Raw genomic sequence first — 55,034 nt, forward strand, 5'->3', positions numbered from 1 at the left:
AAAAACACAGGACACGGCACTCTACGCCAAAATAAATAGACAAACGAAAACAGACTAAACTTAACAAAACGGTGCACGGACAGACACTGACAAACACGGTGAGCAGATACTTTGTTATTATTACTACTACTACTACTACTTTACTTATTTCCTCCGTCTCCAATCCCGTTCTCCGCTCACCGATTACCCAAAATAAAACAGTATGTGAAACGTGCATCTATATATACTATTGTGCTGGGATTCAATTACCAAATAATTATTCCCTTGAATCCCAGCACGTGAATTAATAAAGTGCAATTCCCCGTGCTCACATATTAACTACATTTTACTTGCACGTGAAGTGCTGTGCAATCCTCGTGCCTAAATACACATATACATTTTTAAACACTCGTGTTACACAGACCCATTTATATCCCGTGTACCAATGCCTATACACCAACATTTAACACACCACACGCAACATATAACAGAATATATACACAGGGGCGGGCACTTTGTTACATATACCCCCTCCTGTGCAAAGCACACATGGCCTCAATGGCCACCTCCCCCCTTAAAAGCCCAAAAGTCCCGCCCAAAGTCCTTGGCCAGGACCAGAGGCTTCCAGGGGCCCACAGGTCGTAATGCTGTCAGCAGGGTAGCATTCTCCTGCCAGGGTAGTCCTAGCAGCGAAAGGCTGCTTGGGGTGTGGTCTCCTGACCTTCCCCCTCCTTCGGCGCCGGCAGCGGTGGGGCTTCAACCACCGTTCTTCCTGCAGGGAAGAAACTGCAGAGGGAGCAGGTCTCCGGACCTCCTCCCCCTGGCGCCTGCTGCTGGGGTTGGCGGTCTCCAGACCTCCTCCCCCTCCTCCGGCAGCGACACGGCTGCGAAAATAAGGGTGTGGTCTCCTGACCCCCCTTCTTCGTGGCCGGCAGCTCCCCTTGGTTTACACAAACACGAAAAACACAGGACACGGCAACTCTAGCGGCCAAAATAAATAGCGGCAAAGGCAAGAGGTCCTTGGGCGAAGACTAAACCTTGGGCGAACAAAACGAGTGCACTGCGACAGGCAGACACCCTGGGCGAAGCCCCCTGAGCAGATACTTTGTTGGCCCTTATTCGGCCACTACCGGGACTACTACTACTTATACTTGATTTCCTCCGTCTCCAATCCCGTTCTCCGCTCACCGAACACCCAACCGCCAGTATGTGACAACGTGCATCTATGATATATTCAACCTTGTGCTGGGATTCAGCAGGCATTACCAATTAATTATTCACTTGGTGGAAGGGACCCAGCATTCGTGAATTAATAAAGTGCAATTCACCCTTGCTCACATATTAGCAGGCTTTCATTTTACTGGTGCACAGGGAAGTGCTGTGCAATCCTCGTGCCTAAATACAGAGGCATATACTCTTTTTAAACACTGCCGGTGTTACACAGACCCTGTTTCTATCCCGGTGTACCAGGCAGCTGCTGCTATACACCAACATTCCTAAAACACACAGACACGCAACACATAACAGATCTATACACCAGGGGCGGGCACTTTGTTACAGGCTGTTTTTCCTCTAACCTGCACAGGAGATTTAGTTTCAATACGTGGTAAAAAGGACTCATAGCATACCAAAAGATTGGCCAATCATCTGAAACCTTCCGCTAAAAAACTTCAATAGGGTTAAAGAAAAATAAAATCAAGGTTCTGGAAATGGCCTAGTCAAAGTCCCAATCTAAATCCAATTGAGAAACTCTGGCATGAATGGCTGTGCACAATAGAAATCCTCGGAATTTGAATGAACTGGAACAATTTTGCATTGAAGAATGGTCAATCTGCTCCCTGGCCAGTGGTACTCCGAAGGAAGTCCTGAAACAACGGCACATCTTTGAAGTCATCCCCTGGTTAAACGGAGGAGGATGTTCTGACATTTTACCAACGTAGTTTTAAACAGGACTTCACCCCGGTGAAGAACCAGGAAAGTTATGCATCGCCATACACATGACTGTCTGGCCCTTAGTCGGGCAGCAATCCCGTATACCAATGACTATACCTGTCCTCTCACCTCTACGCCATGGTTGTGAGTGTTGTGCATGAGTGAATTTCTCCATCGGACATTTTCCTGAGTCGTTTTGACCAGTAACTTTTGTCACAAATAAGCCCCTTTCTATTCTTTTTTTTTTTTTTTTTTTTTTTGAATCACTGAAGACTCATGCCACAAGCTCATTGACATAGCTTAACCGTTTAAAAGAGGTAATTATTGCTAAAAGTGCCTCAACTAACTTAATTTTATGTTCCTTGGCAGGGTATGAATACTTTTGAATTAGCATTTTTGAGTTTTGCAAAAAAAAGGTTTAACAAACAGATGAAAAACACAGGACACGGCACTCTACGCTGAAATAAATAACTGCAGGCATCTATTTCTTGTAACTTTTTTTTTCCTCCTCCACAAAAGCAAAACTTTTTCCTACAAAAGATATTTCCTATAATTTGTTTTTGAGAAATTTCTAGAATTTATAAATTTCTATTGGGGTAAGTAAACTTCTGACTACAACTGTGTGTGTGTTTTGAAAATTAATCAGGGACTACAATGTGACTACCCTTACAAAAGTTTACCTTAGCTAAACCATAGCAAAGTCTAATACAGCACAGTGAAAGCACTGTAAAAACAGCAAGGTACTGTAAAGCATATTAATAAACATGGAAACCCAGGGTAAACTATGGTAAATGCATTGCACAACCATGGAAGCTGCATGGGTAAACTGCATAAATAGTGTGATACACTTAGGATGGTATTAAAAAGTCTACCTCAAAGTTTTAAAAGATTTAAAAACGAGTACTTGAGCATTACAATTTCTGAGTACTCAACTCAAACCTCCTCTACATACTGTACTAGAGAACAGAAACCTAAACATTGCCACAAGTCCCATTTTAAATGCCAAACTAACACACAACCAAGTAATATATTAATTAATATAATATTTGACTTCTTGTGCAGTTAATTGTATATGGTATTTACTTATAAAGTGCTTTCAGCTGTATTGCACTATATAAAGATGTATTATTATTATTATTATTATTAATAATAATAACAATAATATTTTATGATGACTTGCAGAGTAAACTAGTTGGAGGTCATCCAGACCATGCACAGGTGTGTCCCTGCAACATACGACTGTTTACACCTTTAAATTCAAGACAACCAATAGGATGATAGGAGACTAGAATATATATATATCAAGCACTTGCTTGTCTCAGTATGTGTACAATGCTAAGAAAATTTTAAAAAAATGATATAAAGCAACAAGCAGCACATACCCAGATTCCCTGTGTGTTGTATATCGCCGGAGAGGTTGTAGAGGACGGAGTGATGCTTTATCACACAGGCACTGCTGCAGAAGAGGAATAAGAGTTGAGGTTTGTAATAAAGCAGAGGATACAACATCATTTAAAAACAGGTGCTGGATCTAATATCATTCCTGAAATAGGCAACATATTACAATATTTTGACTGCATGGTCCACAGCTTTTAGTTAAAATAGGTACCATTAGCATGAGAAATAAAAAGCAGGAAAAAAGAAAAAACATACAAATGGGCCATTTCATTTTTGTTGTGATGGGTCTACGTGTAATCAACAGAAATTCATCAGCTTACAAGCAGTCTGATATTGATAACATCCAATGTTGCAAACACCGTCTTTCCTTTCATTGAATGTTCAAGTTAAAATTAATTCCATTTATTTAAAAGTTTTCTTTAATAAAAAACAAACAGTAACAGTCTATATAGTGTCAACAATGCATCATATAAAATGCTTGAACAACCAAGTCAAAAGTGTAATTTAAATTATTTACGGCAATATCATACGCATCTTCAAGGGGGTGGGGTGGGGTCTGATCGCATCAGCTGCACAGTATGTTCTGTTTTTTGCATTGGGAAGTGTCTCCATTCGCACCACCATCAATCAGCATAGCAGCTGCCAGTCATAAATGTTTAATGCACTTTGAAAGATAACCCTCTTAAGATAGCAAGTTATTGGCGTGTGCAAGTGTGGTACTTGGAAAATACTTAACAAGCTCACGTTCTACCGTTAAAAACGCTTTCAAAAAATATCGAGGTCAGCACGGATAGGATTTGCCAGCTGGTGATGTACAATTTAACATAAAAAATCTGCACATATAATAAATTATCTTTCAATACACAAGGCAGTTGACAAGTACTGTAGCAGCAACCACACTGCATTCTCACACACACAGACACAGCGTCCAAACAACTTAGCAGTCTGGTTCCAGGTCGAGAATCCCACCCTCTTTCTTTCATTGCCTAACACCAGTCAGTTCCTGAATGCTAATCAACAGCAAAAAAAAACTGGTGCATCACTTCCCCGTTATCAATTTTTCCAGGAAAATAAGATAGCTACTTTCAAAAAACAATGGCCACTTATTAACGCAGATGCACACTTACCCTAAAGCCTTGCGAACATCGATTAAGTACATATATTCACCAAAAAAAGAAAACCGCTTTATTTCTTACAAGTCCGTCCGGCTATAGGCCTGCTTGAAGCCGGGTCAGTGAATGTCAGGCTCTCTTTCAGCTACGCTATTATTATATATTACTTAACCTCTTACCTGGGCAACTGCACGGCTCGCGTTTCTGCAAGCATGCAGCATGGTTGTTCTTAGCTGTGCCGTCTTTCAGGAGAACATCATAAAACGGGAAGAAAACGTTGAGTTAGTGTGAGGTTTTCCAACACACTACCACCTACCCACACCCCCAGCTCAGTGTAAGCAGACAGCGCACCCAGAGCATGCGCACTCCGCTGCCGAAGCTGTGATTTTGAGATTCTCTAAGGCAGATACAGTTATTAGAATCAAAAACAGGAGATAGAATAGATGTTATGAAATTATTTAGAAATTACATAATAGCTATACAAATGGTAAAATATTCTGATAGCCTGGATTCCAAGATACTTGGGTATCTTAGGAAATTAAATTGTGGATTTTGAAGCAAAAAAAAGCATACATAAATAATTTGACATTACCTTCGAGTCCTGCAGCGTTGAATGCTGTGGCCAAAGCAAACTTAATGGGTGTATGGCAAAAAACAATGTGGAAAAGGGAGATTGCATTATAAAAATCACTCAAAGGTAGGGAAATATAAACATATGGGGAAAGGGAAAAACAGGGAGGAAGAAACTGATATAATTAGACTTAGCTTAGGGCATATATCATTAATTTATCACCTATACACGATTGGGAGTCATGAGAGTGGGTTATGTAGTAATTGTGGTGAACAAGAAACAGTGCGACATATATTCAGGAAATGTAATACATATATGCAGCAAAGAAACATATTAAACAGAAAATTAAGGGAAATAAAAATTGAAGTAACAACAGTGAACTATATTTTGAAGGGAGAGAAAAACAAATGGAGAATGATAAATGTATAATCAAATTAATACAAAGTATAGGGAAATTGGAGAAAATATAAGGGAAGAAATAATGAATTGGAATGGAAACACCACAACCCATGTGGAGAACACAAATTTGTTTAACCAGGACTGTCTGAGTCAAAAGTGAAGAAGTTAGAGGGAATTTTATTTCTGCCCTTGGCTAAAATAGATTCTCTTGATTTAGTCTGAAACAAATCTTAAAATGTAACTAACCTGTATACACGCTGTGATGTTTGCTGTCATTCTTAGTTGTTCCTTTTGTAATTTTTCAAATATATAATATATATAAATAATAAATATCAAATATATGAAAAAGGAAAACTGCTGTGCACCAAAAGATGTAAAATCCAAAAGAATAAGTAATGTAAGTACACAAAAATGTAAATAATTGATAAAAAAAAAAAAAAAAATCAATTCTATAAGGATGTTTCGGACTACAAGTCCTTCAGCTGGATGAAAAATGTTATAAACAAGTTGCCTTTCAAAAGAAAAGTTCCAGAGGATGATGACATGATGACTTCAGAATAGAATGTTCATTCCAAGAGGTTCCAGTGCCTAATTTGAAAATTAATTTACATTCTTATTGTTTCCTGGCAGTCCCATAGCAGTCATTTATCCCACAAATGGTGATGTCTTCTGCAGTGTGGTCATTTGTGTTAAAATGTCTGGCAACAGGAAATGTAGAGGGTTAGTTCTTATACTTCTTAGATGTTCCACAAAACGATCAGCCAAACATAATTTTGTTTCTCCGTGTGTGTGTGTGTGTGTGTGTGTGTGTGTGTGTGTGTGTGTGTGTGTATATATATATATATATATATATATATATATATATATATATATATATATATATATATGTATGTATGTATGTATGTATTTTTATGTGTGTGTGTGTATAGATATGTGTGTGTGTGTGTGTGTGTGTGTGTGTGTGTATATATATATATATATATATATATATATATATATATATATATATAGAACTCTGCGACTTTTATAGGAGTTGAGAACAATTAAAAAGGTCTAATTAGGCATATTATTAGTTCAATTAAGGGTTTGATTAAGTAATTTGAATTAAAACTAGAAGACACAGTAGGTCCCCAGGACTAGGATTGGGGAATCCTGCTTCAGCCCAGTGGTTCTAAATCCTGGCCCTCAGGAAACCTTTGAGTTTGCTGGTTTTCATTCCAAATGAGCTCTCAATTACTTAACTAGACCATTAATTAAACTGATAATTTGCTTAATTAGACCTTTTTAATTGTTGCAGTTCAAGTTACTTATAAAATGTATAATATATAACAACTCAAAATGATTGCAAACACCATAAAAAGGCAAGGGGCCAGTAAATAAATAAATAAATAAATGTGAGGCAGTTTGACCTTGACTAGCATGGCATCCTCAGTACATGTGCTAGGGGGTATTTTAAAATGTGAAGCTGTTTGACCTTGACCAGCATGGCATCCTCAGTACATGTGCTAGGAATATTGTAAAATGTGAAGCTGTTTGACCTTGAATAGTATGGCATTCTCAGTGCATGTGCTAGGGATATTGGTTATGCTATAACTTTACTGCAAAGAAAAAATGGTACCCTTCTATCCACATATTCAGCTATCTCGTTATGTATTAATCCTGATCATTTTACATGAGAAGTTCTTGAGATACAACATCTTGTGCTGTGTGTCACAGTCAAATATATTGCATGAAGCATCCAGCAGGTGGCACTGGGGTATTTGGTTAGTTCTGTGTATATCATTTGCGCTACCCAAGTTAAATCCAGGTAGCTAATCCTACACCAAATAAGAATCCTGTGATTACATTTGTAATTAATTATTTTGACAGCCACTATGAGAGCCAGAGCCATGCAAAGGGGGGGGGGGGGGGGGGGGGGGGGGGGGGGGGGGGGGGGGGGGGGTGGGTACCTGTCAGGGGCCCATAAAGAACCAGGATCACCCTTGGCATGACACTGGTGTGAACTGTTTTGTTAGGATCTTTTTTTTTAAGAATCACTTATTCAGAGTGGATTCGTTTTTTTTTTTTAATGCACTTAATATGTTTTTTCAAGCTAATATACGCGCTTCTATGTTAAGCATGTAAAGGTGCTAGGCACTTGCAGTAGTTTTCACTCTTGCATCCTGGTCACACTCAGAGTGTGGGTAAGTTATCCAGAAAATAAGTTAGTCTGACTGTGGTGCTCTTTATTTAAAAACATCTTCCTTTGTTGCCTTGAGGAGAACAAAGGAATCACACCTTGAGCTTGGGAATGGCTGTGCTTTTTAAGGTACAGTACAAAACATTGTTTTCATTTATAAATATTGTATTTCTGTAACTGATCCAGTTCTATGGACTGTATTTACACATAAGCTGCACTGTGTAATGGATTGGCACAGTGGAAATGCCTTGACACCTGTGTCCTGGTTCAGACTTGGACCGGGGTTATAGGTTTGACACCTGGTGATTTCAGTTTCTGCTCACAAAAAAACAAAACCATCACATTTTAAAGATCAGTGCCAGATGTAACCCTCATAAAAGTTTACCACATTTGTAGTTTTTCCATGCCTTTCTTGTGGTTATGCTCTGCACTGACCTAGTTTTACCATGCTTATGCTTGCTATATTTGTATATTTGCTTTACCATACCTGTACGTGCTTTCAATGCTTACAGCTTAGTCAGGAAATTTAAAAAGATTTAGACTGCATACAGAACTGGGTAGAGAAGTGGCAAATGAAATGCAGTGTCATTAACTGTAAGATCCAAATACCAAATGGGAGGGTATATAGAACTAGAACAGGCAAAAAGAAAGACTTGGTCTTGTAATAGAGGCCTCATCAGCAACCAGACAGTGCAGGGAAGCAAGCAAAAAGGCAAACTGAAACTCAGTATGAAAAGATTCTGTATTTTCAGCATTTTTTTTTAAATGCAGATCGCAAAGATATATTATTTTATGTAAAAAAAAAAAAAATATATATATATATATATATATATATATATATATATATATATTATATATATATATATATATATATATATATATATATATATCTACTTACTGTATTTTTTACATTAATATATAATGCAAATGATGAAATGCAAATATGTTTATAAAAATGTAAAGTCACAATATAATCTTAACTAAATGAAATCGCGTTTAGGGTAGTTTCGTTTTCGTCTTCTTTGTTGGCCCAGCAGCGATACTGTAGTTTAGAGGTCAGCTTTGGAGAATAAAGATGGCGGCCGCTTTGAGACGGGTCTCTGGTGTGTATTTTATGCATTTGCAATTTTAACGTTCATTAACACGCGATTTATCAAGCTGAAGTTTATTGCGGTTAAGAATGCGTTTTTTTCTTCAAAATTTAGAAACATCGAGCATGAAACTTGTTTAATTTGAATACAATTATTTGTATCCTTAAAAATGCTCCCTGCTGTATTCATCATTCAGACCAAGTCCAGTGCATACGCATCAGAATTGTATTGTAAAGTCATAGTGCAAAGTGAAATTACTGCACAGAAAATCTTGTTTTATATTTGTGCAAATAAATAAATAAATAAATAGATACGGCCTATTATGAAAGAATAGTGCTTACGTGTTACATTTTATATTTGTTTTCACACTGCAACTACTGAACCAGTGATGGATTCTAACGAGTTCAATAAGCCTAATACCGAATACAACAACAACAAAAGCTACATTAAGAAGCGCGTGTGTTAGTGTTTCTGTTTTGAGGGGATCTGACATTTCACTTGTAATTTTGAAAGACTGCGTTTTGTAAAATTGCCAGAAGGGGGCGCCTTTAGCTAAATGTTAATGTAGTAATACTATAATACAGTTTACTGTGGATTAGGGTTGGGGTACATTCCTGTTTTTCAAATCCAGTTACATTTTCAATTCCTTTTTAAAATCCATTCCCAATTTCAAACTTTTTAAAAATCCTATTAACATTTCAATATATTTCCTTTGTTAAAATCCATTTTAGTTAAGGTCATTATATATATCATTCTATCATTTGTTCACACCAACAAGTGCCGAAAGTAAAACAATTCTCTACATTTGTAACAAAGTGTTGTACTGTGACGAAAGTGTTAAACTTCGGTGACACTTAATTGACTAACAGTGACATCAATTGAAGTAATTTGTTGCCACTGTGAGGAACTCATTTTAAGAGCATACTGCTAATTGCAGTTTTGATCGATGTGTTGAAATTGATTACAAGGGAAATTTGAATTGGGAAGTGATTTTATAAAAGGAATCAGAATTGAAAAGCAGTGCAGTTACTGTTCTGCAGTGGATAGTATATATATATATATATACAAAGGTGTCAACAATTCTTTTTATAGTCAGTGTCTTTGCGGGTTCCTGGTATTAACACCTTAAACAGTATGTCTTCCATAACGTCAAAATATTCCTTTACAGAAGGGAAATTTGAATTGGGAAGTGATTTTATAAAAGGAATCAGAATTGAAAAGCAGTGCAGTTACTGTTCTGCAGTGGATAGTATATATATATATATATACAAAGGTGTCAACAATGTCAACCCAAGACATAATTGGGAGTTGAGCTTTGTCATACAGAATGGGGACTGTGGGTGCAGTCCTGTAATCAATTAGGAACCATATGGCCTCCTGTCATCTGTAAAATGTCTTTCTCTAAAATGGCTACTCACTGTTGAAGGCGTGTGCTTGTTTTTATGGTGGTGATTATTAGTAATTTAGATTCTGTAGACAAGCAGCTGCAGTGACATATTAAGTTGTCCACTGAAGCCTACAAAATGCACAAACAACACAGAACCAAATAACCAAGCAGTCATTTGTATTTATTTCTAACCATTTTTAATGTCTAGGGTTGCTGAGGCCTCTTATCCCTTTGTCTCAGAGGGGACAGGGTTGTGCCACACAGCTTGCCTCCAGGTTTTCCACACTGACCCTCGGCCACACCCAGAGGCCAGCGATCTGTTCTGCTGTCCAGCTGTCATCAGCCTTCCATAATCACCTGACCTGGACACACAGTATTCTCATGAAGTATGTATAGATTGTCATGTCACTAAATTGAATGTCAACACACACTACACTGTATATTTAGCAAGTACTGTAAGAATACACACTGTGTTTAATGACAAATACACGTACCAAAAGTAGAAATAATATTGTGGTTTTGAAGAAGGCTGTTTTTGTACAAGTGGTAGTTATACTTTATGTTTTGTAAGTAGGTACTAATTTTTTTTTGTTCTTTATTCATAAAAAAGGCAAATGTACACACACATACAAAAAAGACGCTGCAGTGGTCATGCATCCACACTGAATTACATTACAGGGTGTTTTTACTTTGCAAAAAGGTTTAGTCTCAAGCTCATTAGTGCTGCATATTTCCTGGCATTCCATTTGAATGGCTGTAATAATGACTTTGGCATCCTTCAGAGTTTGAATCAAAAACAAAGCTCCTTTTGTTTAATATGTTTTTTGAATGACAATAACGAGTCCATCAATCTTACGTGACGTACACTTCTATTCACTATGTAGGTCTAAAAAGTGCAGTTTTGAAAGAATGTTAAATTTAATTAACTGATACCTGGTAGCGGTTTGCTTGCCGGTAGTCTTTTACCGTTTCGTGACACACTTAATTTCTCCTCCCTTTTGGGGTGAAGCATATTACTGGCTGCAAATCATAGCACTCATTAGGGGAAGCAGATTATTGGTTAATCACCTGAAAGATGGTGTGGAAAGGGTGGGGACAATTTCTCTAGGGAGTGCAAGACTACCTGAAAGTAAGGCATGCAGAGTGCTTTAACCTTGAAGGGTCGGAGATATATATATATAAATAAAAATTAAAATAATTTTTAATCCCTGAGTTAATGTCTGTCATTAAGGAACATTACGGAGTGTGCGGCCTTAACTGTCTCGATCATTTTGAGTCATGGGAAATTGAAGTCTGATGGACTATCCCCTACTTATTGGCGTAAGTTAAGAGACAGTCACTTGCACTATAGACTTTTCCCTTATTGAGATCGGCACCTTTGTATATTGAAACATTGTTGTGCACAAAAGGTTACATTGTGACACGGTTTTCAATGTAACACTGAGATTTTTATATATATATATATATATATATATATATATATATATATATATATATATATATATCATATAATATTATATATACTTATAAATACTCTAAGATATAGATACACACACACCGGTATTTATTATTATTTTTTTATTTTACTGAAAATACATTAGAACAGCTAATCTAAGTTGTAATCTGTGTAGTTTATTAATTTCTTGTTCCTACTGTTGAAAAATTTTGAATTTGAAATGTTTTGCTTTTGTTTTGACAGTGTTACTCCTCTGCTTCCAAGCATTGTTCAGCCGGCCAGAACTCTCACTTACATCAGTCTGAGGAAGGGAAAGAGGAAGTCTGTGAAGTCCGTGGTCAAGAGGTTTCTGCGGCTGCACTGCGGCCTTTGGATAAGAAAAAAGGTAATAAAGCAGAGGGGTGACTGAAGTTAATGGGAAACCTTTTATCAAGTGGACGTTGTGTTAAAAACAACCAAACAAGGAAGCGCCTGCAAGATAATGCTAACAATTGCACACAGTAATTCTACATGATACAGTTCGAAGCAGTTGATTCTCTGGCAACTTAAGTCAAATTGCAAGTGTTTTGGTTTTTTTTTTTTGGTACAATGAGTTAATAACACCTGGCATAGCACTGTCAGTGTAGTACACATAACAATATACATGTTAGGGAGGCCATTTTACATTTGACAGACTATTTATACATAGGTGTCCAGTGTGAAAGTCATACGTTCTATATGTGTTCTTAACAGTTGGTTATCTTAATAAAAAACATCTATATTAAAATGTAATTATTTGGGATGCTTACAACATCATTGCCCCTTTTAACATGTGTTCTTAATATGTATTATTTTTGTATTTGTGTGTTTCAGGCTGGGTACAAGAAGAAGCTGTGGAAGAAGAAGCCAGCCAGAAAGCAGAGGCTGAGGCAGCATGTCTTCTGTAACCGGACCCAGAGCAAACTCCTGGATAAAATGACCACGCCCTTTTGGAGGAGGAGAAACTGGTTCGCCAATGACCCCTATCAGAAGTATCATGATCGCACTAACCTCCAAGTTTAAGAGACTCCTGTTGGACCGCAGTGCTACTAAACACAAGATTATTCCAGAGTGAAAAGTAGTAGAATAATTAAAGCCTATTCTTGCGTTGACCAGAATGTATTTAGAGGTTCTAGGGTGATGCAATAAATCACGTTGGTGTTGTTTTTTAAACCCTAGTAAGTGCATCATGTATTACTCCTGTACACACACCTTGTTCCTTCAGGGCCATACCCGTTTGGAATCTATTGTCCTTTGTCACAAAACACATATTTAATTTGCATAGAAACTCCAAACAGATAATGGATGTGGTGTGCATATAAACTGCCATTTCTGGTGAATTGTTTGAAAAGTTAGCATAAAATCTCATAAATATAAAAGAATTCAAAAGGGCTGTAAAGTGGTGTAAATAGCAAAGCAAATAATTTCTCAGCTAAGAACTACAGTATTCTTTTTATTTCTGCTATTCTGTCCTCAAAAGTGTGCAAGAACAGGGGATGTCTGCAAAACTAGCAACGCTAATATTAGGGGTGTAGTTGTTGATTGTCTATTGATGAACCACAATACTTTCTTTACATGACATACTGAATCATAATATACAGCGCGTGCGGTTCGTGTATCAATCAACATAAGAACATAAGAAAGTTTACAAACGAGAGGAGGCCATTCGGCCCATCTTGCTCGTTAGGTTGTTAGTAGCTTATTGATCCCAAAATCTCATCAAGCAGCTTCTTGAAGGATCCCAGGGTGTCAGCTTCAACAACATTACTGGGGAGTTGATTCCAGACCCTCACAATTCTCTGTGTAAAAAAGTGTCTCCTATTTTCTGTTCTGAATGCCCCTTTTTCTAAACTCCATTTGTGACCCCTGGTCCTTGTTTCTTTTTTCAGGCTGAAAAAGTCCCTTGCGTCGACACTGTCAATACCTTTTAGAATTTTGAATGCTTGAATTAGGTCGCCACGTAGTCTTCTTTGTTCAAGACTGAACAGATTCAATTCTTTTAGCCTGTCTGCATATGACATGCCTTTTAAGCCCGGAATAATTCTGGTCGCTCTTCTTTGCACTCTTTCTAGAGCAGCAATATCTTTTTTATAGCGAGGTGACCAGAACTGCACACAATATTCAAGATGAGGTCTTACAAGTGCATTGTACAGTTTTAACATTACTTCCCTTGATTTAAATTCAACACTTTTCACAATGTATCCGAGTATCTTGTTAGCCTTTTTTATAGCTTCCCCACATTGCCTAGATGAAGACATTTCTGAGTCAACAAAAACTCCTAGGTCTTTTTCATAGATTCCTTCTCCAATTTCAATATCTCCCATATGATATTTATAATGTACATTTTTATTTCCTGCGTGCAGTACCTTACACTTTTCTCTATTAAATGTCATTTGCCATGTATCTGCCCAGTTCTGAATCTTGTCTAGATCATTTTGAATGACCTTTGCTGCTGCAACAGTGTTTGCCACTCCTCCTACTTTTGTGTCGTCTGCAAATTTAACAAGTTTGCTTACTATACCAGAATCTAAATCATTAATGTAGATTAGGAATAGCAGAGGACCTAATACTGATCCCTGTGGTACACCGCTGGTTACCACACTCCATTCTGAGGTTTTTCCTCTAATCAGTACTTTCTGTTTTCTACATGTTAACCACTCCCTAATCCATGTACATGTGTTTCCTTGAATCCCAACTGCGTTCAGTTTGAGAATTAATCTTTTGTGCGGGACTTTGTCAAAAGCTTTCTGGAAATCTAAATAAACCATACATACTGCAACACATGACCATACATACTGCAACTAACAAATGGTTCTTCAGTGATAAAAAAAAACTGGTTTATAGTTAGTAGTGACTAGAAGTATTTAAACTTTTTTCACAGATATTGGAAAAAAAAAAAAAAAAAAAAAAAAAACTTGTCAAAACATTTGTTTCGAAATAGATTTTTTCTTTTTTTATTCTTACAGTAATTTCTACAAAACCAAGTTAAAGATCTGCTTAGGAGCCTACACACCAGTGGAAAAGGAAAAGCACTCCCACTCTATCACACTAACACTCAAGCCTTTGTTATGCTCAGACTTTTTTTTTTTTATTTAATGGCATGGTTATTTCAAATATATATACAGATGGAAATATGCAAAACACACAAAGCACTTTGTGGAATCCATTCTATAACAGTGAGGTCAATCTTTCAGTTTTACAGGGGCTGCATTGTTTAATTCTTTAAATCAAGTGGAGAAGTCAGGGGTACAGTACAGTTTATATAAAGTTCTGGCCTGCCAGACAAAAACAGGTATGTGCCGTAAATCTGGGGAAACCCCTAAAAAATACCTGAAGATACAGAACAAAAAAAAGACGCAGTCAAAAACCTTAAGACAGTTTGTCAATATATTCAAACCATACCCATTGTCAGTTGAAATGCACTGCACTTCCGCATGTGTTTTGCGGGGCTACAAACTTAAAAAAAAAAAAACATGCTGTATACACAAAAGTACAAAATATTATAAACATAATTTTGTACTTGTGTGGCTGTATTCACACATCACTTTTATTCAATGCATTTAAAATGGTGCAGTAGTGATTTTTTATTTGAAGTTTCCTGCAAAGGTTCATCATATTACAAATTGAACATACTTCTTTAATAATCTTTATTGTTTAAAATAATAACAAAACTTTAGTGTTACCAGCTGCTCCACACTTACATCTTTTAGTGCTGTCAATGTGAAGCTTTTATTCTGGTTTGTCCCAGAAGGTGGAGCTCTAAATCGCTGCCAACACACAGAAGATATAAAAATTACAACCCCTATTGGTCGATACACATTTTAAATATATACATCATAACAAGCAGTGAACGTCTTTTGTGTTTTAAAGTTGGTTACAAGATTCGTCAACCAGATCTACAAAACTTGTTCATTTAAGTTATCTAACACAGTGTTTTAAGTTTTAATTTTTAGAAATAAGGCAATTCAATCCGATCACTTTTATCTCAAACAGTAAAACACTACAGACTACACCAACTAGGTTTCACAAGTATGCTACTCAACAAAAGTCTCATATTTATATATGTCTATAGAGAGAGAGAGAGAGAGAGAGAGAGAGAGAGAGAGAGAGAGAGAGAGAGAGAGAGTTGTATTTATATATTGTTAAATAAGAAATGTCTTCTGATTAAAGATGTGTCTTCTTCTTATCAAAAGTGCTGTTGAGGATTTAGAAGTTATAGTGTTAGCCCACGCATCAACATCTTGACAGCATTTGATGTTGGTTCTGACGACTTTTGAAATTCTAGATGTTGCAGATTTCTACAGTCTGTCAAGAAGGCTAGCAATGGCTTTTCTTTTTCTCTGTTTATAATCGTTTCTAAGCAGACATAATAGCAGGTCAATGCTTGCCATAGCTACATCTTACGCTTGTTTATCCACGAAGTTGAATACATCTACTTTCTGAGGTAAAACAATAATAACTGACTTGTGCTGGGATTACATTCGAACTATGGAGACACTGTCCTATCTTTTCAAGGTTGGTTTCACAGACCCCACTTAACACTCATCTTTCCTATAGGGTAACATTAGGTAATCCATGATTAGTGCTTACTGAGTTTGTGAAACCAGCCATTAGTGTCTTTAAAAAAAGGGCCATTTCAAAACACAAATAGAAACTGATGAAAAATAATTATTGTTTCTGGCAGCGTTACCAGTTTCAGCATAACAATTCAAATGTTCTTCAGTTAATTAGTTTGTCTTTAAAGTCACAACAAGTATAGCGACGCCATGAATAAAATGTAATCACAGCTGTATAAGACCATATTGCAAAGAACTGCATGCTTTCACCATGGTGAGTTTCACACAGAGGAACGTGGAGCTTTTTTTTTTAAAGAGCTCAGTCAGCTCAGCTCAGGAGAAAAGCTTTAAAAGATGAAAACCAAAACAAGCTCAAAGAGAGACACATGAATTAAGAAACAACACACAAAAGAGAAACACTTAAAAAATGACAAAGGTAGCTAGATACCCAATGTGTCTTTTACTAACAAAGAATGAAAAGCACCAAGCATGGTTTGAGAAATTGAGCTTGAACAGTCACATACTCAATTGCAAAATCCTCCTATTAAAGGACTCTACTGTGGAGCCGGTAGTCTCTTTTCCTCAAATATAATTTTCTTTTATGTAATACACACCGTGTAAATACGCTTTGCTGGCAATATAAGGAACCTGGGGTGTAAGGGTGCTTTTTCAAAGTGGTTTCTAGTCACAGAGGTTAGATATTGCAAAGACCACAATGCTGCCATTCCATAATTCTAAACTACATTAATACTACAGCCAATTATATTGTAGCTTATAAAATGTCATTGAGCTGTAAACTACCAGTAAAAACAAATTATTTTTGTGATAGTGTATGAATTGCAATTGCATGCAACCAAAATCTACAATACTGTTTCTTACTGATGGGAGCAATTGGATTACCAAGGGAATAAACATGGACCATGCAAGAAACAACTTCCAAAGGGTGATATTAAAGACTAAGCAGGTTCCGAAAAGTACAGCGTTGTACGTCCCCATGTTTAAATAACATACCTGTATTTCTTTTCATTGTTAATATCCTGACAACTTTCTACACTTATAACGTTAAAGTCTATGTCAAAGCTCTTTTCAAAATGAATGCTTTAGTGCACTGATAGTGTAAGGATAATTGCCCACATTGTCAAACAGGCAACATAGCAATAACGATCCATGATGTGGTACAGGACAGAAAAGCCAGAGCACCTGTTAATGTTTTTTTGTTTTTAATTGCTCTTCCTACAGTGATTTAGAGGACACATCTCAAACCCCAGCGTGCTAGAGTGACCATTTAGAAAAGAGCTTTCAAACTAAAATAAACCTGAGTGTAAAAAGTTGTCAGGATGTTAACAATGAAAAGAAAAATGACAGGAACGTTATTTAAACAGTTGTAGCAACACATGGAGATGTACAATGCTACATTTTTTAGAATTGCACTGCTTTAATGATACTCTTCAATTGGGGCTTTGGGTTGTAACACAAGTTCCATTACTGTCTGCCCTGAAAGTGTTAATTATAGAAATCTGCACTGTGTGTGGCTTGTGTTTATTTCAATAATAATTGATCTCTCTCATGAGTGAGCCGGGATGGAGCAGTTTTGTGTCATATACTTTAAATCTAAAAATCTTAAAAGAAGATTTATACTCTGGGAGCCTGAGAATGGACAGCCATCGATAAAGTTGTATACAGTACAGTCTTACTGTCCCTATTACTTTTAAGGACTTTAAGGAAAGTCTCTACAGCCCTTTTTCCAAAAATGAAACATTCACTCTTATGAATGAATTTTGTTGCCACCACCATCAAATAAACAGCTTCCGAAAGCCCTTAGCTTATATGCAACTATAAATATTCATCAACTGCAAATATTTTAAAATAAGATGCTTCTCTTTTACTATTTCCAGGGGTTGGAAAGCATTACTCTTAGGCTACATTGTTTGCATCTCCAACGCAAGCGATGCATTCACCTATTCTAAAAATTCCTTCATTCCACCTTAACATTCAAGAAATATACATGTACCCTGTCTAAAGAGGTTGCTTGCTCCACAAGCACAAACAAAGGCTATGTGAAGTCACCTCAACAGCCAGTTCCATTTAGAACCTACCAAAGTCTCCAGACACTGTTTCCTGACTATCACTTCTCTAATTGCTAATACACAAATGTTCAAGCTACATGTGCTGTCATAATGAAGGTGTGTAAGGGTGTGCGTGTGTGTGTTTGCGCTTTGATTTCCATGGATAGAACAGACAACATTAAACATGCATGCATGATTTTTCACCAGACTATCACTATTTCCGTAGGGGAAAATGGCACCTTAAACAAAGCAAAACAAATACACACAAACATACAGCAAGTGGGACACTGCCATGATATATAATCTTCTCTTCAGGTCAGAAAATACCTCCCTGTTGCCCACTGTTGATGGTTTCTGATGAGTCACTGAAGTGTGCTCTCATTAAGGCAGTGAAGCAGTCTGGGTGGAGATGTCAATGGTAGCGTCCCCAGGCCCTCCCACAGTCACATGTTATCACTGTTTGAAGACGAGGTACTCATTGATCTGGAGCGAGGCCTCAGGACTCTAGGGGGAGGCTGTAAAGAGAGTTTAAAAACATCTGATCTAAGAAGTCATTCTGTAACTTAACACTGTTAAGCTGACAAGGCAAGTCCGCTTTTAAAAGAAGCTCTCCTATGTGGCGTTAAATGAAGTTATGATGTGAGAAGATGGTTTACTGAATCTATTCTCTTGCAAGTTCACAAAACACACAAACCAAGTCCAGAAGAAATATGGATAAGTAGCCCAAGCAAATCACCAAATATCATAACTGCAGGGCAAAGTCAATCTTAAGGGGAAGAATCGAGCACAAAATGATAGTAGATACATTTTCAATGAGCAGCTTGTTGGATTTTTCAAACTGCAGTGTTCAGGGCATGTCCTCCCTCTGCTGTAAGTTTCAATGGACAGCCTCATTGATCAGGTGCTGTATTTCTGTCTTTGAGCAAATTATTTTGCTCAAATTTGAAATGGAAAATATTAAACAAGCAAAGAACGAAACAGAAAAGAAGAGCAGTCCATCTTTACTCCATAGCACTGTCTGGTACTGATCGGGGTCTGCAAAACCTGTTTTCTAAAAAGTGGTAGTTCACCCCTTACTAAGATTTGTGAGAATATTAAACATTTAATCAGCATACTTTTCTTTGGCTTAAAAAACAGTGATTAGACAAACGTGGATTGACAATTGATTTTTACAGTTTAAATACTGTGTATATGTATACAGTAGTCTTACAATATGAATAAAAAATCAGTTTTTAATTGTTAGTTTTTTCCTCTAAAAACGGTATTTTCTAAATAACTAGGTTAGAACATTACAAACGTTATTTCAAACTTGTGTGACAAAGTGGTAGTTTGTCAACTGTACTAAACCAGACTGTATGCAGTTTCACTGTCAGCCACCAGGCGTATTTATTATTTGCATGTAAGTGTTTTCGTTCAAGTCCCACCACACACACAAACAATCCCCAAGCAGGTTTTTTCTGTATCAATCTAACTCTGCCTTTTTTTCCCCAAAGCACTTCTAGGGCCCCGACTGTGTAACATGATAAAAAAAACAGATTTGTTTTGATTACTTACAGGGCCACTTGTTTAGAGGTGAGAAGGATGGAAAAACACTGTAAATTTGATGTATTTGACAACATTTATTCGGCCAGGTCACACAATTATATATATATATATATATATATATATATATATATATATATATATATATATATATATATTATAATCTTTAATACTGATAATAATGGAATACCTACTTTATTTATAAAATATTTATTTTGAGAATAATCAAAAGTCGTGTTCATTACTGCTTACAAAGACAGTGAGACTAAACGAATGTTTCTGTCACTCTGATTTGCACACAATGTATCGTAATTTGCACAAACATACAGAACATTTAAACGGTCTTGTCAGGAATAAAATAAGGTGCAGAAGGTCATCATAAATTCCACGTTTATAGATGTATCTTTCTCTGTGCAAATATATAGAAAGATAGAAAGATATATATATATAATATATATAATTATATATATATATATATATATATAGAGAGAGAGAGAGAGAGAGAGAGAGAGAGAGAGAGAGAGAGAGAGAGAGAGCTATATTAAATCAGACAGTAGACTAAAGTTCCCCCTGTTTCACTTACTATAGGGATTTCAAACTGCTCGCTAACTGCAAACACAAAATATTAACAATGCGACCAACTCGTTATTTGAACTATCTCAAATACGCTAATCACACACATTCCTTAGTTTTGAAAATAACAAACCACTTCACTAATTCTTTTTTGTTTTGTTTGGTATCACAGCGAAGTTTTAGCACTCACAACACATGCCTCTTTACGAGTGATGTTCAAAAAGAAAGACTCGTTCGTGAACTACACGACTCATTGCGGTGAATCATGGGAATCGAATCAGAGTCCCGTCTGAATCAGCTCTTTTGATTCACCCAATGAACAAATTGCGTGGCACACAGGAGTCGAGTTACCAGCCTATAAAAACTTATGAAATGATTCAGAAATACAATATTTGAGTCCGGTGGTTCATTGTAACAAGGAAACCGGGTTGAAACTAAACTCTATGTGCCACGTTCTTGTGTGCAGAGGGTTAACAGTTTTGCTTCAAATAATTTGTATGTTTACCAGATGGTTCATACAGTATATTGCAGTAAATCTAAGCATATTAGACACCTTACTGTAAAGCCCATAAGTTTTTTTTTTTTTTTTTTTTTTTTTTTGTCAAGGCATGACATTACATTGGAAAAGTCTTGAGAGGTGACAAACACAGTTTTCTCTTTGCCGGCTTCCATTAGAGGAATCTGCCAATAAGCTTTAGTCAGGTCTAGCGTAGTGAGGTACGTGGCCTTCCCTAACCTCTCTATCAATTCATCCACTGGAAGCATCAGGTAGGTGTTGAATTTGGAGATTTCATTCAGCCTCCTAAAATCATTGCAAAAACGCCATGCACCATTTGGTTTAAGATCCTGACAATAGGGCTTGCCCAATCGCTAGAAGATTCCTCGATCACACCCAGATCGAGCATAGTTTGAATTTCCTTCTGGACACCCGCCCGCTTTGCACCTTCGTATCTGGCTCTGGAATGAGATCATGGGTTATTTTTAAAAGAACGCATCTCTATTGTTATACACCAGGGTCTCCACCTCTTCAACCAGAGTTATGGTCCAGAAACACTGTACTTAAATGTGTAAAATTAAACATAAAAGGCTTTATTTTTACATTGAGCACATATACAGCACAACTACAAATCTAAAAAATATAATAAAATATAGGTGTAAACGGGTATATGTACACACAGAACTATAAAACCTAAATCATTGTTCCTAATACTACAAAAAAATAAAATATAACATTACTTCCATTTTGATGGCTCCATTGTACTCTATGGAGGAGCATACGGTCTGCCAGCTGACTGTGCCTGCATCCAGGAGCTGTGCTGTAAACACAGATGCAGTTCCATTGAACACTATTGTGTAAACACATGGAAACTGGTACATACAAACCTGCAAAACCGAAATGTTTTTTTTTTTTCTAAAAGTAATATTAAATAAGAATATATAAAATATGTTTCATATTAGGCACATAAGTTGTTATCCTACCTGTCATTTCAGTTTGTCGTATGCATCTGAGTGCAGCTTGCCATATTCCAATCAAAATGACTACTTTCAAGATTAAATAAGTACTCATGACATTTTTACTCCCAGTTGCATTTGTGGAACAAAACAAAGGATTGTCTCCCAGGTACATTGAAAAATAAGCAACTATTCTTTCACTGAGTTGGAATCTTGACAAATCCACTATCATAGCAATCTCTGTCTCGTAGTCAGTCTACAAACAAAGGCTTGAAACGTGCTAGGAGGGGGCGTGTCTTGTTTGCTGCACTTTCAAAAATAATAGAATATTGACCCGCTTGGCAGTTCTAGGTAGAATTGTTTATAACTTTAGAATTTTTCCAATTCTGGCTATCAAACGCCATCAGGATATTTAATTCATATATTTAGGAAAAGTAAAAAATGGACATACATATACGATTTACAACAGCAGAGTAATTAACATTTTCAATGCAAAATGGGTCACAATGACCTACATGGCAGTTCTAGTGTTAAAACCATGGCTGTGTTATCAACAATGACTATCTTAATAGTGAGGTTCACACTGGTACTCACATTGCCTTTCTTGGTAAGAAGATGGGATAAAGCTTTCTCTTCTATGCAGCAGCGTATGGCAGTTCCTACGTGTTGTTTCTTCAATTCAATACACTTCAGCTTGACTCACTCACTGGAGTCCCTGTTTGGTTCCTGCAGTCCAGTACTTTGGTTTTTCTTTTCAGTTATTGTTAGTTCGACAGACTTGCTAATTTCAAATGTGAAATATAAACAACTTGACCAACTCGTTGTTTTAACTACCTCAGTGACGCTAATCACACACATTCCTTAATTTTGAAAATAACAAACCCATTCACTATCTTTTTAGTTTTGTTTGGTATCACAGACGTTTTAGCACTCGCAACACAAATGCCTCTCTACACAAGATATTTCCTGTTTACTTCCCCCTACCTGAGCCATGAGCTTCCTTTTGATTTTCTAGGAGGTGGAACTTCCTGTTCCCCAAACCAACCAACAGAGGCCAGCTAGAAGTTTCTAGAACCCAATATCATGCCTGTCTTTCCAGACTACCTGCCAAATTACACCCAAACTTTAAAATCCCAAATATAATGCACACCATACTGTATAAATTATTCTAGACTGGAGGTTCTACATCCTAACCTCCTCTAATTTATATAGTACCCCTCTATGACTTTGCCACACTCGCTTGAAGGTTAATGTTTGAGGTCACTACCCTCCTAAATTGCTTACCATGACCCCCATGCAAATGAGGCCACAGTCGAAATGGGTTAACTTCCTGCTTAAATAATAAACACATAAGTAATGAATCAATTATGTGTATTTAAAAAAATAATCTGCTAATTTTATGTTCATTCAACATTTCTATTAAAAAGTTTGTATTTAACTTTGATGCTCATTTTTAACACCCCGCAATTAATTGGTATTAGCAGATTGAGCAGCATCTTCAAATCTCTTCTGGAACTGTGCATCTGCTCAAAGCACATTTCACAATTTGGTTATATTGCTTATCTCAAAGACCAAAGAAGCTCTCTCTTCTTTTCTATTGCGATCGTTGCTTGTTTGGGATTTTCCATTTCGCAATTTGAGTAAAATAATTTGCTCAAAAAATGAAATAACCTTTAATTTCGTTCTTTGATAATCCGTAAATGCTCAAATAGCGAAATGCTTATTGACCGAAACCTGACTCTTAGTGTAACATATACATTTCTTTTAGTATTGCAACCAGGGGTTAATGTGTACACAAAAAGGTAGTGGACATTATAATTAAGGAAGAGGGGTGGTATTGTTATTTATATACAGCTCTTCACTGTATCATTGTCACCTGTCAGTCAGAAAGGTACCAGATCTCGGATCCGGCACAGATTAACCACTGGGTGTTTTTATAGTTCTGGGTTAGCTTACAGTACAGAAAACTTACACAATCAGTTTAAAATAATTTGAGTTCAAGTACATGCTCCTCGATATCTTATTATTGACATACAAAGCACAAAATAAAATACATTGAGTTGAACTGAAATTTAATTGATATTAAGAGTTCTGTGATTGTTTCACGCATGGGGGCCTACTCTCAAATTCTGTTATTTACTACTGTTAATGTTGACATTTAAACATTTGACGAGTGTATAAGAGACTCCATTGTTTGCCTTTTGTGTGCTTTTCTCCTTTCAATCCCCCAAAAAACAGAAGTAAAACTGGAGGACCCCTGGCAGCTGTGCTGTGGTTGTAAGTGTAAAACCAAACAGAGCTGTGGAGATGGCATGGGTTAGTCAGGGAACTCGAGTGTCTAACAAGCATCACCACACAGCCAGCACATGTACCTCTGGAGCCCTTCTCTTGAGCGGTCGCGGTTCTGGCTTAATTTCCTTTATATCATCATTAGCATCTTTGTGAGGGTGCACTAGAGGTTCCTTTGCGTCACACTGCTCGTTGCTTAACACCTCGTACTCTGTGGTGTCAACTTCATCACCTTAATTCCCATTTTCAGAGGCTACGTATTCAAAAAAGGAATTGGTTACATATATAAATCTCACACCACACAGGATCACAAGGAGAATCTTAAGTTTGAAAGGACTGCTTCCGAAGCATATCTTCACAGCTTTACTGTTGCTTGTTCCAAAGTCAGTGTCAATATACAACCATATTAGTAAAGGTTAAAGAATCAACAAAAAAAGTTTTTTTTTTTTTTTTGTTGTTTGTTTTTTAAATGGAAAGCTACTTTTAAAATGAGATGGACTATTGTTCTAACAAATAACTATAGAACCTTCCGACAGTTACTGTGAAATATTATACTCTTTTATTAAGGCAGTATAAATGTGCTAAATGTCCTCATGCAAAGCCAATGTGCCACACTCAATCAATACTGGAGAATGCTCAGTGGGTGGCACAGGGATATTCAATCCTGGGTTTAATATAACCTGGGATGATACTAAATATAATACACCTCTATACAGTGTCTGTAGAAGCTGCACAGTAGACAGGAAGGAGGCATTCAGAAATAGCAGGAAAGCCAGCTTCATATATATATTCTTTATTCACCAAATCAGAAATCAATAGCTAGATGTCAAGAATAACATTTAAGGACTCCTGTGGCAAAGTGCCAGCACCTGTGTGTATTTTGTGTTATACGTTGTGTGTTAATGTTGGTGTATAGTCATTGGTACACGGGATATAAACGGGTCTGTATAACACAAGTGTTTAAAATGTATATTTGTATTTAGGCACGAGGATTGCACAGCACTTCACGTGCAAGTAAAACGTAATAATATGTGAGCACGAGGAAGTGCACTTTATTAATTCACATGCAGTTGTACCGCGACTCCAACTGAAAGACTGATTAGCAATTGAGTCTCAGTACAGCTGCATAAAAGCTACATGTTTTCACCCACTCGGGGTTGTGTGTTCGGTGAGTGGAGAATGGGATTGGAGACGGAGGTAAAGAGAATAATAATAATTGTTAAAAAGAAGTTCACCATGTTTTGTCTGTATAGTCTGTTTTGTTTGTCTTTTTGTTTTGGTGACGACTGCCGTGTCCTCTGTTTTTTGTTTGTTACAAGCGTTTATTTTCTGTCTGTTCTGTTCACTCATTAAATGCTGAGTGAAGCCATTCGCTCAGCTCTACCAAACTCCACCTCTCTCTGTTGTTTATTTCCTGTTTCTGGTCTGACGTCACCCACTGCAGCCGTCTTTGTGACATCTCCATAACCTGTTTTCTGGCATTAAAACAGGATATCCCCCCTCCGCCTTGACATTTTAAATGTTTATAAAGGCATGTTAAACATTTGAGAGAATGAGGGTTGGTCGACTGACTCCTAAAGTTATCAATTAATTAGCTTCCCTGTGAATGTGCCTGTACAAACGTACAACAGTGTATTATACAACAGAAGTGTGGGACAATGATCATGTACAAAGTGAGAGTTTTCATGGCTGTTTCCTTCTTGAGGGACAGCTGCGATGGAAAGCACTTGCAGGTTAAAGTGCAACCTAAAAAAAGGAAGCTTGCGCAATGCATGAAACTCAGGAGCCACTGTCACTGCACCACTCCCTAACAGTGAAAGAACTGTGTAAGGAGCATTTATCAAGGGGTGAAGGCACACAACACTGCAGTCTCCTATCTCCTTTAATACTCCTGGTTTACTGCAGGTGAGAGTATTTAAAAAACACACAAACTATGTAATTAGCTACAATTCATTTGTACAGCCTCCTTGAGTGGGGTAACAGTGAGCAATGTAAACAATGACTACAGGGCAGTTCCACCTACTGCCCACAGGCAGAGCACAATTGGGCCCTATATGTTATTAACAGCAAATACATTTAAGTTTTTTTTTTTTTTTCAGACAAAGAATTAGGGCTACCTATCCATTGTGTATACAATGCAATACAAAACTGCAGAAGGTCTGCCTTTCTCCACCTCATCATAGTTCTAGTGTTAACACAGCGGGAGGGACAGGAGGGCTTTTATTAACAATAAAGTGCAGTTTCCCAAATCAGTAATTCCTAATGTGAGTCCAATGGAAAATAATCAAGCACTTAAGCAGTCATTCATTTTGATGTGTTCTTTGAAAACCAGTCCACGCTGAATATCGCACCGTCTGCAGTTCTGTTAAGACTACAGTGCAAAGACCCAGCTGCTACTACCTGCATTATCCAGTACTTATCAAGTCAGAAAGCCCACCAGGTTGTTTAAGTTACTGAGCCTCTGTATGGCTGTATTCAGGTTTGAATCTGAATTGCAGTAGCCTCAGGGATCCTGTCCACTAAGCAAGGTGAAATTGTGCTTGTTGGGGTGGCATCGGTCCCTATGTTCAACCATATTTTATTTGATCAACTTGCACTATTTGTTTGCTGCATCTGAAACCTCCCCTTTGATGGTTTGTTTTATTGTCAGTTCACAGCAGTTAGTAGCCCAGCTCTGAACAATGTAATGAATGTAGCATAGTAAAGTAAACCACAGCACCAAACCAAAGTCACAGCACTCTGCGATGCACTCTGTTTACGACTCAAGTGAGCATAGCACACTAGTAATGCCCTGTATTTAAGCACCTCTAAAATTCAAAGCATTCCTATTACACTTACACGGTAGCAGTTCCAGCATGTTTCCACAGAGCAGAGGAAGGAAAGAAACATCATTAAAAGTCACATCACGTTTTTTTTTTTGAGCTACAAAGGCCATTAGTTACAGCATGCACTCTCCTGCTCACATACTCTCAACCAACCCTAAACAGTCCAAAGGACTTTGCAATGCAATACAAACTGATGTTTCATGCCTTTAGGTTGACATTAATTGCAAACCTATGCAGTGAAAATGTTTTAAATGCTTCCCAAATGGCAACCGGCTCAGAGGTCCACCGGGGCACACTTTTTGTGCTTATCTCATGCCGGCAAAACATCGGAAACAGGAAAACTGAGCCCTGAAAGGTTAGGCTTTAGGAAAATGATGAGAAAGGCAAACTGGAATAAATTCAAACAAACAATAACACTGACAGAAACAGGATGTCACTTTATATATTTATGCTGTCTAAGGGGGGGAAAGTGTTAAGTGTGTGTGATTTCTGTAAATGTGGTTTCATAGCATCGCAGACTTGTGTGTGTGTGTGTGTGTGTGTTGTGTGTGTGTGTGTTTCAGCTTTAAAATTATATATATATATATATATATATATATATATATATATATATATATATATATATATATATATATATATATATATATATATATATACCTCACGAATCTGTAACTCTTCACACTTGTCTAGATAAAAAAAAAAAGCTCAGTAGTTAGAAAGAAAGAGTGGCTCAACAGCCAAACTATAAGAAATAGTGTACATTCCAGTTATGTTCCCAAGCATATGTAATGTAATGCTGTAAAATTATATCTGAGAGTTTAGAAGCCAAACCCATAACAGCCTGAGTTTTTACAGGGTTTACTTATAGATATACATGTTAATGGGCTGTAACAAAAAGGTGACTACTTAATAAAATCTACTTTTTCAGAACATTAACAGAAATTTGTTGCAAGGACTGGGAAAAAAATCCTAAAGGAATGACTGTGAGGAAAACCAAAATTAATGAAATATGCTTCTATTTCCAGGCCACAATTTATTGCCAAGACCCCCTTGAAAATCAAGGGTAATATCCTGTTTAAATAAATATATTTGAATAGGAAAGCTGAAAACACACACACACACACACACACAAGTCTGCGATGCTATGGAACCACATTTACAGAAATCACACACACTTAACCCCCCCCCCCCCCCCCCCCCCCCCCCAGACTTTGTGTCAGTTTGTCCAAGCAAACTCATTTAAAGCGTAACCTCAGCATTACAGCAAACAGAACTTTGAGCAGTCATTGTTATCGGTTTCACTGTGGTCTGCCAAAATTATGGATTAGCTGAGGTGTTGCTAAGACAATGACAATCCAAAAGGGGTAAACATTAAATGTACAATCAAACAAACAAAACAAAACAAAAAAACTCCCATACATGTCACAGCCATCCCGGGCGAATCAAAACTTGAACACACACACAGATTCAGCAAACTAGAATCTCTTTAAATGCAATCTATTAGCTTTGTAGAGACATTGCCTGGGAGTTTAGGGTCTGCTTCATTGTTATAAAAAAGGGATGAAGTTGATATCTAGGATAAAGGATGCAGTTTTGGCTGGTGTCCAAGCTGCAACGTGTATTAGTAGCTTAGCCATTTTTTCACTCAAAATGTCGTGCTTACCTCACCTGAGAAGAGGCCGCAGTTAGAGCAGTGTATACAAGCTAGAGCAGGGGGGATGCGTAATTAATTAAATACAATATACTGAGCATTTTCTTATTAAATAAAAATAAAAAAAAAGTGAATGCGATAGCCTAAAATACATTGCGACCCTGGCTTTTAAATGCATTTATCACATGATCTGATGTATTTACTTATTTATTTACATCTCAAGATTTCTTCTTCAGATCCACTTCTGGTAAAGTGAACTTTCTGCAACACGTGGCTACATAACACATTATATTTCTCAGAACCCCTCTACTTACTCTTTAAATCACCAGTCAAAGTTATTAGTGGTTATTATTGACAATATTCATACAACTATGAGTTACTTATTACATATGTTTTTTTTTTTTTTTAACTACCATTCACCATTCATGTGTAACCTTTTTAATTATTATTCAGTTTAATACTTCAACATAAAGTAATATACCACTTTGTTTGGATCTCTAGTTCATAAATCAATAGAATTCAGCATGTTTGCGGCTCAGCTGCTAGTACTATATTGCTGAAACAGAAGCCTGCCGTAGGCCCTCTAGATAAATTATTTGCATGGAGGAATTCTAATACATATATTTTTTGCTTGAAGACACTAAACATTCAGTGAAGACACCAATATACCATTTACATCCAGGTGCAAAATCAAATAAGAGCATCTGGAAAAGTGTTCAGGAGTGAACGACTTCAGGCTGGAACCACTGCTGTAAACATCTTTAAATAAACTCTGTTGGCTGTGAGCTACTTTACAGATTCAAACTTTAAGAAACTGTTGTAACGGGATTGTAGTCATCGCTTACTGTGTTCCTAGCCGCAGGACAGAAACCTGGAAATCAGATGGGTTTTTTTTTGGTTGTTTTGTCACGCAATTTCCACATTTGTTCATTTATAGGTGTCCAAGATCCAGTTATCTGCACTCACTGCGTGAAAACTGGAATGCCTCCCCTTTGTCAAGAATCAGCCCTTATGTGAACTGATCTTGTACATGAAGTTATAACGGCATCAGTTTTCCTCATACACACTCTACACAATATGATGCTAAATACGAACACTACCTCGAACAATGGAAACATACCTGAGGCTGTTTCTGATTTGCTCCTAGCAGTGGTTCTGGACCTTGGCTGTGCGGTAGGTGTCCTTGACGGGACCGGCCTGGGGACAGGTCCGGCCTCATCTCTCTGAATAGTTGAAAGGTCCTGCATGCTGAAGCTTCGCAGCCTCTCCGACAGTGCTCCCTGCCCCTGACGCACAGAACAGTTAAAAATTAGAGGTCAGCGCGTTCCACAGATCTTTGAAGCACAGCAGCCCTCAATTCATTGCAACAGTAAGAAATACCATCTCTGCCTTCTGCAGCTGTGCATTCACTACAGCCCGAGGACAGATGCTCTAGGGAGAACTTGCATCACACAGGCCATGTACATATCAACAAAATGACACTTCACGCTGCAAGACAGGAAAGTAATTTAATATGGAAACGACATGTAATGAGGGTTTTGTATTGATACAGTACATTACATAAACTAATCAGAACTATTTATAGACTCCAATAATCAGGCCGTTGTGTCATCTTTATTTTTTTAAATAAAAAATGGTAAGTGTATTTTTTAAAACCACAAAATTGAACACAGACAGTTATTTTATTTATTTTTTTGGATATGTTTCTTTAACATTACTTTTTTAGTTTATTTTGGAATTTCTTAAAATACTTTGCAGATTCATTATGCAGGTCTTATCAATTGCACCGCCCATTAAAATAAGAATGCATTATGAACTCATGATCTCTTCAGTGCAGTTCAATAACAGTTCATATGTAGGTACATACTGTAAAGAACTGCTAGCTTTTTCATATGGAGCTGTATCAGAGTAGCTGTGTCCATGCAAATGGACCTGGTCCAAATCTTAATGTTCAGTTTGGCAGAACAGTAAGTCTACCTTTGATCCCATATAATTGAAAGTCATTTTATGCACCCAGGCTTTTTCTGAGCATCACATGAGTGCAGCACAGTTTAACTGCATCTCTTCAGTTCTTCATCTTAATAGTAGCCGAAAACAGCACCTCCCCCAACAAGAAGGCTCTGTATTCTGTGCAGTGCCATTGCTCAGGCTACTAGAATAGATGACCGCTTTAACATGGTTGATGACACACGTACAATACTGACTGTGGGTTAATTCAGTGATGAATTGTAAGGGTTGCATTGCTATCTGGTTCATACGAAGGTCACCTCGATACACCCCGTGGTACAGTGTGAGATCTCTCTTTTACATCCATGAAGCAAAGATGGCGTCTGTTTGTTTCACCTGACAGAGCCCCTTCAGTCAGCATCAAGATGTAATTTTATGTCGTCTGAGTTGAATTAAAATCAACATGCGATTTGACATGCATAAACAATGCATCTCTTTACTTAAAGCAAAGGGAAAGGACACTCCTCAAGCACAGTTCAGCCCACAATGCCTATTATTATTATACAGTGCAGCCTATTCCCCTGGTTCCACACAATTTAAAAAACTCACAACTACACAATCTAAACACAGCATGGTATTTACCAGGCCCCTCACAGTGATGTATACAATAAATATGTATTTTTCATCAATATGAGCTGAGGGTATAGGGCTTAATGGTCATTTGAATGTATCATCTGAATTAAGCAAAGGTAAAAAAAAAAAAAAAAGAGATATCTGTTCTACAGGGTTACTGGTATGTGAAATAATAAAAACAATGGTATTTTTCATTCACGTTCTACTGCAGTTTTGAAAGAAGCACATGGCATAACAAACAAGCATTTAACTTTTTTATTTATTTATTTTTTTTATCTGGTACCATACTTGGTTAATGCTTGCTGTTATTGTAACACATTTCCTGTCATTAATAAACCAGCTTTTTTCTAATTACTGACAATGTAATGAATCTTTTCTGTGGGTGGAGCTGCAAGGGTAGGCCTGACTGTAGTGGGCAATCCATAGAATGAACACTGAGGCTTCACACACCGAATCACAGGCTATCACCTTTCATGTAACATTTATTTCACTGCTTCTGAACTACACGGTCCAGCATATTTTCCGGTTTCATACAATGTTGTGATGCTTCACTAATGTCTCGCTCTTTTAGACTGAGCCGACCTGTACCATCCAGTCCCTAATCTACAGTGGCAGTGCTCAATGTGTGACATTAAAAGGTATATGCCCTAAACAGCTCTTAAAAGGATCCTTACAACAAGCTTTGCAGTCAGTGACATTTGATCCCAAAGACACTGCTAAGATTAAATGGCATAGGAAATGAAACATTTACAGAATGGAAGTGCTCGGCCAGATTTCATTACATATAATCCCACTTGGCTGTCACAGATGCCTAAGTCCCTTGTGGGGACTGCTATCTGGATCTCCAGTCTAAAAGGGACATCAGTCTCAATGGGTTCTCCATGGTTAAAACAGATCAATTGGCGCTTGATCACAAAATCAACTGTGGTGCATAGGGTTAAAAACAATATTTAAAAAATGCTTTATTGGTTGAAAAAGCATTGTTAATTAATTAACTAATTAATTAATTCATTAAACAATAAAAGTAAACAAAAGGAACAAATTGCTGTTCTGCAATTCAAGTAGTTTTGAACGAGTCACCAACACAGACGAGTCACTAACACAGACCCTGATGCCATGCCTGACTGCAATCCTTAGACAGGCAGAGCTGGAATTCAAGCACAACACTACAATGCAGGATGCGTCAACATGCCAGCACATTGTAAGGATCTGAACCACTGCCTCGTCTTACAGTCACCCAGACATTAACCCCGGCAACATCACGTGCTGATTAAACTGCCCGTATCTTGTCTTTCAGGGGCCAGGTTTTAAATATTGCAGCCACATGTGGAGGATCTGTAACAACAGGGCATATAAACAGTGTAGACGTGCAAGGAAAAATGTGCTCCAGTATTCAGCATTTACCTACATATCCAACAGACTCCTTATAAAAAAATCAACGCTGCATATGACTCTAACTGGTCTACCTAATATTACCTTAGGTAAGATTGTCCAAGATTAATACTAATCAGGGTCTGTGAAACCAGCTGTGACTAGGTTTTATGCAGGTAACAAATAAGGTTTGGCATTAATGATGGGTGGCCACACTTTTTCATCTGTGCAAAGCAATGACTATTTGTGGTGGCTGAAGATGTTCAATAATGTCTTCTGTGAGGGCATTCTCCAGAACCTATCCATCTTCAACTTACTTGGAACTTCATTTAACAGGTATGAATCACTCAAGTACATCATTTTGGGATAAAAAATGTTTTGTTAAAAATACTAAAAAAGGATACTTTTGTTAAAACGTGCAGGTGGATGGGAAGCTTGCATATTGTCTGTGCTTATCTACATATGCAATGTGCTTCTGATCAGGCTGAAATCTAGCATAGTGGTTATTTATTTATAAACAGTCTGTGGATATATTTATTTGATGTAGAATTCACCCAGGAAAGACTGTTGATGCAATGCCTCACTTTCAATTGGTATACTAATTCTATTCAATCTAAAAGGACTGAAGAATGTGTTTGGTAATTAATGCTGATAAATCTTATCAGGGCTGCACTGTAATGCGTTGCAGATGGATCAGCTAACAGTTTCATTTTGAGCTTTATATTTTAAAAAAATCTATGAAGACATTAGTGTGGAGTTAGTGCTTCACACAGCTGGTTACCTTCCCTTCTTTAAAGTCGCCATGCTTGATTATTTCAAGAAGGTGAGATACCTGTGAGGAACAATCCGTTATTATGGCAACAGACCATGTCCCGGAGGGGTTGGTTAATTAGGCTTATGTTGAACATGCCTGGACACAAACCCAGGGCTAGTCCCACTCAAAATCCTAGGTGTTCCCTGACTCTCAGCTTCACAACCTCCATGATTACGTCTGCCGTTCCACATGCTGCACGCTACTATTCACTGTAGCTCCTCAGGACACAATGTAATGCTGCTATCAATCACTGGCTATTAGTCGTCTCTGAACAAACACCAGCTATAGGTTAGGTCTGTTTTTAAGAAATAGACTTATTACAGGTAATCAGTATTTTCTTTATACTAATTGCAAGGAACTTGAAAGATGTGTGTGTTTCTAAAAATGTATTCCCACTATTTGGTTCACACTTTAAAATAATGGCAGCAAATTGAAATTTATATACATTCCAATGTATTAGCTGCTATGTCTGTGGGGGTCCACTTCAGTTCAGTATGAATTTGTGGAGACAGTATGGGTATTTAAGGAATGCAAGGTTGCCTAAAACCAGCACGTTATTGTTTTCAACACCAAGTAGTTTTTAAATAATATAATATACATACAGGGTTGCTGCTACTAAATGATTGAGCTATTTCAATTAGATTTTCAAGTTTTTCAAGTATAATAAAAACTATTTTAATTCAGCATTCACACTTTCTCTGTCAGGTGCTGCATAGCTGTTTGCTGTGGTCCAAAGAGCTGACCTGCAGTCTATAGAATTGCTCGAAGGAGGCCAAAGAAATGTGAAGTGTTTGCTGAAACTGCAGAAGCGTCGACAGGCACCGGTGTGTTCATTTTATTTTAACCTGATCAACTGACAAGAATCGCCATTCTGCATGACAGCACTCAGCCATGCTTCGGTTATACTTTTTCCAGCAATCAACAGAAAGCTATTGAGTGTATTTAATGAGGGCTGAAGGCTACCTCTGCACTGCAGCTTCTATCAGAGTCAAACTGCTATACTCACATATAAAGTGATTTTGAGCTACAGTACACATACCTACAGTGTGAGTTACTGTTGCCCCAAGGCTATACTGTGTTTCAACAGCAACCAAGTGCAAGCTATAAGGATGAGCTTAAAAAATTACAGCATTTGAACTTTAAATACAACCATATACACCCTCTAAACATTTCATTTAAAAAATAAGCAGATTAAATGAGGATATAATATTATAGAACGGATTACACGCCATTTTTGAAAGCATTAAAACTACTGTATATGTACATTTATTAAATCAAGTATAATAAAATTCAAGGTCATTAAACAGCATCAGGACATCTAGCAAAGTATGATAAATAGGGCTTTTAAAAAAATAACCACATGACTACCAGCAGTAAAGGACAATCTCAGTAATTTGTAAATACTTATTTTTAGGTTGTGGTGGCCATTTCAGGGAACACAAAAAATGTGATCCATTGGTGGTGCATGATCAGCCCTTTGGGAAAGGGATTATATAGTGTGGGATGCTATTTATTGTCAGTCTGTGACTGATGACGGTATTCACTGATTCTCAAAAATAATGCAGAAAAGAGCTGATGTTAATGAGTCTCTAGTCTCGCTGTGACCTCATAACACTATCTTTCAGGCTGCCGCTGATGAATAAACTATGACTCACATGCATCCAGCTATTAGATTAATGTAAGGATAACATCAGCATCCAGGCATTGTGTCAGTGTACTCTAAACTATCCATATGAAAACAAAAAAACCCTCTATTGAAATAACACGTTTAAGTTTAACTCCATTGTATATGAAGCAGGTATGTTGGTATTCCCTGCCCATCAGGACTGTAAATACAAAATTAGAGCTACAAGTACCATCTTAAAAAGCAGATCAGCACTACATGTATCCACTGTATGTACAAGTAAATATGAGATTGTGAAAAAAGTAGAACACAGTCAGTTTCCACTGGAATGTGATGCTCTTGATAACTTTAGTTTTATCAAAATTTATTGCACTGCGCTTCAATAGTTTGTTTCATGCTGATACAGTTCCTGAGTGTAGAGTCTGTGACTGTTACCTTCGCAGCAGCTGTTACTGCAGCTGTAGCCGCCACATTCAAGCCTTTTCTCCCAAAGTGCACCAGGGCATCGTAGCTCTTGTCTTTTGCTTGGCAGAGATAGTCATCTATTTCCTGAGAGTAAACAAAAAATAATACTGCTGTGTTATTACTTTCCATTAATTTTAAAAGTTTGCCTTACCTAATGGAAATTTCAGAAACTGCTAGCTTCCTTGTGCCCTGCAATGGTTGGGAACTCAAACACACATTTACTGACAATGTCATCACTAGGCCCAGCGTAGGCCTGTTCTTAATTGCTTCTCTTTCAGTTTGCCCATTATACTCACCATCCCTTTAGATATGTTTTCTAATTTACAATGATTAAGTACAAAACCTAAGGAAAGACAAATATAGAAAAGAGAGACACATGAAATTTAAAAATTGAAAATAACAATAAAGGCACTGTTTACCAGTTTCTAACTACAATAAACCAATTACTGGGCATTACATCAGTACTTGACCTTGTCTGTGCTGTACTCTTACCAACACGGTTAACTACCAGACGATAATGACCTCTAATCAGGGTTCTATCGCTTAATTATAGCAGCCTCCAACTCTGATTCAAGTGGGAGATCCCATTGATAGAAACCTGCCACACTGCATTCTCTTTCCTAGGGATTGATGGGATTTGATAGGTATTTATGGTACATGAAATTTGCAAGCTGAGGAACATTTGTCTCCCCCCACACTTGGACTACTATATAACTGCCAAGAAGAAGGGTGGTTGGCATTTAGCGTACATTACTATGGAAAAATGCATTTGAGACATCAGGATCAGGATAAATCTATGCCAATTCGTGTGTAAGAATTCTAAGCAGCGCAATAAATATTCACGAGACTTGTGTATTATTCATACAAGACCTACGGGACATTTTTTATGGAACATAAGCCAGGGTGGTTAACTTCAACACATTAGAGCAGCAATCTGGAATCAGCGAATAATATGACTTGGTATGACCTGAAAATAATATGAAACCATACCATTTATACACGGTAGCAGAGCTAAAATCAATCACTCCTACTTAAAGCTGCAATATCCCACAATCAGGTTCAGTTTTATGCTAAAATATGTCGGGGTGAATGGCTGAAATACAGCCCCTTCTATAGAAACAGTGCCTCCTTCAAAAAGCTGCTGCTTTTACTTTCTTTGGTATGTTGCCAGGTAACAACACCCTGACTTCTCAATGCTTCTCCTGCCACAGCTTATTAAATGAAATATAAAACTGAATAGAACAAAAGCACTGAGATGAAAAAAACCTTGTTTGAATGGATCTCTCTCTCTCTCTCTCTCTCTCTCTCTCTCTCTCTCTCTCTCTCTCTCTCTCTCTCTCTGTTGCAAACTGTGTTTATAGTTCCAGTTGTTTTTACTGATTTACAGATATAAAATCTTATTTACAAAGGTCATCTATTGACCTCTGTAGCGCAGTCCATGGTCACAAAATTGCACCTCCACTTACATTTAAATAATAATAATTGGTACAAGTAAACCATGTAAAAACAATAATCAAATTATTAAAAAATTATTATTATTTAAAAATCTTACCTTTTCCTTCGAGGACAGCATTGGATGCACAAACTTCCTATAAAGAACACTGGATCCCTTGGTGTAGGGGGACAGCAGCCACACCACAAAGGCAATTTTGAGTTCATAATAAAACGGAATCCTGAAAGGCAAAATAAATTGATATATTTACTTATTGCACCAGGTAAGCCTGGAATGTCACTGGCACTTCACAGCTGCCATGGCAACAAAACAAGGTGCTTCCACTGCTCTCCCAAGAGGCTGAGTGTGGCTATCTGGTCAGGTTTTGTGTCTCAAGCTCGATGTAGCCAAACCAAAGATAGTCTATATTGATATAGGGGTATTTAAACTCTTTGTTTACAGCCATGATGAAACACGTAAAACTTGATATATAAAAACTAAGCAACCTTAGCCAAAATGAGCTGCATAGGTTATTATGGCATTTCTTTACAATGCATTATTGTTTTACATTTCACTTTCCATCCATCTTCTTTTGAAGGGTTTATTCATTTAGGTCTTGAGAAGAGTGTCTAAAATCGTATGTAGCCGTAATGAAAACAGCAGTAAACGCTCTTTCAATTTCAGCTTGCATGGCTCAGACTGCTTTGTTCTGTACGCAGTGTTACCGCTGGGTTCTTTAAAACAAAACAATATGATCCCACAATCCCCCAGTGACCTTTGACACATGGCAAGAATTTCCGAGGTTGGCCAGGTTTGGAAAAAAAGCACTGAAACACTTTTGATTAGGGCAGCTAGCCGTGGGCAGCTGAAGCCTGCAGTGCCAGGAAGTGGAAACGAGGCATAAGACACTACAGTGAGGTTCCAGTGTGACAACAATTTACAAATGTGAATACAATGAAGCAAGAGATAAATGTCACAGTCCTACAGCATATCCACACAATATGAACAGTGAACATAAAGACTGTCTCCTTACCTTTTCATATGTTTGCAATCATTCTGAGTACTTGAAATTACATACCGGTATACACTGTTCCCCCCAAGTTGCTCTTCAGTTCTATTTGCCAGCCATAGACCTATACTGTCTAAAGTTCATCCATAATGCCTTTATTTTAATAAACACTTGCAAACTGGTGAATAGCGACTATGGATCAAGTTTCTATTTGTATTGCTGGTAAGACAGACGCCCTCTCACATCACATTATGTCTATGGCTGGCAACAAGAATCAAAGAGCAACTTCTCAGGTCAAAGCACCTTACACACAGTGCAATATTTGAATAACTGCAACTGCTCAAAATCATTGCAAACTGTTTAAGTTTAGGTATGTACTGCTGTACAATTTTATAACTGTGCAATATTAAAGCATATATACCAGTATTGTTCATTAATTTTCAGAGGGGGGGCACTTTTGCCGATAAGACATCAGTGTGAGGGCCATCACACTGCCTTTTTCACATTTGTGTATTGTCGGGGGCCGCATGTCAGGGGCTGCACTAAAGTCTACCAGGGGCCACCAGTGGCCCGCAGGCCTTGCAATGAAGAACACTGATATATACTGTATATGTGTACTGTACCGTACTGCTATAAATCTGTAATGTTTAACTGTACCTTTAGAACAGTTTGCAATGGTAGGAGCAGACTGCTGTAAAGCATATAGAAAGCATGATAAATAATTGTAAATGTTGGGCAATGCATGACATCTGCATGGGAAAGGTATAGCAAAACTGTAAAATCATCTCTCCAATTTGCCCTGGTAAACATAATTACAGTGTTGCTGATTTCCCCAAGAACATTAACAGGTTTGTTTAAATGAATAATTGTAAAGTCCCTTTCTTGGATGCCCCTGCACTCACCAGCACAGAAAGAGATCTGTGAAGGTTTCTGCCGTTGTGAAAAGTCCAAATACAATCCAGTACATCATCCATTTTACCTGCACAGAGGAAAAGAAGAAGTTCATTCTACCAATGAAGCACATCCATAATAACTGGAACATAACATAACATACAGCTCTATAAACATGAGGCTGTTCTTACTGCACAATGTACTGGGGCAATGATTCCAGCAAGGTTAAAATATGTGCTCAGGATCTGTTCTGTTTGGATCAATCCCAAATTGAAATGCAAAATCATTTCAGTTTCACCTTTGCCTTGAAGTGCTCAGGATACTTACATATTCCTTGACGTCCTTTGATTTCACAGCTTTATAGGAGTAGTAGGCAGGGTAAAGTGTGCCAAAAATAAGCCTAAAAAGAAAAGAAAACAGAAACTTAAAAATGTGGCTCTAACAATTTATGAGCTAGTCAGAGATTACCAACTTAAGTACAATTCACCACAGTGTCTGCATGCACAGCAATGAGCTTAGAGGGAGATTTTAAATGTCCCACAGATGTGTTGTCATGGGCTTGCATCCTCTTATCTTAGCAATAATCTAAATAAATCTAATCTAATTTAAAAAATATTCGTCAAAAACGGTTAATTTCATTATTGCAAATACGGCCAACTGGTAAATGATTTAAAATATATCCTTTATTACTGTATTTATTAGCAGACATCAAAGGAAGAAGATAGATATGTTGCACAGTAACGAAGCAGTAACCATAAGCAGTGTTGCGAGTAGGGTTTTGAAGCTTTTGAAGTGGGAGGATGGAGTCATCCATCAACATGTCCCCCAATCTCCAGACACATTGGGAAGGTGTAGGTTAGAATTCAGAGCCCTGGTTACCACCAACATAGTTTTGCCTCATTAAGTCACTGTTATGTCTGACTCTAGATTGCACTCATTTTCACATGAATTGAAAACCTCATGCATTAAGTGAGCATCAACCCTCAGGAAAGAAAGAACAGGAATCCCTTATCCCAAATAGAACACAGCTGGACATCCAAGACACTGTAGGTGAATTAGGCTACTTTGTTTTCATCAGAACATTTAATTGGTATTTTTCTGTAAATTAATTTCTATGATCTTGTGTGTGTGTTGTATATCGATGCAGTGGCTTATAAATTGAAATTACCCTAAACAATATTAAGTTGGGTTTCACCTAATGTTGTATATTTATGCAACATGGGCATTCTGAAAAAAGACAGCCAAAATAAAAAAACGTTTTCAGTAATGTACCGTACGAGGCAAAAAGCGAAACAAAATGGTCAGGCTCAGTCCAGCTAGTTGGAAAATGTGCTGTTTACTTCCACAGTTAACCTTATGTGCCAATTACTATCATGTGCCTTGACTCAATTGATAGGATCAGTCATTATGTACAGTATTTTGAGTATGGCTAGTAATGTATTTCTATTTTACTATCTTTACTGTTTAACTGTTTTGCAGATTTCCCTGTCACTTCTATTATTATTATTATTATTTATATTTTTTTTTTGCAGACGTCTTTATTCAAGGCGACTTACAGAGACTAGGGTGTCTGTACTATGCATCAGCTGCAGAGTCACTTACAATGTCTTACCCAAAAGATAGAGAACAAGGAGGTTAAGGTACTTGCTGAGGGTCACACAATGACTTAGTGAGTGAGTCGGGATTTGAACCGGGGACCTTCTGGTTACAAGCCCTTTTCTTTAACCAGATTTCCTGCTCTTACATGTTAACTTCTGTGCAATTACACAGACAATGGCTTTGTGAACTACATTTACTTATGAGCCATGTCCATGCAATCGCACACTTATGACATAATTATTACACACTATTTAACATGTAAGAGAAGGAATCATTGGTAGTTACTAAGTTATTACATGGTTATGTATGCCTCATAATCTAAACTGCTACCCATAAGTCATGTACTTCCTACAACTGTTATCTGTGTGCGCATGTGAAGTTGTTATCAGTCTACTTTGCTACAGAAAATTTGCATAGGAATTTTACAGTTTTCCCATGATTTTCCTATGGTTATACTGTTCATTTATCATAGTTAACTCTGGTTTGCCATGGTTAGGGTTTTTTTTTTTTAACTTATTTTGCCACACCTCTATGCTTTACAATGTGTTTGTTATGCTTTATTACAGTTTGCTATGCTTTTACTATGGTAAAAAATATATAGGGGAATGGGTGATTTCTGCCAGTTACAAGATAAAAATAGAAGCCAGTTGTTATGAAGCCTCTTTCCCAGAGTGTCACATGATGGCTTGTGTGGATGACTTCAGACCCGGAAGAAATAGCCAACAACAAAGGCCAGTACTGCGGTTTTAGAAGCAAATGGGCTCGCTTCTTTATTAATCAAAAATAAAAGGTTTACACAAAACAGGAACAAACACTGAACTCCAAAACAAAACGGCACAGTGGCCAAAACAGACAAACAAAACAAATGGACACTGAATAAACAAGTAGCGCGAGTAGCAATTGTTATGACTTTTCAAGCTTTCCTTCGCTTTACCTCCCAACCCTCGTTCCACGTCTGAACACACTAACCCTTTTCTCACATGTGATCACCCTATTTATACAACTGTGGCTGGAGCCTTAATTAATCATTTAATTATTTATTCAATTCTCTGCTACAGCTAAATTCCCAGGTATTTTTATAGGGAGAATTTTAACTGCCTTCCTGTCACCACTATTCCATACACACACAAACCAACATCACCGTACTCACGTACCAATATACAATAACTCCCGTGAATCATAACCCAAACTATGCAAAGTACACCAAAAATACACCCCGGGGCGGGGGTACCCCATCACAATCTGACAGGTAATATATTACATTTCAGCAACAGCTCACATACATCTAGGTGCCTCTACTGTATCCCCTTTGCCTACGAGATTCCTCCTTCATCTTTGTATTGTTCCAGATTACCAGTTTGCAAACCAGTGCTGTAAATCACAAGTTCCACAGGTCTTTTTGCTGCAAGCCCAAGGAGAAGGGTTCCTAAGGAACTCATTACCCTTTCTTGCACTTCCAAATGAGATCACAGTTCTACGCTGAAATCCATACAAAAAAAAAAAACTCTAATGAAACCAACTCTCAATACAATCACATTTTCAAATGTCTTTGACCTGCTTCACATACCAAAGAGCCAGCTGGCAGACTCAGGTCACACAAGGGACCATTCATGTTTTGTAGCCACATAACTAAAGTTGTACAAATACCACAGACGTGGACTGCTGTGCGCAGCGACATCTGATCCACCAGGGGGAACAAAGCAGGAGGCAGTGGGGAACACCAGAGATGTGTGATGACAGCGCAGAGGGAGGCATCAGAGGGAGTGAAGTAGGTGACCAGGTGAACGACTGTGAATGGTGGTGCATCAACCTGGGAACTAGGTCCACCCACACAAGGTCCAGACACAACGACAAGGGTGTCTAGGAGCACGGAGCAAGGGACCTGACCCAGCAGTGCTGGATTGGTGCGCTTGTAGTCTCTTTACCTCCTCCCCCTTTTCTGTAGCCGATGGCTCCTTTTTCTCGGGCTCTGCACACAGCGGCAGCTCTCGTCCTGGCAGCAGCAGTTCTTGCTCCAATGCACAGGAAACTGGCAGCAGCAACTCTGGCAGCTGCAGTAACTCACTGACTGTAGTTGGCCTCTCGCTGTCGGCAGTTGGCCTCGTTGTGCTGCAGTGCCCTGTATCAATGCCCTTAATAACTCTTCCATGTTTTCCTTTTTACTTATTTTTCTTCTTTCACACAAAGACTTTTAAAAATGTGCCCGCATTCTCTACCGTATGTGGCAAAGTGGGGTAGCTTTGCCACGCTTTGTGACCTTTAACACTGTCTTCTTGTGCAAACAGAACCAATGTGGCACAGCAGACAGGGTGTAAACAGGGCGATGCCTGTATATTTATTTACACAACACAAATATAAAATAAATAAAACGAAAGCCTAACTCCTCCAAGGCATGCTAACTAAACTTAGTAAATAGGTTCTAAACTATAACTGGATGGATCAGCTGTTTACCAGTCCCCAAACAAAAGTATAACAATACCTTCAATATAGGCCTGTCCCCACAGGCTTCCTCCAAACCTTAGACTTCACGCAGACCACTCAAACACAGTTTGACCTGCTAATTTATTTATTTCAGATGATTCCACTTCTGGCTCTACAACCCTGTGGAATTCTGGGAGATGTAGTTCTGCAGAAAACCCCTGAACTACATATTTTCTCCTCCATACTCTGCCTCAATGCATACTCATCGAATCCTATTAAAAGGTTTCATATGTAGACCAGACAGCCTACTTTACATTATAAACATTTATATAAATCATGCATCTTTTTAATCATTCTTAATTTTTATGTGTATTTACATTCATTTATAAATACTTTAGTTTTCTAGGATATCCTGTAAATGAGGTGTAAATCTGAAGGGACTTTGCCTGGCTGAACTAGAAAAAGGGCAACTGCAGGTGAGACGTCCAAGTGTCAGAAAAGCTGTATCGGACACCCTGAAAAAGAGTTCAAACGAGGTTAAACTGAAACCGGCAAATCTCAAACACCAGGCTTCTAGGAAAATGTATTCCTGCGATGTGGGTCAACCTGCAAATTAAGACTATTAAGAACTCTCCATTTGAAATAGGTCCATAGTTAATTCATCAAAATTATTCTTATTTGTATTTGTATTGTTATTCTATTCTCATAAGTTTGAGTTCGTAAGTTGTGTTCTATTATCATAACATATCATAACATATATATAATATATATATATATATATATATATATAATATATATGGTGTGTATGGTACACACACACACACACACACACACACACACACACACACACACACACAGTGGCTTGCGAAAGCATTGACCCCCCCCCCCCCCCCCCCTTGACATTTTTCCTATTTTGTTGCCTTACAACCTGGAATTAAAATGGATTTTTATTTGGATTTCATGTAATGGACATACACAAAATAGTCCAAATTGGTGAAATGAAAAAAATAACCTGTTTAAAAAAATTCTAAAAAAAAAATAACGGAAAAGTGGTGTGTGCATATATATTCACCCCCTTTGCTATTAAGCCTCTAAATAAGATCTGGTGCAACCAGTTACCTTCAGAAGTCACATAATTAGTTAAATAAAGTCCACCTGTGTGCAATCTAAGTGTCACATGATCTGTCACATGATCTCAGTATATATACACTTGGTCTGAAAGGGCCCAGAGTCTGCAACACCACTAAGCAAGGGGCACCACCAAGCAAGTGGCACCATGAAGACCAAGGAGCTCTCCAAACAGGTCGGGGACAAAGTTGTGGAGAAGTACAGATCAGGGTTGGGTTATAAAAAAATATAAGCACCATTAAAGCACCATTAAAGCCATTATTAAAAAATGGAAAGAATATGGCACCACAACAAACCTGGGAAGAGAGGGCTGCCCACCAAAACTCACGGACCAGGCAAGGAGGGCATTAATCAGAGAGGCAACAAAGAGACCAAAGATAACCCTGAAGGAGCTGCAAAGCTCCACAGTGGAGATTGGAGTATCTGTCCATAGGAACACTTTAAGCCGTACACTCCACAGAACTGGGCTTTACGGAAGAGTGGCCAGAAAAAAGCCATTGCTTAAAGAAAGAAATAAGCAAACACGTTTGGTGTTCATCAAAAGGCATGTGGGAGACTCCCCAAACATGTGGAAGAAGGTACTATGGTCAGATGAGACTAAAATTGAGCTTTTTGGCCATCAAGGAAAACGCTATGTCTGGCGCAAACCCAACACCTCTCATCACCCCGAGAACACCATCCCCACAGTGAAGCATGGTGGTGGCAGCATCATGCTGTGGGGATGTTTTTCATCGGCAGGGACTGGGAAACTGGTCAGAATTGAAGGAATGATGGATGGCGCTAAACACAGGGAAATCCTTGAGGGAAACCCGTTTCAGTCTTCCAGAGATTTGAGACTGGGACGGAGGTTCACCTTCCAGCAGGACAATGACCCTAAGCATACTGCTAAAGCAACACTCGAGTGGTTTAAGGGGAAACATTTAAATGTCTTGGAATGGCCTAGTCAAAGCCCAGACCTCAATCCAATTGAGAATCTGTGGTATGACTTAAAGATTGCTGTACACCAGCAGAACCCATCCAACTTGAAAGAACTGGAGCAGTTTTGCCTTGAAGAATGGGCAAAAATCCCAGTGGCTAGATGTGCCAAGCTTATAGATACATACCCCAAGAGACTTGCAGCTGTAACTGCTGCAAAAGGTGGCTCTACAAAGTATTGACTTTGGGGGGGGGTGAATACTTATGCACGCTCAAGTTTTCTGTTTTTTTGTCTTATTTCTTGTTTGTTTCACAATAAAAAATATTTTGCATCTTCAAAGTGGTAGGCATGTTGTGTAAATCAAATGATACAAACCCCCAAAAAATCAATTTAATTCCAGGTTGTAAGGCAACAAAATAGGAAAAATGCCAAGGGGGTCAATACTTTCGCAAGCCACTGTATGTGTGTGTGTGTGTGTGTGTGTGTGTGTGTGTGTGTGTGTATATATATATACACTTCTTTCAGGCAATGCTGCGTATACTACCCTGGCTTAGAAACCCTACCCATCTAGACTGCTGACAGCTGCTGAGGAAGCATTCAACACCATGCTTGGGTAGTGGGCACTTGAAAGGGAGGTAGCGGATACTGGTGAAACGTACTGAAGTGCAGCATTAGTTCCTTCCCAAAATTGGCACTGCCTGCTATGAGACAGATGGGGAAGGTTAGAGTATAGGTGTTTATGCAAGTTCCAACCAGGGACTCTCAAAAACAAGCCCAATTCTGCTTATTATAAGCAGACTTGGCAACTGTGAAGGTTACCTCAGCTGCCAGTTTCAATTGGACAGGAGCGATCTAAGGAGGCTCGTGCTGTCAGAGATTCTCTCCTTTCTTTTAAGCTGTGTTGGATTTACTGTTGTGTCAAATATTTATGATGCAAACAAATAAAACACAGTCAATATGTTCATTTGCAATTTTATTTGGTCAGTTCTGAGAGAGCATCAACAACTTGTTGGATGTTGTTGCGCTGTTTAGGGTGATCGAACTGGCTCATGACGTCCAGTTCACCAACTACATTTACTAACGTGGAGGGCAGACAAGCACTGTCTTTGGGCATACTGGGATCAAAAAAGGACGAGAATTAATTCAGTTAGACATTTAAGCAGCAAGGGTATTCTCAAACAGCTGCATTAATACTATAACATGGGCATACGCAGTTCATGGTAAGTGGTTTTATACAAAACTGTAAACCCACAAGAGGTATACAACATGACAGGCCAGACACAGCAAAACACAATAATCACAAAAAAAAAAAAAAAAAAAAAAATTACCAGCTCTGGGCGTTTATTTAGAAAGCGCAGATATTACAAAATAAATACAAAATATTACTAATAATAACAATTTGCATTGCTGCCGTGTTGATTTCATGCTATAACTTTTCCACTTCTGTGCTTTTAATAATAATAATAATAATAATAATAATAATAATAATAATAATAATAATAATAATAATAAACTTTGTTTTGTATAGGGCTCTTAAAAGCAATCATCTACAGTACAGTATCAATAAATAAACAGATTATGCATAAAAAAACACAAGGAAATAAAACAATCATAAAAATCTTAAGTCTTTAAATTAACTTTAAATACACTCAAAGAAGCTGAATCCCTGATCTCTAGTGGAATAGAGTTCCATAATTTGGGGGCAGAGCAACAGAAGGCCCTGTTGCCCATAGAGCGCAGGCGAGCAGTTGGGACACACAGCAGTCTGAGATCAGCAGAGCGGAGGTTGCGAGTGGGAGTGTAAAAAGATAACAGATCTGACAGATAAGTCAGAGCTAGCCCATGAAGAGCCTTATATGTCAGCAATCAGCAATACAATTTTAAAATCAATTCTAAACCTGATAGATAGCCAGTGCAAGGCCTTCAAGACAGGTGTGATGCGATCGCTAGAGGGGACCGAGACAAAATTCTGGCCGCAGAATTTTGAACAAATTGCATTTTAGTGAGGATGCTATTAGACACCCCAGGGAGCAGGGCGTTACAGTAATCGATCCTGGAGAAAACAAAAGCATGAGTCAGTTTTTCAGCTGCAGGCAGAGAAAGCATGGGACGCAGTCTGGCAATATTTCTAAGGTGAAAAAGGGAATCTTGAAAGTATTCAGCACATGCGATTCAAAAGTTAACCCAGGATCGAAAATAACACCCATTTTTAAAAAAATCTTAGCTCTGAACTCAAGCATGGTTCAATTGTACAATGACATACTGAATTCTACTGGCAACAGAATTCGATACTACCTAAATCTGAATCGGCGACCATTCGTTTACAAGTCATTTTCTTTAACCACTGAACCACACAGCCTTCTATTTGTCATATAATAAATACAATGTCATTAGTTTTATTTTTAAAATTTTTAAGGAGAATAGTGATATTTGAATGTATCGTCAGCCCAATAACAGTTGAATAATTGTTATTTTAAAAGCAGACTAACCCATCCCCCGTGTTTCTGATCCAGATAACCTACTGTCGATGTTTAGCATAGCGTAGCACAAATACAGCAACAACCAGGTAGCAACAGCTGCATGCGCGGCCTGATCACATAACTGAACTAAATTCAAATGCAAACATATCGGGTTATCCCAGCTACAGAATTTAAGCTACACGATGTTTTTTGTATAACTTATTTTTACACAGAGGATGAAATATAAGACCATCTAAAATTATATTTAATGCTTTGTACAAAAGAATCCGCTGTCACGTTAGGTGATCAATTATGTATCTATACACTTCAGAAATATTTATGTAACAGTATTTCATACTTCAGACACCAACAGTAGATGAGCTATAACCAGCTATTGTTTCCCAAACAACGGGACCATAACAACACAATGGAAAAATAACTCCTGGTCAGACCACACCAAAACAGGTTTTAATGTTGTTTTTCTCCCTTGCGGGGGAATAGTTGAAAGCACACAATACCTCGCAATGTGAAGTTTTGTGGGGTTTGTTTTATTTATTATTGTTTTTTTTTTTTTTTTATCTTAGATGGGAAGAAATCTACCAATCACGTTTGGTGTTTTTGTCTGTCGGGTTTATTATACTAGAGCCCGGGGGCCTTTAACATAAACGTAATTTGCCTTTAAATTACACAGCATTAAGCTGACAAATTATTTTTGTACTATACACTGTTATTAGTAATTCGTTTTTGTAATTAAAAAATGAGTGCTAAATGATGGAGAGACAGGAACAATAAAACCAATCATAAAGAAATTATTCCGTGTGATTCTAGTATGACTTTGAACAGCGCCTACTGACGTCAGGTCCATGTAATCGATAGATCAAAATAAACCAATTATGTTACACAAAGACACGCATCCATCCACCCATCTATCTATCTAACTATATTTATTTAATACCTCTCTGTATATTTGTTTTCTATTTTCCTTACAGCAAGCTGAATGATTTATCCACCTGCGCTATGAAATTCTTCACTGCCTGTACTATATAATATACAAAAGAATATGTGTTGTATACAGTCTGTTCTGTAGCATGTACAATATATTTTACTTTTGCAACAGGACACACTACACATACAAACAATGGCATGTCTAAAACACGAACAGACTTTAAAGAATTGCATGTGTAAAATCCCACCCAAAATAGATTTTTATTTTATGGCCATTGCTAGCACTTCAGAATGCATCGCGATCGTCGTTACAGTTTGGGAGTATTTGCCCATTAATTCTTCCCCAGCACCAGAACATAACATATCTGTTTTCAGCGCATACATTAGCTTATTTAGGAGTTTTTAAAAACACTGCTAATTCGACAGTAAGCCTATCCTTGTTTATTCTATCACAGGCTGCAAGAATTAGGTGCCTAAATTTTGGTGACCTGTCCACGGCAATAAGCCCTCTGGTACGCACCTCGTCTGTTGCGCGAACGCTTATTGTTATATTCAGAGAAAGGAGAAATGGTGGCATTAATGGAGAATAAATAAATAAGAATCATAATAATAATAATAAACATGAACTTACACGACCAATCTAGAGATGATCCATGAGACCATGGCGCTGTGCAGGGTGCCCGTGTGTGGTATTTCTGAAGGGAGGAGTTTCCTTTCTCTTCTTGAACGTCTCGGCCATTTGTCGGTTTCGTCAGCGCGAGCGTCGGGTTCTGCAAGGGAGCTAGTCAATTAGATTTATTACAGGACAGCGCAGCCCAGCAACAACATAATGCGAGTTTACGATAGGCAACAAAAGTAAACTCACCAAAAATATATTGGCGTTTGACAAACATGATCAAATTGTCATTGCTAAAGAGTACCTCAAGCCAAGAACCATTCATTCGTCTATCACTTCCAAAGAATCGTTTAAAATGTATGTACAGTTACAGTACAGCAATATTGTAAAATAATGATTAATATACTAGTCGTAATTTCCTAAATTTTTTTTTAAAAAAAGTATTTTTAATTTGTTCTGTGAGCAGTGGTTTGATTTATTTTTGTTAAATAGATGCCGTAGAGCCGAATTAAACGCGCAGCTACTGTCTCGGAGTCTCTCTCTAACCCTTTGCCATCCCGTCACAATCCTTCATCAACCTTTCTTTGTTTTATTGAATTTCCGAATATTAAAAGAAAGCTAGGGATACGGATGTAGACAAGTATACACTGTAATGCATATTGAAGTTATATTTCATACATAAAGATATTCTAATATAAAGTAAGTATCCCAGTTAAGTTAATAATGGTTCTGGCATCCACTTAGAAAAGAGGGTTTCCAGTTGTGTGATAGAACCCCCAGAGGTTTTGTTTACAACCCTTTGGTTTTAATAGAAGCCATAATAAATAGAACCCTATAAATACAGAACCCAGGTAAAAAATGTCCCCTATGTAGTTGTTCCATTATTCAAGATCACATGCAAAATATCATACATCATACTGCTCTGTTGTTGTCAACACAAACAGTTCTCCATAGATCTGCTCACCAGCATAGTCAAATACCCAAATAAGGTCACATTGACTAATTATCTGGACAGGAATACAGGAGTACATATTCACAATTTATCTGAATATATATTGCAATGTTTTTTTGGATACAGGATCAGAAGCATGATGGCCTAGGGCTTACATAATATAAAACAATGGATTTCATTTTGCACACAAGCTGATATTTGTGTCCCATGATGCCAGCTCTTGTATTTTAGAATGTATACTGAGCATCAAAAGAAACTTATCACCTATATTTCAATAAAAGTCACTAGATGTGATCGGAAAATGACAAACTCTGTTTTAGAGCAGGTGCAGTGACTGTGCTGATTAAGAAATTACATCATGAAGATGCTGCAAAATGATCTGTCGATCTTGTGCAGGTGTTGTGACTCTTGATCTCCCAGTTTGTGGCCTGTCATTGACAGAGTTTGTCTGGTTATACCATTTCGCCAGGTTTGTAATTACTGGCTGTGAGCACTAAAGACAACGAGCCTCAGTACACTGCCCTAGTCCAGTCTCCAACATGTCGATTGCACGAAGATGCTGCTCTCTTGACAGACGTGGCATATTGTTTTTTTTCTGTGATTTTCTTGCAATTCAACAGCTGAAATCACTCCTTATTCAGTGTCCAATCAACTGTCTCACTAATGAGGTTTTTTAGTCATAGTCACTCAAGCGTGTCATGGTCAAGGATGAATGATCAAATGATGAGAAAGAAACAAAAAACATTTTGTCAATGTCCATCATTTATATACCTTTTTTTTTTTTTTTTAAAGTGTTATAATAGTTATATGTTTCTTTTGATGCTCAGTACTAAACCCTACTAAATATGTATCAGACTGGGGAGAGTGAAAAAGAAAAGGGAAATTGGTTGTCTTTTCTGAAAATATACATTTTCATATGCAATTGTTTGTTAACATTTCCTGGACAAAGTTTAATATATGTTACAGAATTTTTAACATTGTCGATAAATGACATGCCTCAGGACCCTATGGTCTACCGTAGTGAAAGCATTGTAACACACAGTACAAGCAATCATGGAAAATCACTAAGACATTGGTAAAACCATCAGCATTTCATCAGCTAAGTGTCTATTGGATTTTCTCCAGTCACTGAATTGAATTGTTGGATCAAGATGATTTTGTTCATCTTCAAGACACTACTCAAAAGGTAAATAGGTAAAACTAATTCCTTTAGGTTAGACAGTGCATTGACAAACAAAAGTAAACTAATAAACGATTAGTCTTGTCTTAAACAATTGAAAGGGGTTTTGTGAACTGCAGACTTTATTTAATTAATCAAAATTGGGTAGCTTGGGTTATCTTGACATGTAGCTTTAATAGTGGAAACAGAAATTCCATGCCAGAGTATTAAGCCCTCCGAGCAGTATCCATGGTAACCAGTCACAAAAAGAAACGGTTAACTCCTGCCAGAAAATCAACCCATCAGAAATTTAAAGTGCACTTATCTCGGTTTCAAAAAGGAGGGAGTTATCAAGTTTGTACGCTATCCATACATTGTTTTTAATTACAGTCTATCTGCATTTGTTGAAAAACAACGATGAGGTTTATTGTCGGTTATATATTTAAAAGTAAATGATTGATACAGTTTCTTTAAAAAAAACAAACTATAATTTAAACAGAAATGTTAATGAGGTGTTGACATCTTGCATAGCAATGTATGTAGCCATGGTGACCAGCCGATCCCATTAGGTGACAGGAATGCTGGGATTAGGGTGGTCACCCTCTCTGATAGAATCAAGCAGGTTTCTCCCGGCTGCTGTTTCTTGTCTTGACCACTGATTAACAAAATAAAGCAATCCTTCATGGCTGATCTCCTCCCCCCTCCTTTCCCCTTTTGTGCCACTTGCCACCAACAGCTGAGAGGAGACATGTATGGTGTATCAATCAAAAAATTAAAAACTTTAAAAATTTGGACTTCAAAATGAATTACACATTATTATTTTTTCTTTTTTTTCATTTTAAAGTTTAGTATATTGCAAAAATAATAATATTCCTTATATGGAAATGTGGTGTAAATCACATTTTAAAGAAATGTGACTTTAAAGAAAAGTGAACACAATTAATAAATATTATTTAATTAATTGATGTACGCATAATTATTCAAACATTAAGTAATAATTTGCTCATCTACTATGTGACTTTAAGATGAGCCAGAGCTATCAGAGGGGCTTTTATTAACCCTCCTATTAGGTTTCAGGTCTATTTGACCCGACTCTAGTTTCCAGTTAGCTTAAATGCTATTTTTCTTTTCATTTCCTGTATAATATTTTATGACTTTTCCTAAGTTGGGGTCATGAACTTATACACAGAAAACAGAACCTTTGAGATGTTTATTTTTTTTAGAACAGGTCATGTGTACGAATAAGATGTTTCAGGTCACTGTGACTCGTGGCATCTATCCATGTAGATTTGTGTGCAGGAATAAAGCAAACTTCTTTAATTTATTATTTTATTATTATTATATTTGTATTATTACTTCTGGAAATGGCTGCACCTGTCTGGAGATATTTATAAACAAAAAAACAAACAATATATATCTACAAGGCAGAGCCTAATTTTCTCTGTCAGTATTGCAACAGCATCTCACTGGTAAAGACATTCCAAAATGAGGAGATCCCAGGTTGGCAGTCAAAGAAGTTTTATCACAGCTCCTGGACTAAAAGAGCATAAAAGAGTAAAAACTTTGCAAATAAAAACATTTAATCAATCGAAGACTGTTTAAATATGACCCAAAATATAACAGATGTACCTAAAATCTGAACATAATAGGAGGGTTAACACAAAATATAAATAATTATGTTAAAATACCATGGACATCAGTGCTCCTACAAAATATCTTCACATGAAGTTATCTATAGCTTAGAAAACATGAATATCCATAAATTCTGAACTTCAACTACTAACTTCCCCTTGATTTGCAATCATTTGGAACGGATGCAAGTCCTGTTGCTCTAATATTAAGATGTTCTCAACTAACTGCTGCTGCCTAGCTTGTATGCCTGCGGGTTGTTTTTTTTACATCCTGAGTTAATCATGTGATGTTCTTACCTTTCAACTTGGTTGATGTCTCGGGTGAGATTTGCCCACGTCATGTGATCATAGATTTAGAGTGTAATGCTGCCTAGTATATTGTATAAATTACTGGACCTCTCCTTTACAGTGACTATATATCTTGACATCACTAAAGGAAAGACTGCTGATAGATACCTCACAGAACATTCTATAAATGAGATAATTTGATCTCATTTCACATTTAATGTTGCAGCTGAATAAAAATGTTTTGTGTTTGTCCGTTATCACCAAGATATATACGGTAGTGTCTATTTTCAGATTTGAAAATTGCTTTTAAAAAAAAAGAGGAGGCAGCAAGTAAAAAGGTGCTTGGATCAAATTACTTTTAGTGCCATATGACGCGGTAGCCTCCCAGCCCAGGTGGTATTGGCTGGAACAGAGACTCAGACACAGAAAGCTGCAAGGATAAATGCGCTAGTGCTCTCTTTTTAATTATAAATAAACACAAATAAAACATTACAAACACTAACAAAAACACACTGGTCAAAATAAAAGGCAACAGGGCCAAAACAAAAACACGGAACTCTATCACCTACATCAATTCTAATCACTCTATGTAACAAGGGTGCACACCTATTTTATACACCTGTGGCTGGAGCCTAATTAATCATTTAATCATTTATTCAATTGTCGGCTCCAGCCACATTCCCACATGTTCTGACATGGAGAAATTAACCCCCTCCCTGCCAACTCAAAATTCCCCACACCAACACATGCACTGGCAGGGCTTTCATCCTGCCACACTGTCACAGGCTGTAACATCATTCCCTGAGAACTGTGTGAAACTTTATTAATCACAATACTGAATGCCTGAGCTACATCTTGGGCTCTCCGTGCTGCAGATGTAGGTAATCATGGTGATATAGTTGTTTGTGTTCTTGGCAGGGGATCTGCTGCATACACTATAACTCCATATGTTTTATGTTGTAGAAGGGCATTATACTGTAAATTGGGACAAATACAGTAACTGCAAGATGCAGCTTGGGTTAAATCAATCTCTTGCTTCATGCTACAAATCTTCAGAAAGGTGACAGATCTCGGGTTTCTCACATCACCAGTGAGATGGTGACTGGGCACATTCCCTTCTATTACATTTGGCCTTCAGGGATATTAAATAAGGACCTGTACCCTGGTCTGATGAGCTTCCAAATGTTTACTGGATCCGAACATGTCATAGTTGAACGATCATCAGGGAGTGAAGCTTCAATTTGAGGTGTGGTAGAAGGGGTGCATGTCAATTTGAGGTGTGGTAGAAGGGGTGGATGTCAATTTGAAGTGTGGTAGAAGGGGTGGATGTCAATTTGAGGTGTGGTGGAAGGGGTGGATGTCAATTTGAGGTGTGGTTGAAGGGGTGGATGTCAATTTGAGGTGTGGTTGAAGGGGTGGATGTCAATTTGAGGTGTGGTAGAAGGGGTGGATGTCAATTTGAGGTGTGGTAGAAGGGGTGGATGTCAAGTTGAGCTGTGGTAGAAGGGGTGGATGTCAATTTGAGGTGTGGTAGAAGGGGTGGATGTCAATTTGAGGTGTGGTGGAAGGGGTGGATGTCAATTTGATGTAGGTATCTGCTCTATAATGTGTTGTTTGAAAAATCCATAGTAAAAATGCAAATTAAGAACGAATATAAAAAAGAAAAAAACAATAACAGGGGAACCAGCGACAATGCTGCTGATGCTAATAAGAGACTGGAAATTAGCTTTTTAAGCTTGGGCTGTATCACATGTTTTTATTACTGAGATCAGACACACACCTGCAGGATGATGGTGAAATTCGGAACGTGCATATGTTTCAGTTCAGTGGTATATCATTTAAAATATAATCAGTAATGCATGACTGAAGACAAGAGAGAGTTCTAAAGGTTATCACTGACAAGTGAGGAAAGTCACCTCCCATTCAAACCATTACTGTACCTTACTATGCAATGCTATGAGTTACACATTTTTGGCAACACATTTTTAGAGGAACTTTGATTAAAGCGTTTTCCACTACTGAATTCTTACTGTACTGTAGGGTAAAAACAACGAAAAATTCCACATGACATAAGGTATATATAATTATTATATATATAATATATAATATATATATATATATATATATATATATATATATATCTCTCTCATATCTAAAGTATATATAGTGATATAGAGAGAGAGAGAGAGAGAGAGAGAGAGATAGATATATAGATATATAGATATACTTTAGTTTAAAATGCTATTTTGTTTCTAATT

The 55,034-nt window shown here is 37.6% G+C and overlaps 3 protein-coding genes across 6 annotated transcripts in view; 1 reads left to right on the top strand and 2 right to left on the bottom strand.

The window, feature by feature from the left end:
* LOC121331025 (MICOS complex subunit MIC60-like) overlaps positions 1-4,770 on the bottom strand; it is a 23,784-nt gene extending 19,014 nt beyond the window's left edge. For 2 of the 3 annotated variants that reach the window (XM_041278146.1, XM_041278129.1), the window contains exons 1-2: positions 4,601-4,770; positions 3,294-3,367 (exon numbers count right to left, since the gene is read on the bottom strand). In XM_041278146.1, coding sequence (XP_041134080.1) covers positions 3,294-3,367; positions 4,601-4,642 — 116 coding nt within the window. In that variant the 5' untranslated portion in view covers positions 4,643-4,770. The remainder of the gene's footprint in view (positions 1-3,293; positions 3,368-4,600) is intronic. The other variant, XM_041278137.1, reaches the window with a different exon arrangement.
* A 3,859-nt stretch (positions 4,771-8,629) lies between these two features.
* On the top strand, positions 8,630-12,695 carry mrpl35 (mitochondrial ribosomal protein L35). Its single transcript, XM_041278161.1, has 4 exons — positions 8,630-8,673; positions 10,257-10,434; positions 11,748-11,889; positions 12,357-12,695. The coding sequence occupies exons 1-4, from the start codon at positions 8,646-8,648 to the stop codon at positions 12,543-12,545; spliced, it is 537 nt and encodes a 178-aa protein (XP_041134095.1). The 5' UTR covers positions 8,630-8,645; the 3' UTR covers positions 12,546-12,695.
* A 4,562-nt stretch (positions 12,696-17,257) lies between these two features.
* reep1 (receptor accessory protein 1) lies at positions 17,258-49,108 on the bottom strand. 2 transcript variants are annotated; one of them, XM_041278174.1, is made up of 10 exons: positions 48,996-49,108; positions 48,762-48,900; positions 38,990-39,062; positions 38,674-38,750; positions 36,883-37,003; positions 35,301-35,414; positions 29,597-29,762; positions 28,494-28,529; positions 24,084-24,232; positions 17,258-18,659 (listed from the first exon to the last, which is right to left on the bottom strand). In XM_041278174.1, the coding sequence occupies exons 1-10, from the start codon at positions 49,069-49,071 to the stop codon at positions 18,588-18,590; spliced, it is 1,023 nt and encodes a 340-aa protein (XP_041134108.1). In that variant the 5' UTR covers positions 49,072-49,108; the 3' UTR covers positions 17,258-18,587. The 2 variants fall into 2 exon arrangements, with proteins under 2 accessions (XP_041134108.1, XP_041134118.1); XM_041278184.1 differs by lacking the exons at positions 24,084-24,232; positions 28,494-28,529 and having other exon boundaries at positions 48,996-49,104.
* Positions 49,109-55,034: the final 5,926 nt, after the last annotated feature.

This window comes from Polyodon spathula, chromosome 2 (assembly GCF_017654505.1).
Source record: "Polyodon spathula isolate WHYD16114869_AA chromosome 2, ASM1765450v1, whole genome shotgun sequence".
Classification (NCBI taxonomy): Eukaryota; Metazoa; Chordata; class Actinopteri; order Acipenseriformes; family Polyodontidae; genus Polyodon; species Polyodon spathula.

Excerpts from the sequence above, each read along its gene's own strand:
- mrpl35 (XM_041278161.1), top strand. The coding sequence starts at position 8,646 with ATGGCGGCCGCTTTGAGACGGGTCTCTG. Across the intron at positions 10,435-11,747 it reads ACACACAGTATTCTCATGAA|TGTTACTCCTCTGCTTCCAA; the intron begins GTATGTATAGAT and ends TTGTTTTGACAG. Across the intron at positions 11,890-12,356 it reads GCCTTTGGATAAGAAAAAAG|GCTGGGTACAAGAAGAAGCT; the intron begins GTAATAAAGCAG and ends TGTGTGTTTCAG.
- reep1 (XM_041278174.1), bottom strand. The coding sequence starts at position 49,071 with ATGAATGGTTCTTGGCTTGAGGTACTCTTTAGCAATGACAATTTGATC. Across the intron at positions 38,751-38,989 it reads CAAAGGACGTCAAGGAATAT|GTAAAATGGATGATGTACTG; the intron begins GTAAGTATCCTG and ends TCCTCTGTGCAG. Across the intron at positions 35,415-36,882 it reads TGCTGTCCTCGAAGGAAAAG|GAAATAGATGACTATCTCTG; the intron begins GTAAGATTTTTA and ends GTTTACTCTCAG.